General features: G+C 39.5%; 1 pseudogene; it reads right to left on the bottom strand.

Annotated features, from left to right (window-relative positions):
• Positions 1 to 20,616: 20,616 nt before the first annotated feature.
• Positions 20,617 to 34,247, bottom strand: LOC129066879 (parafibromin-like; annotated as a pseudogene).
• Positions 34,248 to 72,089: the final 37,842 nt, after the last annotated feature.

The following is a 72,089-nucleotide window of genomic DNA, read 5'->3' as shown; positions in this document are numbered from 1 at the left end:
ATCATGTGGTTTTTATCTTTCATTTTGTCTATGTGGTGAATCACATTTATTGATTTGCAAATGTTGTAATCACCTTGAATCTCTGGAATAAATCTCACTTGATCATGTTGTATGATTTTTTTGGTGCATTGCTGTATTCAATTTGTTAATATTTTTTGAGGATTTTAGTGTCTATGTTCATCAGAAATATTGGCCTATAATTTCCTTCCCTTGTAGTTTCTTTATCTGGTTTTGGAATAGGATAATACTGGCCTCGTAAAATGAGTTTGGGAGTCTTCCCTTCTCTTAAATTTTATGAAATAGTTTGAGAAGGAGAGGCATTAGTTCTTGGAATGTTTGGTAAAATTCATCTGTGAAGCCATCAAGACCAGGGCGTTTGTTTTTTGGGAGGTTTTTTTTTATTACTGCTTCAGTTTCATCAAGTGTAATCTGTCTATTCCAGTTCTCTGATTCTTCCTGATTTATCTTTGGAAGATTGTATGTTTCTAGGAATTTATCCATTTTATTCAGGTTGTCCAGTTTATTGACATATAATTGTTCATAATATTTTCTTATAATATTTTTTATTTCTTTGGTGTCAGTTGTTATTTCTCCTCTTTCACTTCTGATTTTATTTATTTGGGTTTTTTTTTCTTTTTTCTTGGAGAGTATGGTTAAAAGTTTGTCAATCTTGTTTATCTTTTCAAAGAACCAGCTTTTGGATTCATTGATCTTTTATAATTTTTTTAGGCTTTATTTCATTTATTTTTTTCTCTGATCTTTATTATTTCCCATGTTTTATTCACTTTGAGCTTTTTCTGTTGTTCTTTTGCAAGTTCCTTTAAGTGTGAAGTTAGATTGTTTATATGAGCTTTTTCTTTTTCTTTTTTCTTTTTCTTTTTAAGAGAGGCCTGTAATGCTATAAATTTCCCTCATAGGATTGCCTTCCCAGTGTCCCAGAAGTTTTGGATTGTTGTGTCCTCATTTTCATATGTTTTAAGGTATCTTTTGATTTCTTCCTTGATCTTGTTATTGACCCATTCATTGTTCATGTTATTTAGCTTCCACATCTTTCGTTGTTTTTCAGTGTTCTTCTTGTGGTTGATTTCTAGTTTCATAGCATTGTAAGTCAGAGAAGATGCTTGATGTGATTTCAATCTTCTTAAATTTTCATTGAGACTTGTTTTGTGTCCCAACATGTGGTCTATCCTTGAAAACATTCCATGTGCACTTGAAAAGTATGTGTATTCTGCTGCTTTGAGGTGAAATGCTCTGAAGATATCAATTGAATCCATTTAATCTATTGTGTTATTTAAAGTCCCTGTTTCCTTGTGAATTTCTACCTGGAAGATCTCTCCATTGAAGTCAATGGGGTGTTAAAATCCCCAATTATGGTTGTATTTGTGTATATTTCTCCCTTCATGTCCATCAAGATTTGCTTTACATATTTAGGTGCTCCTATGTTGAGTGCACAAATGTTTACTGGGGTTATATCTTCTTGTTGGATTGTTTCCTTTATCATTATGTACTATCCTTCTTTGTCTCTTTGTCAGATATAAGTACTGCTACCCCAGCTTCTTTTTCTACTCAATTTGCATGAAATATCTTTTTCAAACCCTTTTAGTTTGTGTCTATCTTTTGATCTGAGATGGGTCTCTTGGAGGCAGCACATATATGGGTCTTATTTTCTTATCCATTCCGCTATCCTATATCTTTTGGTTGGAACATGTAAGCCATTTACATTTAAGGTGATTATTAATAGATACGTATGTAGTGCCATTTTATTGTTAGACTGTTTTCCTCTGTTTCTTTTTTTTCTTTCTCTTTTTCTTCTTCTTAAAGCAAGCCCTTAAACATTTATTACAGTACAGATATGGTGTTAACCAACTCCTTTAGTTTTTTCTTGTCTGGGAAGTTCCTTATTTCTCCTTAGATTTTAAAAGATAACCTCGCTGGATAAGTCTTGGTTGTAGGTCCTTGTTTCTCATCACCTTGTCTATTTTATGCCATTCCCATCTGGCCTGAAATGTTTCTATTAAGTAATCAGATGCCAGTCTAATTAGTGTTCCCTTATAGGTAACTCCCTGCTTTTCTCTTGCAGCTTTTAGGATTCTCTTTTAGCTTTGCCATTTAAATTTGATGTGTCTCGGTTGTACCTCTTGGGTCCAACTTGTTTGGGACTCTCTGAGCTTCCTGGACTTGTGTGACTTTTTCTTTCACCAGATTAGGGAAGCTTTCAGTCATTATTTTTTCAAATAGGTTCTCGATTCCTTGTTCACTCTCTTTTCATTCTGGTATTCCCATGATGTGAATGTTGTTATGTTTCATGTTGTCAAAAATGTTTACTAAGCTCTCCTCATTTTTTAAAATTCTTTTTTCTTTTTGCTGCTCTGCCTGGGTGTTTTTTACTACCTTGTCTTCCAAAACACCTTTTCTATCCTCTGCTTCATCTAACTTACTGTTTATTCCTTCCAGTGTATTATTTACCTCAGATATTGCATTTTTTATTTCTCACTGGTCCTTTTTATGGTTTCTATTTTCATGCTGTTGAGTATTTTTATAATAATTACTTCAAACTCTCTATCTGATAAATTGCTTGCCTTCATTTCATCTAGCTCATCTGGAGAATTCTCCTGTTCTTTCATTTGGGTTCTGTTTCTTTGTCTTCCTATTTTGGCTGCTTCTTTGTATTTTCCACCTTAGATGTTAAATTAATCATCCATGAAACTAATCAGTAGTTAATCTAATCAAGCTGTGACCAGCAGCCTTGCTTAAGCACCACAGGGTGGGGTGAAGTAAGTCCTGCAGACAAAGATATTGCTTCCCCTCAGGCTGATGCCTCTCAGACAGGAGTGTTCTGCCTGAGAAAGATGGCTCCTGAAGTATGGGGGATGACTGAGCATAGGGATCCTGGTGGCTCTTCCTTCAATTCTCTCCCCAGAGCCTCCAGCCTTAGACCCTCCTCAAACTCCTCTAGTCTGCTCTGCCCTCCTGCTGCTGGAGCCCAGGGTAAGTGGCTGCAAATGAAATTTTGTGATTTGGCCCTTTAAGGGGCTCTGTGCATCTCCAAGCATCTCTTCTTGGCAGATAGAAACCCTGCTGCTTTTCACACCTGCATGTTACCTGGGTTTCTTTCTGGCTCTGGTACCCAGGCAGAAGCCTCCAACAGCAAAATATCTCCCTGGAACTTCAGCTGCCACCCATGGGAGCCCATCCATCCCTCTCATGTCTCCTCTGCACTCCCTAACAGTCATGTTGAAGTGAAGGGGTTTCCTCCATCTGTCCATGGTTGTAAGGCTTCTTTCCAACTAGTGTTCAGTTGGTTACTCTGGGTGATTTCTCTACAATTTAGTTGTTATTCCAGATTGGTCCTAGGAGATCAGTGTAGCTTCCACTTACTCCTCCACCATCTTGGATCAGCTCGATCTATTTTTTAAAAAGAATTCCATAAACATAAATTTTGGAAATGAAAGGAAGTTTAAATGGTTTATTTCCTGCTAGTATTTTCTGACCCTTTAATATGCTAATGTACATTGTGAATATACAATGCACAATATATTTTATGTAGCATTTTAGAAGGTATTTAAGCAGAGTACTATTGCTTCACAACGTCTCTTATAACTTGGTTTCTCCAAAAGAAATCTGAAGAACAGCCATGCTAGACAAAGAGAACAGATCATAGCATTAGTTCTTACTTTCTCAATTTCACTTGCTAGGAAAAATCTTGATTGTAACATTCTGCTGGTTGACTACTCAGCAACAGGCTGTTAAAAATTCAGTCACTGTCATTTCAATCCTTGTTGAAATCTTTTCTTATCCGCAACCCAGCTGACAACTTACAGAGGCCCTCTGGCAGATAGGTAATAAGTTGAGTCTGTATATTATGTCTGGGAAAATCATATTATTAATTAATAAGACCTTTCACTTTGTGAGCACTTGGTAAATTCAAGACACTGAGGTAGGTGTTTTTATAAGTGTTGTCTCATTTAATCCTCACATACCCCCAGGAGGCGGTACTAAAGTTACCTTTATTTTAGAAATGGGAAAATAAAGACTAAGAAGTACATGTGCATCCTTGAACACGTAGTGGCTGCAGTGATGAACTTGTATCTCACACTGAAGTCTATCTGACCAGAGCCCATGCTTTTAGCCCCATACTCTTGTGTTCTGACTCATCATCAAAATATTTAAAAATAGATAAATCTGATTAAATGACTAGAAGAAAATAACAGAAGACACTTGTATGTGTGTCCACTTAGTAATATTTATGGCTGCATTCCCAGCTCCTAGCACAAGGTCTAGCATATAAAAATGGCTTAAGCAATCCTTGTCGAACAGAAGTTGAGTTGACAGTGAAGAGCCTTATAAGGGAGGAATAGAAACAATGGAGCTAACTTGAAGAAAAGCATCAATTAACATAGTCTCTTCACTGAAAGCATGTGAAGAAAAATCACATCACTCCTCGGAATTTCTGGAATGAGTTTGAGAGCTATTTGTTTCACCAGGTCATAACTTCCCTGTTGAGTTAGTGAACCAGTTGCCATGTCTAGGCTGTCATCATCTTGACTCTTTGTTGCTGCTCTATTATTACACATTACAGTTGCAGCAGGTATGAATCAGGTCTGCTTACACAACCTTGAGTGTCCTGAAGGAGAATTGCCTGTTAGTCATATGTCAACTACTCACCTGCCCAATGATTAGATTTAATCTTAGATATTTGAGCAGATGACATGTCAGCAATATAGACAGAGGTTTTATAAGTAAAATTATAAAAAGAAGAAGGAAAAATCACTTTTCTAGGTAACATTCAATTACAAGACAGACAAATTACTAATGTTGTAATACCATCTTCAAAGTGTAGTGCATAGGTGTATTTAGATGAGTGTCCTACAAGATGGTAAGATAAAGATAATGAAATATATGGACAGTGGATGATGACTGAAGAAGGAAATAGTAATTATCTAAAAGTATGAATGGTGCAAATAGCCAAGGAGGGATAGAATTGAGTGCCACAAGAATTGAATATTTAAGAAAAACAAAAGATGATATAGCCTTTGGATTCTAATATTAAACCTAGTCAGATAACCATATGATTCAACAAAATGGGGTTCCCTGGGATTACCTGGGGAGTTGAAGGTGTAGTACAGCCTCTTTACTTCCTTTCAAAGCACTTTGGACTCCTCATAACTGATGCTATCCAAGGAGTGTGCTGTGGATACCACACCCATTCATGTGCCCATTAATATAAACACCAGTGTGCATAGCGATCCTTTTCATAGTGGGAACATTTGCAAAATGTTTCAGTTTTTACTTATTGACTTTATTTTACCTACACTCTTTCTTAACAGGATTTTAGAATTATTGGATTTGTGAAGCTTACATCTCCATTGGGGCTGTGCTACAAGTTGCCAAACGCCAGTGAATGACATAGGAAACACCATCAGGACTTCCAGCATATCAATATTGCTAACTAGAAACACAACAGTTCAATCATAAAGTGCCTTCACTTTTCCTTTCCTAACATAATTACATGAGAATAATGATAAAAATATTTATTAGAAACTCTCTTGAGAAGGTAGCCTAAGTGGCTGATTTTCAGAATTGGGAAAAATAATGAACATTAGAGAAAGTCAGTTTCCCTAAGTTTCAAATTTACCATGCTCGCTAAAAAATGCAGATTCCAGGCCCCTCTTCAGATCTAGATCTAAATACTGAAGGAGTGAGGACTGGAAATGTATGCGTTTTAAAAACTAAGAAAGATTTTCAAAACCACAGCCCTATCCTTTGTTATATGTAGAACCTTAGGTCCAGAGAGGGACAAGCTGATGAGACCCAGGCCACAGGGCCCTGAGTTCCAGGAGAGGAAGGACAGACATTCACCTGCTTCCCACTGCTCCTTTGACCCTTCCACATTTCCCCTTGATGCTTGCTTTTTGATTTCTAGCATATACTCTCTAATTATTTGATCCTGCTTCTAGGCACACTAATGGCTTCCGCAGGTACTCAAGTACCAGTGCTATATGTCAGGAAGAAATAAATAAGGCAGATGTGGGTTTGCATCCTCGTACTATCTGTATGACCTTGACCAAGTTACTTCACTTCTTTAACCTGACCTTTGAATATCTGTAAAAATCTAGACAATAATGACAACCTCCCTGTGTTACTGTGTACTGAACCATATGTTGAAGTTCTAACTTACAATATGACAGTATTTGGAGAGGGGGCCTTTTGGAGGTAATTAGGCTTGGATGAGCTTAGGGGAGTGGAGCCCCCATGATGAGATTAGTGCCCTTATGAGGAAATGAAGACATTAGAGCTCTTTATCTCTCTTGTCTGTGAGAATACAGCAAGAAGGCAGTCATCTACAAGACCGCAAGAGGGCCCTCACCAAGAACCCAACTATGCTGGCACCCTGATCTCTGACTTCCAGTCTCCAAAACTGTGAGAAATAAAATGTCTGTTCTTTAAGCCACCCACTCTATGGCATTTTTATTACAGCAGCCTGTGCTGACTAATATACCATGAAGAGCACATGAGGTAACAAGAGATAGTACCTAGCATATATTAGTTCCTCAGTAATTCTTTTCTTCCTTATGAGTTATTCTTAAAAAAGGTGAGTAGTTGGTGTCTCAATTTCCTGTGCAAACACCTACCACCTTTCTCTGTGAGATGGCAGAACAGGATTCACATGGGTACAAAGGGGTGTGTGGCAGGGCTTCAAGAGACATATGGTTAAAAAGGGGCAATTTCTAGGGGATTTGCCTTGAAAATGCAAAGCAAAATGTTTGCTTCTGCTGAGTCTGTGCCCTTTGGGTGCTTGAAGGGTACTGACAGAGATTAAAGGCTGCCTTGCCCCTAGTCATCCCTTAGTACTGCCACTGAGGGTAGGGCCCCCACCACCAGAGTTCTGTCATCACATTCTCTACTTGTCTTGCCTTGATCCCGCCGAAGTCAATCAATGGGTATGTTCCATGACAGGTAATCTTTGGTGTGGAGATGGATGTGATAGATATAGTTTCATTCATTCATTCATTCATTCATTCTTTCTTTCATTCAATAAGCAATTGTCGAACACCTATCTTCAAAAAAATGTTCTTCAGGGAACTTAGGGTATAATCTGGGAGTCACCTCTGGATTCTGGAACCTGTGCTCTGGCTCCATTCCACTACCCTAGACATCTTGTTTCATGGAACACTGTGAGCCATGTACTGTAAATCAATCTGATATTTATCAGTCCTTAGTGCTGGTCCCAGTTTTAGCCATCAGTTGAGAGTGGGAGAAATTCTAAGACCCAATTCTGCAGTCCGTGCTGAGGGGAAGCCCTTCAGCTCGCTTCTCCTATCCTGATGAAGTAGTCATTTTCTGAGTGCAAGAATGGGTTTCTTTTTTAATTCAAAGTCACTCGTGTATTTCATTGCCAATTCACTTAAACCTTTTTATTGGGTGCCAGACACAATACAGAAGACAGGTAGTGCCTACACCTTCCCAAGCTTGCTGTGTAAATGAATATTCCTTGGCAAATCATTTAGGGTTGGTGGAAGAAGAGCTTGGTTTTCTGTTCACCATGAGATGACAACATCTGTCAGTAAATCATTAGCAGTGGACTGCAGCCTGAGGTTAGACCTCAAATGTTAGCTTAGGTTGTTCTAAAGAGATACTTTTCCATTGTGCTTTTAACTGAAACAAGGAAAACTCCATTTCTGTTACTGGGAACAGACAGGGCCACTTTTCCGTGCAAGGGCCGTGTGGAAAACAGAATTAAGTTTAGCCAATTTTGGACTCAGCAAGCCCTTTCCCCAATGCACAGAAAAGGCCCCTAAGCATGTGGTCTCTTGAGCGTACTTCCTCAGACTCAGGCCAGCTCTTTGCCCCACTGTCCAGACCGATCCACGCTTGCTGGGTGTGGTGTTCCTGGGGGCCTCTAGAGGGAGATGAGCGCCTGAGACAGCAGCGGAGTAGGAGAGACCACTGCGACGATCTGGACCCTAAGGAGCCCTTCCAGGTCTAGCTCAGTGGTCACTCAAGTGCAAATTGCCCTGGAAAACAGAAAATGTGAAAACAGAGGTAAATCAAAAAGGTAGGGTTTCTAGATTAACCACAGGACCCCAGTTAAATTTGAATTTCAGATAAACAACAAAAACAAATATTAAATCAGTCATTATCTATCTGAAATTTAGGTTTAAATTTAGGTTTAGGTTGCACTTTTCTTCGCTAAATATAGCAACCCTGACCAAAGACCAGAGGGACCCTGGGAAGACTGAAAGCTCTTGTAGGGGATGGGAGGGGAAAAAAAATGAGACAGTTTTTTACTACATACCTATTTCTTGAACCTAGGAAAAACTTTTCTGTTCTTTATACTGGAAAAATTTATTCTATTTATAATTGGCAAAAAAGCAGGGATACTGCCTGTGGCCTTAGCTAGGGGAGGCATGAGGGGTGGTCCTTTACCCTAAAACATCTCCTCCGTTATCTTCTCCGAGGCCAAATACACCATTAAGGGCCTTCCTATGTTCAGGAATTTCTCCTAATGATGTAAATATCTTTTAAACAGAATGCCTTAGCTCAGGCTACTATACCAAAATAGCACAGACTTGGGGCTTAAACAACAGCCATTTATTTCTCACAGTTCTTGGGCTGGAAGTCAGATATCAGGGTGTCAGCACGGTTGGGCTCTTGGTGAGGGCTATCTCCCTGATTTGCAGATGGTGACTTTCTTGCTGTGTCGTCACAGGGAGGAGGAAGAGCACTGGGTTCTCCACATCCCCTTATAAAGGCACCAGTCCCATCACGGGTGCTCCACTCTCTTGATCTCATCTAAACCCAGTTACCTCCAGGTACCATCACATTGGGGCTAGGCTTCAACATATGGATTTGCGGAGGACACAAATATTCAGTCTGTAGTAGAAAAGAACGTAAGGTTTGTCAGTGAACATTCTCCAGAAAGGTTGCTTGGCACCTTGTTGGGAAGCCAGTTCCAAAACAGAAAAAGAAATAAATTAAAAGCCCAGAGCGCCAGGCAATAGGCGAAGGAAGCATCAAGACAAAAAAGAGGACCTCGGAACAGGGGAGCCAGGGTAAAAACTGCTATGTTTCTAGTTAAAATTTTTGTCCAGGACAGGAATCCTTTCAGAGGGTATAGGTACCCTCTGAATCTGAATAGCTAGTTCATATAAAGTTAACAAAATGACTTCTGAGCACCTAAAATGCATGACCACGATTGCTATTCATTGGTGATAATAATATTCTCAGATGGAATAAACTCAATCAATATCAAGGAGCATTTTTATTTCTCCTGGTAATAAGAATAAAGATATAATGTCCTTTGTGTTCTAAATAAAGTTGAAAGTAATCACAAGGGGCTTGTGCTCACCATTACTCAGCTGTCTCCCCAAGCTTTTCATCTTGTGTGCTTTTCCTATTCAGAGTTGACAAAGGTACATGCAACACTGAGAAGGTTTTTAGAACAAATATCTTTATAAGACTCTCAGAAAGAAGCATTCCTCCTTTTGATTCCTTTTTTTCTCCCCAAGGTCACTATCAAACGAAGAATTCCTAATTGCTAGGAGAGCCTGTCTTAACGCTGAGGGGACATTGAAATTACTGACCTTGAAGACACAGCACCATCCTGCAGTCTTGGATGCAGAGGCTTTTTTAAAAAAAACAAAAAACCTATGCGGATGACGTTAATATCAAATTAAATCAGCAGGGGGCACAGTTTCTTCACAATGTGCTCGGCTTGATTTTTTTTTTTTTTTTATGAGAAAGAAAAATGCCTAAGCTGTTTCTTTGTGCTGTTTTGAATCGGCATTATCTGATAATCCAAATATCAAAATGTCACGCACATACTCGTTTTCCACAGAAAAGGCAAACTAAGCCATCCAAAAGAGGCTGATGCACTTATTTACAGTGCCCTGCTAATGATAGAATTTCTTCCTCAATAATTCTTTATTTTTTTAAAATAAATAATGATAAGGTGAGTATGTCCAGGACCATAAATGCAAACACAAAGTGGAACCTACTGCCCATATTTCTTTCAAGTTTCTCCCTAGAAACCCCTAGCCTGATGGGGACCCCCATTTTCTGGTCATCTAGAAAATTAGCAGGAAGATTTCATCTATTCATTTCATCAAGAATTGTGGCAGTTATTTGCAGGAGGTGTGTTTTATAGTTGTCTTGCATATCTTGAAACAGTCTATTCATTCATAATACTTCTAAGCCAGACTTCTTGTATTCTTTTTTTGATTTGCTTAAAAGGAATGGAAATCAATGCACTTGTCTCCTGGCATTCCCGTATGTGTGCCATGGAATGATCTGGCAATGCCCACCTGGCAACTCCTGCATTTGTACTTGGCCCTTAATCAGTGTTATCTCAAAACAATCACTTTATTTCTCTTGGCATTCATTTTACTATCTTCAAAAACAAACAGTTCATACCTGTCACAGGAATATTGGAAGGATTCCATAAATCTCATCACTGGAGGGTTACCAGGAGTTCTTTAAAATTGCTATTATTAAGTGCGGTATAAGTAACAGCCCAAACATACACAGACTTTACTCTGTTTCAGGCTTGATTGCTTTACATTTATCAGCTCATCGAATTCTTCTTCAGAGTGGTTAGGAAACTTGCCCGAATTCACTGGTGCTAGATGAGGCAGGGATACAAAGATATAAAAGTATGGGCAAGATGCAAGATTTAAAATATTTAATTTAATTTCTGGAATAAGTAATAAGTCATAGGTTTAAAAAGTAAAACTGGTTTATAGTGAGAAGTCCCCACAACGTTTGCCCTGTCCTCACACCTGCCCCTCCGCTGCAGTGTATGCACTTCCAGTACTTTACGCAGCCACACACAAAGCAAGCTCATATTCTTCTCCTCTCCTGTATGGTCCAAAAAGCGTCACATTGCCGTCACTGTGCTGAATTTCATTTTTCGACTGAACCATCTGTCCTGCATACCTTCCCAGAGCACAGCCAAGAAGGTATCCTCATTCATTTTCAGTGGTGTAGTATATACCATTGTGAGGACACACCACAATTTTTTTAACCAGTCTTCCACCTGAGAAAATGAGTTGTGTCTCATCTTTTTAAGTTTTTCAATTACAGGTTATATTCAATATTATTTTGTTAGTTTTAGGTGTGCAGCATAGTGATTAGACAATCCTATAATTTACGAAGTTATCTCCCCAATATTTCCACTACTCACCTGCCTGACACCATACATAGTTATTACAATATTATTGACTGTCTTTCCTATGCTGTACTTTACATCCATCCTCATGACTATTCTGTTACTACCAATTTGTACTTCATACTCTCTTCACCTTTTTACGCAGTTCCCCAACTCCCTTCCCCATCAGCCTGACCTCTGTATCTATGAATCTGTTTCTCTTTTGTTTGTTTATTTTGCTCTTTTGATTCCACATATAAGTGCAATCGTATTTGTTTTTCTCTGACAGACTTATTTCACTTAGCATAATGCCCTCTAGATCTATGTTGTCACAAATGATAAGATTTTATTTTTTAATTTATTCCTTTGTATATATGTATCATAACTTTTTTATCCACTCATATATTGATAAGCACTTGAGTTGTTTCCATATCTTGGCTATTGTTAATAATGGTGTAATGAACATAGGGGTGCATATATTCTTTAAAATTACTGTTTTGGGTTTCTTTGGATATATAACCAGAAGTGGAACTGCTGGGTACATGAGGCAGTTCAATTTTTAACTTTTTGAGAAACTCCATGCTGATTTCCACAGTGGTTGCACTGATCTGCATTCCTACCAACAGTGTAGAACGTTCCCTTTTTCCACATCCTTGCCAACACTTGTTTGTTGATTTATTGATGATAGATAGCCATTCTAACAGGCATGTGGTGTAATCCCATTGTGGTTTTGATTTGCATTTCTCTGAGGATTAGTGATGTTGCGCTCCTTTCATATGTCTACTGGCCAACTGGATGTCCTCTTTGGAGAAGTGCCTCTTCAGGTGGGTTGCTTCTCATGCTATTACAATCAATACCACAGCACATGACTTATGCAAATTATTTTGTAACTGAGCAGACATTGCTGTAGGATAAGTTTCTAAAGCAGGAGAATTGGGTTACAGGGTGAAAATGTTTGTAATATTGCATAGATATTGCCACATGCCCCTTCAAGCAACTATACCATTCACACTCTCCAAGAAATGCTTGAAACTGCCTATTTCCCAACAGTCTCACTAATAGAGTACTGTTGATCCTTGATCAGTGCGGGGGCTTGCAATGCTAAACCCCATGCAATCAAAATCTGTGCATAACTTTCGATTCCACACAAAAATTTAATTACTAATATCTAACTGTTGACCAGACACCTTACCAATAACATAAGTAGTCAATTAATACATATTTTGTAGGTTATATGTATTATATACTGTATTCTTAAATAAAGTAAGCTAGAGGAAAAATGTTACTAAGAAAAGTTTTGTCTGCATGTTTTTCAAATTAGTGAAAATCTCTAAAACTTTTTACAATACATTTATTGAAAAAATTTGCTGTAAGTAGACCCAAGCAATTCAAACCTGTGTTGTTTGATGGTCAATTGCATACTGTTGAACTTTTAGATTTTTGCCAATATGATAAGAAAGAATGGCATCTCAATATAGTTTTAATTAATATTTTTAAAAATTGTAAGTGAGGTTGATCATTTTCTTATTGGTTTAAGGGTCATTTATATTTATTTTTAAGAAAATTGTCTGTCCATGTTTTTGGCTTATTGAGCTTTTTTACCTCAATTTCTAGGAATTGAAAAAAAATAAACTATTTTTATATGATAGGAGTTGCAAATAATTTTCTTGGTTTTCGTTTGCTTTTTATTCTGCTTATGTATTTTTGAGACCATGGATGCATTTTTTATTTTTATGTGTTTAAATTGAGATATAGGACTTTATGTTATTAATTATTCAAAGTTTAATAGATTTAATTCATTAAAGATATGTTGAGAACTTACCACTGAGCTTTCCACCTTGTGCTAAGTGTTTGGGACAGAACTGCTCCCCTGGAAAATTTCCTGATCTAATGGATGGGATAGTTATATAAATAAATAATCCCACTGTGCCAATGGTAAGAGCTGCAACAGAGATATGAAAAAGGACTGTAAGATTACAAATGGTATGCCTAACTTTGAGAAATTTGTGAAAGATTTCATAAAGAAAGTTATTTTTAAGCAGGGTCTTGAGGGATGTGTAGGAGTTTGACAAATGAAAGAGAAGGGAGGGGTAGGTAAAGTCCTCATAGCCTAGTTTCTGAGGGATTAGGTCCAATGATAGCATTTAAATACCTCTCTCCTCTCCAGACCAGGTAGGTTGACTTTTTCTGGTATCAATTTGCTTAACACAGGTAATAATCTCAGTATCTCTTTCTTAAGTAAGAGGTGATATAGTAACCTTACCTGAAGGAAACATTATGGTTGGAGCTCTGCAAAGGTGAGTAAGCTTGTGGTGGTTCCAGATTCTCAGTTTCCACTTAACATCATTCTATTCTAACCATTTGATGTTAAGTTGGTATTTCAGCTCTAGAATGAAGAAAAGAAAAGGAATTCAGGGGCTGGTGTATCTGTAGTCTTTGGTAGTGACAACTCTAATATTTTGTCTTTTTGGGTCAATCTCACAATTTATGCAGAAATGGAAATTGTCTTCACAATGCCTACGATCATCTCTTCATTGGTTAGTTCAAGGATGAGATACAGTTGTTGTCCAAGCAAGGAGAGAAGGTGGAATCAGCCACTGACCGATCTTCAGGAGCTGGGACAGCTGGGACTCACTGCATTGGTTCAAGGGGAAGATACAGTTGTTGCCTATAAAAGCGATACCAACTTCTTTCTCACCAGGAGAGTTCCTGTTTGATTGAAAAAGGTAAAGAGATCAACCCTGGGTGTACTGTGACTAGTCTGGTCTAGATTAGGCCAATCATGGCAATCTTGTTCTTCCCTTTCATACTGGGTATCTGGCTCAGGGGGAGTCTCTGTCTCAGCGCTTGAAGCTCAGGACAGTATGAACCCGTTAAGGCCAATAATGTACAAGAAAATGTCTGTTTGGGATTTTTGAGAAAGCTATTGCTTTCCCAAAAAACAGATAGCTGGTACCTTTCTTGGCTGCTTCATCCTGCCTTGAATGCAGATGTGATGCTTGCAATTGCAGCAACCGTCTTGTGATCAAGAAGACTGAAGAATTTTTGCAGTGATGCCAGCCTTGATATCATCTTGCTGTCTTAGATAGCAGATGTCTATATTTAGATTTCTTGGCATGTGAGGAAAAGAAATATCCATCCTTTCTCCAGCTACTGTTGATCAAGTTTTCTAGCAAGCAGTCAGACAGTCACTAAGCAGCTGTGGTGGCCACTTATATGCTACTAGGTTGGCTTGCCACACTTCTATCAATTCAGCTGGTAAGGACGCAAAAATCTCAGATGGATTTAGGCAATCTGTGACTTATAGAGACAACATAAGCAAGATAAACATGTGCCAGCTACCTGTGCTCCTTGTCTCAAAGGACTACAACAAACCCAAAAGGCCAGATAATGGGAAACATGAGCAGTGGGACTCTGTTGCTGAGGAGCCAACTCTAGATGCCAGCCAAGCAGTTTTATAATATGTAACTACTGTCTCTGAAGGAGGGAGAGGGGTGGAAAGTTCCACACCTCACAGGAACCAGAGAAACAGATGAGAAGCTGCCTTGTGGCAACCTCCCATAGATAGGACGGTGGGTGGAGAATAGCTTTGTGATAGCTCCTCACAGAACTGCCTCTCTGAGTTCCTGAGATGACAGGACATTCAGCAACACAGGACAGACTGCAGCTGGGCCTGGGCTCCGTGGTCTGTGTGGAGATCTGCAAGGCTGTCAGGGACACAGGGCAGAGCCTGTTGTCTACAAACTGCAGATAGAAGTCTCTATCATTAATTATAGAAGTCTCTATAATTAAGAGAATTCTCATTCTCTTAATTAAGGTGGCAGGAGGGAAAGGATTTAAACTTGTTGAAGGACACAGATTTTTCAGAGAAATAATATATTCTGTTTATAGTTTTATCCTTTGCTGAAATATTTCCTAGTATCTCATACGACTGATTGCAAGGACATTTCCATGCATACAAAGGTAGTGCTGAAGTACATTCCTGGCATTTGCAAGTAGATTTCACGGTCTTGCACATGCATGTACATGTGTAGACATGTGTGTGTAAGCTAAACATTACCCACAAACCTCACAGCCCCCAGCACACTCTATCCACGTGCTTCCTATAGCTGCCCATTGTATACAATATGTGTAATTACGCATCCAAATTCATCCCCAGCCGCACAAACTGTCTTGTCTTATTCCTAGTTCTTAAATATAAAATGCAGATTTTGTGAAATTCCAATCTTAACAAATCTTAAAAGAGGCATTTTTATAGCCATTGCCTTTCATGCCTGAAAGAAAAGTTCAAATCACTGCAAAAGCAGAGTGCAGGTAACACTGCTTTTTTATTTGTCTCCCCAAACCACACCAAGTGGGAGATGTTGTTGTAATTTATGATTCAAAGTATTCATGTCCTATCACCTTAATGTCCTGAAGTAGAATTTATAATGTCTGTATATGACTCATCCTAGCTTTCCACAGTAACACAAACAAGATGGGCTTATTATTGTGTAATGGAATAGATGCATTGGGGGGGACCTAAAGATCCCACTCTCAACCTGCTTAATTTTACTGGTGAAAATTTTTGCCCAAATAGCTTGTCCCTAGAGGCCCAGGACAAAAGCATACATGGTGTCTCTGTGTCACCCCTCCATTCTGTCCTGCACCGTGAAGTGCCTGCTGAGCATGCACATGGAAACAATGGCCCACGTGACCGAGCTCTTGTGCAGCCCAGGTTTTATATAATTTTATAGCCCCTTTTCATCATTGTCCTCAAAAAAGGATATATAAAAACATGTTCTTAAGGCCTAATTTGCAACCTTTAAAAATTATCCTACTGAGCGAGCTCTTCACTGTGAATTTTAGAATTTTCCAGGGAAATTTGATTAACTTTCTGAAGTTCTCAAAGAAGGGATGGACTCAAGAATAGCAGGTTGGAGGAGGTGGAGGAGGGGAGGCCAGAGGCTGGAAGCAGAATTCAGTGAAAGTCTGCATCCAGTGCTGAGCCCCTCCCCAACTCTGGGCTCAACTCTCTTTCTACAACGCTGGTAACCAGGCTTGTACTCTCCAAATAGGAAAGTTGAGGACTCCTCTCTGGTGAATCAGACTGAGGCAGGAGAACAGATGTATAGACACCAATATTTGAGGGTCACCCCATGAAATGGCTGCCTCTGACTATAACCCCACAGAGAGGTTCACCAGGAACCAAGGGCCAGCACCAGCCATAGAGCTTCCCTCAGGTCTTGAGGGCTTTGGTCTTCTGTCAATATGAACAGCTGAGGATGGGTAGATGTCAAGGGAAGCATCTAGCATGAAAAATGGAGACATAAAAGTAAAAAAATAAAAAGGAACTCAAAGGACTTCAGAACTATACTGAGAACAGAAGAAACAAATACTCCCTAACATCTTGTAATTGAACTCCCTAGGGAAAGACAAGAGAATACATTATACCTGTGAAACAAGAATAGAGGGCTCTTGGGAGTTAAAATGTGAAAGCTGAAATGGGAGAAGTTAATAAGCTTGCTAAGAGATAAATTTAAGAGAATAGACGAAGAAGTAAAACAAAACAGAAACAAAATCAACCCTAAAGAGTCCTGGTTGGAAAATAGAAGAGAAACAGTAATAAAATTGGAGGACCTACCTAGGAGGTAGACTTAAATATGAATTTCTGAAAGAAAATGGAAAGGAGGAGGAAATTACTTAAAGAAGTACTGAGACATTTTGGGGAACTGGAGGATGTAGGTTTTCAGATACACTGAGAGCCCAGCCCAAGGAATGAGAAAAGCCCAAGACTGAGGGCTTCACAAGCTGGGTTCTGAGCTTCACAGAGCCCTTCAGAGTGGCCAGCTATCACTTAGCTGAGTTTGTGCCCTCGTTTCTGATTAGTCCCCCAGTTTCCTGTTGGGACTAAATTTGGCTCTGAAATGCAGGCTACATGTCTGGGCATAGACAGCATGTGGATTCTTGCCCAGGCCCTTCTGCCTGGGAGTTAGGTCCTGCCTTGGCAGATCAGTTGCTAACTAGGGACCTGCTTCAACTCAGATGGCTTCTCCTGCCCCTTCATTTTGCTAGATTAGAGCCCCATCTGACCACAACTATCGTCCCTGTCTGCAGAGTGTTCTCCAGCTCTCTGTTTGCCAGAGGAGATTCTTGGATAAAACAACTGCCCTTTCATTCTGAAAACGGGAAAGCAGGCATCCCTTCCAAGGCACACACAATGGCTGGGTTACTTCCTGGTCCTATACTGCCCACTCCTGCCTTACCCCGGGCCCCACTGGTCTACATGCCTCACAGCTTGGCCAAGAGTGCTAATTTATATAACATCTCACTACCTTACAGTTGAAATACACGCTGAGTATTGCTTTTAGACCATATATTTGGGTCAGGAGAACTATAGGCCTTAAACTACAAGATCTCATAAAGTAATACCTGTATTAACAAGATTAGATCCCCAGAGAATTCACTGGTATAAAATCTTCCTGTGAGTCCTCCATTGAACACATAAGCCAAATCATTCAAATAAGGACATGGCAGTGAAACAATAAAAGGGAACCAAGCAAAGCTGCACAGAGAAAGCTGAGGATGCTGCCAGCCAAGCCGTCAGCAAGGCCTTGTGGAGCGCCTACTGTGCGTGGGGCACTGCCCTTAGCTCTGAGGCTACAACAAGCCCTTTCCTCATCAAGCATATGTTCTAATAGGGAGACAATAAACAGGCAGGCACATTTTACTAACCTGTTTTATTTCACAAACATAACAAATCCTCCCAACAATCCTATGAGGTTGGCATTCTTAACAATTCAATTTTTCAAAAAGAGAAACTGAGACTGAGAAAAATTAAGTACCCTGCCCAAGGTCCCCCAGCTGGCAAGTCACAGATGAGCTGCCCATGGAGCTGCCCGCTCCAGGCTGTAGGCATTACCAGCTAGACTGCCCCCCTCAGGCAGGCGTTGGGGACAGCCAGGCCGAGTGAAGACCTGGAGAGGCATGTGGGGCATTGACACCTCAGGTGAGGATGTCAGGGAGGACTTTCTGAGAAGGCGACATGTCTGCATGGCTCTCTATGTGCTTTGGAACTCAAAGGTACCTGGAAGATACAGGGGCAGAGAGGGCCCTTTTTAGCTTTCCATCCTCATGACTAATTTTAAAAGAAATAGGAAGCTTCTTGTTCGGCAAGTAAGGTCAATCCCCTTAAACTACTGCAAGGCTACCGTTGCCAGGAGCAGTGTCCACAATCCGCCAAGAGCAGTTGCCATGGCTTCTTGGGAATTTTTATTTCCTTTCACAACTGTAAATTAGATTCTGTAGGTGACATAATTCTCACCCATTTCAAATATGCAATTCCCATCTCTGTTTCTTGTTAAGGTGTTAATAGTTTATCACCGTGTGACTGTGCCTCTGCTCTTGCTCACCTTCCCCATTTGAATTTTTTATAGTTGCCATTAAACATCACATGTGCAGGACCCCAGGGAATTTTCACAGGCTCAACCTAGCCAAATAGATCAAGCAAAGGTTTTTGTCTTCCCTTTACTTTGGCCTCTACATATTGACTTTTGGGGTTCTCATGATACTTCCCTGTGTCTACATTTTATTTATATCACTTGTTAATTAGATTGCAGAGCTGAAGAGTCCAATGTCTCTTCAGTCCTACTTGGCTTTCCGCAAGTAGAATTTTAAAATGTGCTGTAAGAGCAAGTATGCTGAGAGGCTTTTCAGGAAATGGCGTGAGCACAGCTGTGGAGGCTCGCATCCCCATGCAAACTTATCTCTTCACTGTTAAATGCCATAAATTTTCATTAGGTGATCAATAGAAATGACATGATTGCTCAGGAGCTCAACCCTGATATTTAAATTTCTTCTCCTTGACCTTAACGAGGGCACCTGTCAGAGCAGCAGAGTGGGGTGACATTTACAACACTGCCACTCCATCCTGTGATTAGACACAGATCACTCAGGGGTTAGGTTTCAGGCTAGTGGTGGTTTCAACATGTTTTAAGTAGCAACTGTGGTAATTACAAAACTTATAGTAATACCACTATCTTGTTTTCCAAACTGCATCTCATTTAGCAGTAAGATCACATAGTTGGCGATGTGGGAAGGGCTTCTATTGTATGCCAGACCCTGAACACAAAGGGTGGGAGGGAACCAAGGGGCTTCTGGACAGATAAAGAAATAGAAAAAAAAAAAATCAGGAGTTGGGAGGAGGAAACTGGAAAAGGCAAAAGCCACAGAGCCTACATATATTAGTCAGGGTTCTCCACAAAGCATTAAATAAGTCTTATAAAAGATCAGTCTGTGACCTTCACTTGTAAGTTGTTGGCAAATTTATAAAGCTTGAGTTTCAGCCTTTAGATCAAGATACTATATTTGGCTGTGTATAATACGCTTCCATGTATACTGCATACTCACGTTTTTGGCCAAAACTTTCAGGAAAAAAATCTTTTGTTTTAATTTTTAATTAAAATTTTAATTTATTTATATTTAGAAACAAAACCGATTATCATAGTCCAGGGTATTATTTTGCACACAGATATTATTATTGCTTTCTAGAGTTACACTTTTAATGCATAAGCATAAATAAAAGAATTAAAAACATTTATATAGATACAGAATTAGTACTACCCATGTAAAACGCACATCCTTATTTTTCCCTCAAAAATTTGGACAAAAATTGTGCATTAGACACAGCAAAATACAGTATATCCATGTTTCTTAATCCAAATTTCCAGGAAAATGAGAAACTGACTAAGCCAGGATCTCAAGTGGGATGTATATTTAATAACATAGCTAAAAGGGTTTCTCAGAACTGTAAGAAAACTGATCTATTCACCAGCCATTTATGATAGCTGAGTCCTAATACCATTCCATCCCATTTGGATCTAGACAATCTTCATCATACTTGAGGTGAAAGCCTTTAATTTCAGCAAATATATCAACTGGCGATCTATCAGGCAAAAGGTATGGCTTTTTTGTACAGGCAGGATCCTATACAAAAATTGCTATAACCCATATCTCCCCCCGTTTAAAGCATGCATTTCAGGGGCTTGTCTACTCTGTGAGGAACTCAGACACTAACTTAGTGTCCTCTGGCTGCACCTGCTCTTTTCAGCTCTGAATTATAGTTTTATCAGTATTTTCTCATTGGCAGCTTTTTTTCCCTTCTTTTCAAATGATAGGACAAATTACGGATTCTACAGTTCTTTTGCACTGAGCATAGTATTAAAACAGGTGGTAGTTGTGCGACCTATGACAATGAGCATTCAGGATCTTTTCTTCTGGGCTTGGGGAAGCATGGCTTGAGAAACTGGTCACAGAACTGGCTGTGTTCAGGAGTCCAAGTCCTACTGGGAAGATGCCCCATCCTCAGTCACAGGTTTCTGGGATTGCAGGAGTAGGTACTGTAGTGTTTTGATGCCTGCCATTTCTTCTTTTCCTTTGACTCTCTCCTGGTCATATCTGTTGCAGGCATCTGAGCTAGATTATTTGGTACATCACATGGGATCAACAGGTGCTGTGTTAGGGGCCAGACACTGTTCAGGTACATTCCATTCTTCTCTGGCTTTTACAGATCGAAATACTGCAAAAATCTTCTTGGAAATGATTTACTGTGCTTCTGATCCCCCGACTCTGCTGACAGTACTTTGGGTTCCAGTTACCTCAGCATTGCCCCACATGGCTCTGCTTTAGGACAGTTATATTATCATCCAGAATAGACTTGATCGTAGATCTTTTCTTAGCCTTAATTTTGACTTTGCAGAATTTTTTTTTCACTGACATTGCTTTAGACAAATATCTAATCTTTTCAGTTTGTACAATCCCTTCTTTGGGCCCATGCAAAAAAGCAGTCGATCTCTTCTTTTATTAAAATTAAACATATTGGGTTGACATCGGTTAATAACATTATATGAGTTTCAAGTATACAATTAAATAATACATCATCTGTATATTGCATTGTGTGCTCACCACCCAAAGTTGAGTCTCCTTCTGTCACCATACGTTTGACCCCCTTTACCTTCTTCATCCTTTCCTGCCCCCCTTCCCCTCTGGTCAATATCTCTTTATCAAGGTTCACAAAGATTTTTTTAAAAATAGATTTTATTTATTTATTTTTAGACAGAGGGGAAGGGAGGGAGAAAGAGAGAGAGAGAGAGAAACTTCAATGTGCAGATGCCTCTTGCACATCCCCAACTGGAGAACTGGCCCACAACCCAGGCATGTGCCCCGACTGGGAATCTAACCTGCAACCTTCCAGTTCACAGGCCATTTCTCAAACCACTGAGCCAAACCAGCAAGGTACACAAACTCTTAATCTTCAGTTCCTGATTTGGTTCTGCTAAAAATTCATCTGTTTCTTGTTTACCTTGAGCAGATCCCTGAGGACCTATTTCCAGGGGGACGCTTCTGCCTATGCTTGTCAACATGGATATTTCACCACGAGATATCCAATTAAGTCTTTTCGGTCAGGTCGTCTATCCACAGGAATGTTTTCACTGGCCGCAGCAGGACATAAACAGCAGGGTGAGAAAGGTATACATTATGAACTAGAAATAAGAATCCAATGTATGGTACTTGGGCTGGCCTTCCTTTCCAGACTCCCAAACTGTGTGGTTGGTCTCGGTGTTCTTGGGCTACTAGAATGCCTGACAATCACTGTGTCTCCCTTCAGCACAACCTTTTTCTGCATGCTGTGCTATTACAGAACACTGAGCAACGTGTCTCCCTCCACCTCATTGGCACCCTGAGGAACCCGCACCACCAGCAATTGTCTGAGTCTGTGATAGCAGCAGGGGCAGCAGCTTCATGGTCTCCGAGGACCCCACACTATAAGGCCTCGTAAGGCTATATGACACGATCTTACCAGGAATCTCCCCTCTTGATGTTTTTTCTTTAATATATGAACATGTTCAAAGTGCTTATCTATGATAAGCACCTCCATTAAGAAGGATTCCCTTAAGATTTCACAGTTCCCATATCTAAAATTGGCCTTTTGGTAACTTGTCCACACCTACCCAAACCTGCTTTTATTCCCCAGGCTTTCTCACCTCAATAAACAGTACTACTGATTTGATTAGGCTCTGACCCAGGATTATCCTTCATTTTTCTCTTTCATTTCCACCCCATATTCCAGGGAAAACCCTGTTTTGGATCCAAACCAATCATCTCTGGGAAAAATTTTTGCAATAAATCCCTCAATGATTTTCTATTCCTGTTTCTAGTCTACTTCCCATCACTACCCCCTTCCTCACATAATTTAATCTCTTAACTGCAACCAGAGGATATTTTTTTAAAGGTAAATTAGGGCGCTCACTCTTGCAATAACCCTTTAGTCACATCACCAGCATTTAGAACCAGCCTAGAGTCCTCTCTGGGGCCTCCAGGTCCTGCACGATTGTGTCCCTGGCTGTTTCTCTGACCACAGTTCACACATGTAACACCTTGCTCACTATGCTCTTTAAACTGGATTTCTTGTTGGTCCTTACATGTCACTTACGGGCCTGCCTCACGTCTTTTGCACGTGCTGCTCCCTCAGCCTAGAACCTCTTCCTCTATGTAGTTCAAGTCTGACTTCTCAATTAATCCAACTTCCCTGCTCAGAGATGCTTCTCCTCCTAAGACCCCTACCTAAAATATCACTCTCATCTTCTCACCTTCCTTTATTTTTCATTATAGCATTTATGGATGCCAAGGTTCATATTATATATTTTTGTTTATTTGTTTATAGTATTTACTTAATAAACTAAGGCCCCCAAGGGCAAGGACTTTGCGTTGCTGCCTACAGGGTCCCCCACTCTTATAATCAGGCTTGGCATGAAACATGTGTTTAATACATATTTGTTGAATGAATAGCTATCTAGGTGGGAAAACTGAAACTGAAGACTAACTGTCCTAAGGCAGTTCCTTTTTTATGTTTTTGATGTAACTCCATAGTGCTTTTCACAGTGGCTGCACCAATCTGCATTCCTACCACCAATTCTGGGAATTTTTCCGAAGAAACCCAAAACATTAATTGGAAAGAATATGTACACCCATATGTTCACTGCAGCATTATTTACAATAGACAAGATGTGGAAGCAGCCCAAGTGTCCATCAGTAGATGAGTGGATAGAAAAGCTGTGATACATTTATACAGTGGAATACTGCATGGATGTGAAAAAGGAAGGAAATGTCACCCTTTGTGACAGTTTGGGTAGACCTGGAGAGCATTATGCTAAGTGAAATAAACCAGTCAGAGAAAGACAAGTACCATATGATTTCACTTATATGTGGAATCTAATGAACAGTGTGAGCTAACAAGCAAAATAGAGACAGACTCATTCATAGAGAGGAGGTTGACAGCTGTCGGAAGTTGGAGGGGCAGTGGAGCTGGGTGGGGGCGTGGAGAGATTGATCAAAAAAGAGAAAAAAATCATGGATGTTGACAACAGTATGGTGATTGCCAGAGGAAGGGGAGGAGGTGGAGGAGGGTAAAGGGGGGATAAATGGTGATGAATAGAGACTTGACTTGGGGTGGTGAACATACAAGACAGTGCACAGATGATCTGTTGTAGACCTGTGCACCTAAAACCTGTATATTTTGTTAAGCAGTGTCACCCCAATAAATACAATAAAATGGAAAAAAAAAGCTCTGTACTAATCAACTACTAAAGATTAAAAAAAAAAGATAAACTGTCCACATTTTCCTGTATTTCCCAGGGTCAGTTTTGCCAAGAGTAAGGATAATCCAGTGTATGAATAACGTGGGCACCCGTGATCAGAAATTCACTATGATCTGAAGTCAAGTCCTGTTGTACTCCTTTATGGCTCCTTGCTGATGGTTGTAATAAGCCTTTATAATGTTCTTCCAATGAAACTTAAAACTAAATTCTATTTAAATTACTCTCCCTAGTCTTTCTGAGTAAAAATCCAGCCTTGACCACAGTAGGGAATCTGCAGGAGATGATTTACTGGAATGGTATGTGTGCCCAACCTGGGATATGTGCGGGGACATCAATACCGTTTTTGCTAAATTATGTGTCTAATGAGGACATTTTCAGGGAGTTTCAATGACAGACTCCTCATTTACTTACAGAGCTGAGTGCACAACTCCAATAGCCCCTGAAATAAGCTTGGTAACAACAGCGTATAAATCACTCTTCAAGTGAGCAAAGAAAATATGTCATGACTTACATTTACCCATGTAATAACAAATGAAGGAGAACATTTATTATTTACTTACTTTGGTTACATCAGCTTTTTAGGTTGTTCTAGTTGAACTATAAAGCTCCACCAAATGACTTAGACTGACCTGGGCAGCATAGTAATTTGCAGTGGCAGTTATAACACTTAGGTTTGTGTCCATCACATGTGCAAACCTGTAGACCAGCTTACATTCCTTCCACTCCTCATTATCCTAAAGATGAGGCAATTGAGATTTCAGAAAACAAACCCCAGCATTTTCAGTTAACAGAAACTACAATAACCCTCTCCTTTATAGGCTAATAAATGAATAATTTAAGGTTTACATAGAAAATGTGTTTGTGGAGCCAGATTTGACTGTTTACAAAAGAATGCATGAAATAGGTAGTTTCTCTAAAATTCTGTTTTCTGTGTTTCTAAGTCTCCTGCATTTCTTCGTACATTCTTTCTGCAAATATTTATTGAGCATCTACTACATTCTATACACTTTGTTATAATATATTCTCTCTGGTCAAAATAATCTTGGTTTTCATAAAACTTCAAGGGGGAAAATAGGGGAACAGATTGACAAAATTTCAAGAAAAATCCTGAAAAATACCGATTTAAGTAAATCGAATAGTCAGGGTACCTCTGCCTGGCCATGGAAGGACTGGATTGCAGAAGTTCAGAAAGTATTTACAGCTTTTGAAACTGGTCCCTGATACCCCTAATAGTACAGTAGATTTTCAAGTAATGTTGGTAAAATGCTTAGGAACTTCACTCCTGTTTGTATCAATTAGCCTATGGTAAAACTGTTTTTCTTAGATGTCATTTTGCCAGTTCTAAGAACTTATCAATGGCATTAAGTGAGGACTTATTATATTTATTTTAGCTTTAATAAAACTCTCCCATGAAATCACCTGAACCTCCTCCTTTCCCACGCCTGGCGCCTCTGACGCCAGAGCAGGGCCTGGCAGGGCCTGGCAGGGCCTGGCGTGGGGAGGTCCAAGTTCTCCTGCCTCCTGGAGGAAATGCTCACTGTGAATTTCAGGAAAGTGATTTGGGAAAATGCATTCTCCATCTTATCAGACATTTGAAGAAGACTTTGATCATAGAGCCTCCAGATTCATTTTTCTGTATCTTCTCCTTCTTAAAGATAACTTCCTCAACCCAGGTCCCAGTGCTGAATAGTTGCTATCAAAGACAAACATGTTCCTAAGGAATGATTCTGGTAGAGTCACTCACAAAATTCAAATGTCCGAAGTGTCTTTCTCCTTTCCTACGGGTATTTGTACCAACAAATTTCAACCTCTTAAACAAGAGAAATCACTTCTTAATTTCTTATTATGTCATCTGTTGATTGGAGATGTAGAATGACTTCCAGCTCTGATATTCTGTGGTTCTAAATGTGCAGCATCATATTTGTCCAGGTATCATGGTTGGGGGAAGGGAAAGGGGAGAGCATGGTTGAAGGTGTAAAATTCTCTGTGAAGACCCTAATATCAATTACAATGATTTTCCTTACAAGTAACAAAAAGCCTAACAGTATTTTAGCCAAAAAATTAATTTAATTACTCATGTAACAGGAAGTCTAGAGGTGGAAATTTCAGGAATTGGTCTACTTTGCCAGGCCACTAAGTCAGTTGCCCTGACTGGCTTATATTCTGTTCATGGTTACCTAAAGGTCTGGAGCACCTCCTGGAATCACATCCTCATGTTCAAAGAAGGAAGAAGGGGCAAAGGAGTGGACTTAAAAGCATGTCCCTCTTTATTTGAGAGAAAACGTTCCCAGAGGCCCCAGCTGACTCCACTTCTATCACATTAGTCAGAACTGAGTTATTCCCCTACCTTTAGCAGCAAAGAGTTGACAGAGACCAATCATGAGTTGTTCCCTAGGGTTAGGCATATTGAGGACTAACCAAAATTGAGGTGTGTAGGCAAGGATAGTGTTGCCGAAAGGGAGTCAATAGTGTCTGCCACAGCCTTGAAAGCACATCACCAAGGAGCTACTCTAACTGGGTCTGCGGCCAGGCTTGAGTCAAACGCGTGGGTTCTCTCCAAGCCCCTCCACCTTCCTTGCTTCCCTGTTGCCTTCTGGTAAATGTTCAGGTTAAGAGAGGGGGAAGATGTGTCTTAAAATGGATGGTGATGTTCTAAATTAAAAGAGAAACAAGATGTGGTAGTGCTATACTCAACTTTCCTATTCTCATCATGTGTTTCATATTTTTATACTATAACTTGAATTTATTCTGCTCAACCCTTTATTCAATCATATCTGCAAACTTGCTATAAAATGTAATAGGTTTTTTTTTGGTCAGGTGACCCACTCACTGAAATGGTCCAGAGATGATTGTATTCAGGTTTATTTTCAAAACTCCACTTCTCAAATGCTACCATGCTAAGAAAACAGATGGTTTGATATAAAGCTTCTTTCATTGCATACAGGATAATATTTTTAATATAATGTAAAGATTTGGTTTGTAATTTAAAATTGCTATTTTCCCAGACTGAGCTTGGAGTACCATTAAAATTCTCAGGCAGTCTTCATAAACGAAAAGCGAAATTTTTGCATCAATTTTTCTAATTCAAGAAAAATTAAAAATGTTTAAAGGACACACCTTTTCTCATCAAAATAGAAATAGTTCTATTAATTTCAATGGAAAAAACTCTTAGTTTTAGGACATATAGTACCTATTGCATTCAATAGAATGATGTCAGTTTTCAAATTCTCACTTCTTTTTTGGCTATTAAAATATCAATATCTTAGTATTTTTGAAAAAAAGCAAACTTAGATTCATCTTTCTAATCTTCCTCCTTTTATAGTTGGGTAGAATATTAGAGTTCATGAAATTTGTTCACAAACATTATTTTATGTTATCTTTTAGTTAACCTACTGAGAATATTATTATTATTCCCACTGAAACTGAGGAAAGAAAAGTGAGGTTAAAAAAATGACTTACTTAAAGTCACAGACTATTAGCTATAGAGTTAGGCCTGGACTGAGATTGTTATATCCATTGCAATACTTAGCTCATGCCTGTTCTGTATCAAGTACCATTAGGACACTGGAAATAATAAAGAAATAATAACCAGACCTAACATTTCTCAAGGACTTGGCACCAGGCATCTTCCTAAATATTTACACATCTTATTTCAGTGAATCTTCTCAACAAGCGTATGAAATAGGAACTATTAGAATTTCCATTTTTCAGATGTGGAAACGGAGGTCTATAGATTTGCATAAGGTCACCTTGCTAGAAATGAAGATTGTCAGCGCTTGATGATTTAACAAGCATCGCCTCTCCGGGCCTCAGCTGCAGTTATCTGCTCTCCGGCAGCTGGTCAGAGGGTGGTGATCTGCGAAGCGGGAGCCACCTCTGGAAGCACTGGCTGCCACTGAATATGGTTGCTCTTTGCAGTGCTACTGCATTTTCCCATGATTCTCAAGTTTTTGTGATGCAAATCTAACTCAAAGAAGCTGAAGCAAAAAGAATGTCTATTGATTCACAAAACCCAAGGGAGGGCTGAACCGCTAGACCACCAACTACAAATAAGGCAGGGATGTTGCTTGTCTCAGTGCCACGGGAACCAGGAATTTCAGTGATGGCTGAATGCTTACCATCTCTTGCTTTTGTTTCTTCATTCATGTTGGCTTCATTCTTTATCACTACCCATGGCTTTTCTCATTCACCAACAGTTCACACAATTAATCTTTTGACTTTCACCAACAAAGAAGGTCTGCCTCTCTTGGGTGCAATCGGGAAAAATTCCACAGAAGGGCTCTGAGTGGCCTGGCTCATATAAGAAGCCACCTGGGCCAATCAAATGTAACTAAGAAGACATGTCATGTAAGAACATGTAAGATTTAACATGCCCACTTGTGCAGATTGTATATTTCACAAAGACGCCTCCCCAAAGGGCATGTGGGGTTTAGAATAAAGCTCGCCTAGCCCTGTAGCCTTGAGTGGGGTTTCTCCCAGAGGAAAGAAGCACCTTGTATCTCTGACACTGGGTCTTGCCAAGCCAGGCACCCAGTGAGCTGAGCCTTTTTTGAAAAATGAGCTATAATTGACATATAACATTATATTAGTTTCAGGTGAATAGCATAACAATATGATATTTGTAAAATGATCACCACAATAAGTCTAGTTAGCACCCACCACCATATTTATCAATAGTTACAATTTTTTTTTTCTTGTGATGAGAACTTTTAAGATTCACTCTCTTAGCAACTTCCAAAAGAGCAATACAGGATTGTTAACTATAGTCACAGTGCTGTACCTTACATCCCCAGAACTTATTTATTTTATAACTGAATATTTGTACCTCTGACTACCTTCCCCCATTTCACCCACCCCTTGCCTCCTGTCTCTGGCAACCACCAATCTATTCTCTGTATCTATGAATGAGCCTCCAACCCACCTTTTATAAATATGAAGCCGCTGATTAGGCTTGTGGATGCCATTTGTAAAACATGGCAGCTTCTGAGGAAATAATACATTTGCAGATAGAGGAAGGAAAGGGAAATATTAATTCTAGAAAAAGAGGTGATATTCAAAAGGATGCTGAAGGGAAATTTAAACCATTGGCCATACTCTAAGGATTTTTGCTTAGTAACAATGAGTGAATTCTCTTTAGAAAACTATTTCTCTTTCATGTAAAATTAAAAAAAAAAACAGTTCCACAATGAAATCATGAAACAATGATAAGTAGAGGCTATAGTGCAAGCAAAAACAAACAAACAAACAAACCACTGCCAGCTGAAGCTCTCAGCAGCACCTTGGGAAGCAGCTTGCTACTCTTTCAGGCATACCCACTCTCTCTTTGAAAATAAGAAGTTCTCTCATGGCAAACTTCAATTAAACAATTTCATGTTTTTTGTGTGAGGAGAGTCTGAAACTTAATATAGGTGCCTAATAATCTTCACTGGAAAGGTGCTACTGAAAACAGTTCTGGTTACATGAAAATGGTATTTTTAGCACCAGGTTTGTGGAGCTGTAAAGGTTAAAACAAACACACAAAAAACTTAAGTAAATTCTCATGGGTTGGAGGACGTTCTTCTCTGGGATACAGTTGTACCACCTCCACCCAGCAGGCACAGAATGCTCTCCAAAGCCATAGGCCGTGTGGAAGTAGTAGGACTGAACATGTGTCTAAAGATGGGCGGAAAGAACCCGGATTCAGAAGCAGCTGGACCCCATTCCAAAAGAGACCAGCTCTCAACTATGATGCAAAGGGCCCAGTGTACTTATTCTGGGATAATCAACCCCCACATGGCAATCTTCTTCCCTGGGACACATATAAAATCTCAAGAGCATGAGCTTTGCAAACATTATAAAGCAGAGTGCACCAAGGGGTCGAGGGCTAGAATAACAAACTCTATCCATTTCAGCTTGCTGTAGTATTTCCCCCCATGTAGGTACCTTTTGAATTTTAGACTCTCTGCTTTCCATTATCCTTTGTTTCTTATTGTTCCTGGTTAATTTTTCTCCACTTATCCTTCTTCAGTAGCCCAGAGTCATGTATTTGATTTAGCTACATCTTCCTGCTCATCCCTGCTTCCTCCATCCTAGGGATCTTTCTTCAACTAACCAGTCAAATAAACAACAGAGGTAGATCAGAGGAGTGGAAAGTGGTATCAAAGCCCTTCAGATCAAGGATGACAACCCTCCCTGTCATGATTCTCCTTCTCTCCTTCATTTCTCTTATTCTTCTGTTTTCTTCTTATATTTCACCCATCATTCATTCTCCACTTATTCTTTTGTTTCTCTTCTTTTACATTCTCTGCTTATGGCCAAACCTTCCTTATAAGATTTCTTTTTAAAAAAAATATTTATTGTTCAAATATATTTGTCTCCATTTTCCCACCACCACTTCCCCCTGCCCCACCCACCCCGACCTCCCTCCCTCCCTCAATCCTTCCCCACTTTAGCTTTGTCCATGGGTCCTTTATACACATTCCTTGATTTGACCCTTCTCCTTCCTTCATGCCACTGTCGGTTTCTTTTTTCTTTCAATGTTGCTGGTTATATTTTCCTTGCTTGTCCATTTTGTTGATTAGTATGTAGATCTTACTTATTGGTGAGACCATATGGTATTTGTCTTTCACAGCCTGGCTTATTTCACTTAGCATGATACTCTCCAGTTCCATCCATGATGTCATGAAAGGTAGTAGCTCCTTCTTTCTTTCTGCTGCAGAGTATTCCATTGTGTAAATGTACCTTAGTTTTTTCATCCACTCATTGCTGATGGGATTTCTTTTGTTAGAAAAGCCAACAGCCTGTATTTTAAATCTGATTGTCATTTGTGCAATTAAAATAAGGTATTCTCCGGCAAGGGATTTAAGAAATTTCCTGGGGTGTGTAGGGGTCATCAGACCATACATACTCATTCTGCCTCTGCCCCTTTCCCCATGTGTGGAGCTTGCTTTGGGTTAGCGTAAGTCACACGTGACTTCTGGGTGGAAACTTGAACAGCCATTGCAAGCTTTGCCATGCTCTTCTCTGCCACAGTTTCAGGTCACTCAGATGGTGGCTGTGCCCTCAGCCTGAGTCCTGGCAAGAGGGTGACTTTGAGCAGAGGGCACAGCTGACCGTTATTAGGCAGGTAGCATAAACAAGAAATAAACCCTTTTTGTTTCATGCCACTGAGATGCTCACACTGTTTGTTACTACAACGTGACCAGGAGATTTTTAACTGGTGTTGCAAGAATTTTTAAAACATGCAGTAGTCAAGGGCACTGATCTCTTTTCCCTTAGATTGTCAAATAAAAAAAATGACAACAGCCAACACAACAATAGCTGTCTGGTATGAATGAATCAAAATCACACCTATTTTTGTTGTCAGATCAGCAAAAAATTATATCTTTTGGCATGCCCCAGAATTTTAGTAATTAGTTTATGTGCTATCAGATGAAAAAGGTTGAAAATCGCTAGCTTACCATAACACACTTGCTGTTACGGCGCAGGAGCTGACTTTAACAGGCAAACAGAATGACACATTTCCTACTGAAACACCCTGGTGGCAATTTCCAACTATACCATGAGATCGTAATTTATTGAGATCAGAAGGAGAGGCCAGTGACAGAGGCTATTTCTAGTGCTTAGCATTGTAGTTTTACTTGTGTTTCAGACAGGGGGGAAATATACCAAATCAATCACACACAACCATATAATATCTTTTTCATACTTTCTATTCTCCAGCACTCAGCTGGCCATGGTGATTCCTTCCTGGTGACCTCCAGGGCGAGGGACACTGCTTTCTCATTACTGGTGTGTTGAAAACAAGGGCAGGTCCTTGTCTAATTGTCTGCAGCATGACTGAAACTAAGCTGTTCCTTTCAGTAAGACTTTATTGAAGTTTTGAGGAAAATTGACATTACTGACCATGCACATGGAAGAATTTGTGCCTGTTAAACTTGCCACCCCTTACACTCATCCCAATCTCAGAAATGCTCCAGAACATCCCCTTTCTTAGATCTCGCCCCAAAGACAAGGAAAGTTTTCTCTCTCCCAAGTTGCTTACAAAGCCTTTATTTCTTATCTAGACTTGACCATTTTCCAAGATGACTGATTCTGGGAGCATCTGCTTCTTTTGAGGACACTCCATCCTCATCTTCATGTACCATGATCTAAGTTCATGGCTCCAAAAAGACAATCACACTGTTACACTAGAAAAGAAAAAAAGAAAAAAAGACTCTTCTGAGCTAACAAACAGCCTAAGACCTCGGCAGGATGGCTTATGTTTCAGAAGGTCTTTTATGTGTGTGTGACCTGGCATTCAAGAAACCTTAAAAGAAAAGATCCTTACCCAAGTATATGTTTTTACTGATTTGAAAGAGAGTTAGAGAGAAACATCAATTGCTTGCTTCTCGTATGCACCCCAGCTGGGGATCAAACCCGCAACCTAGGTATGTATGTGCCACGACCGGGGAGGGAATCTGCAACCTCTTGGAGCACAAGGTGATGCTCCAGCCAACTAAGCCATCAAGTCAAGTTAGGGAAACTTTTGATCACGCTTCTATAGTCTTTATGTTTTAGAATTAATTAAAATTTATTAATTCCAGGCCTTTCTTCTTTCTTTATTTGGCAAAATCCTATTCCTTTAAGTGTCTATTTCTCTGAGAAACCTTCCCTGACTCTTGGCCGGGTGAATTCCTCCATTCTGGATAACTCTACAACACTGTCATCCACATCTTTTGGACAAAATTATTTACCTTTTTATGTTGTGATTTGCCTTTTTATGTCTCTCTCCATTTATTAGAAGACAGTTGCCTGAGAACAGGAAGTCAGTATTTCTCGTGTGTCTATCTCAGTGTCTAGCAGTACTTGGGGCATAGGAGCTATGCAACGGGTGTCAACTGCATGGATGAGCACATGTAAAGGTGCCACCTCTTCCTCATTCATCCTTGGATTGTGTGTGAGTGTTTATGTGCTGTGAGGGTGTAGAATACAGTGTAGTTACATCTGGATGCCATCATGTATGAAGGGATGTGTAAAAAATGGTCCATATTGAATCTGCCAAAATAGTTCATGGATTGAAATACACAAAAGGTTTGAGAAATATTTATGAAGGCAACCACATCCTAAAAAGGGAGTTTGAGGTTCTTACTTGTCAACTAAGTCTTCCCACATTTACCTCTGAGCTTTTCCCTTTATATTTATAATTAGAACTTTTTAAAACATTTTATTTTTTTTCCTTAAAGGCACATGACACACTAGTGTTTTCTTATGCTGGTATTTTGTGATCGTTTTAGTATGAAATAAAGGAAATCATCAATTTTTTTTTTCCTGGTAGGGATTTTTAAGCCCACATGATAAATCACATTTAAGACAAATTTACTCACCTGAGTTCTCCTTTTTTGGTTTCACCTCTTATTTTTTTGTGAGATGAGCATGGTAAACCTTGCTGAAAAATAAACAGAAAAAGAGAGTGGCAGATTATAACTGAGTTACTGTAGAATTGCATTACTACATTTGTTTCTCTATTATCCTTGGCAATGATATTTGATCATTTGTCAACCCCCTGCAAATATCCTCTTTCCCTCACTCCATAACTCAAAAATGTCTTCTTCAGGGCATACAGAATAAGTTGTAACCATACATTTGCCGGCTCTAAACAATTCTCTTCTCTCAGTGTGCACAGTGAATGTTACTAATGGGAAACTCTTTGCATGGGCCCTGCAAACAGCCAATAACTCAACTTGTCAGTATTCCAATAACGATAGGCTTCAATTTAACATGAAGAAATATAAAATTCAGTTTAGCATTTTCAAAAGAAATGAATACAGATTATGAAATCTCTTCTTTCAGGCAAAAAGACTTCAAATTATTACAGATAGATATTTATTTCTAATAATGTCATTTCAATATACTTCTCCATTGCCTGATGTTAGAAGTATTTGTCTGGAGATTGGATATCACAGCTCCGGGCCCAATCTCAGGGACCAACTGAAAATCTTATTCGCAACTGAGCAGCAATGCTCCTCATCGCTTTCCTGGGTTTCCTGAACTTTTTTCTCGTCTTACCTTTCAAATTTATTTCCCAACATCTCAGAAATAGCTCTTTTTCATATAGGAATTAATGGCGATGTCAGGGTGGTTTCACTGGGGTCTAACTTCTTGTTTTGTCCCTCCTTCCACCCTTATTCCCTTCAAGACTTAGATTAGGCCTCCTTTTTCGAAAAAGTTCCTCTCTTCCTCCAAAAATACACCTTTAGTCTGGGTGAATGAGAAAAAACAAGTGTCCTCAGGGAGGCTAGCCCTGAGCTGCTGGCAGGAAGGACTGGAAGGCCGTCCTGGAGTAGATAAACTTCCATTACCAGGATACTCTTCCCAGCAGCAAGGCCATTCCTCAGACTGGGAAGCCTTCTGCTTTCCATTGTAGTGTCACTGGTAGGTGACTCCTTCTCCCTCCCAACTTCATCCAGCTGTAGAGGTGTGGAGATCTCTCTCCCTGTACAACCCATGCTTCTCCAAGGAGTGGTAAGAGTTAAGGGAACACTCGCACTTCAACATTCTCTTCCTATAAGAATCCCCAATAACCTGCTTTAGCTGGCACCAGGCGTTGCTTTGTTTACAGTGTTAGTCCCACACCTGCCTTAACATTTCAATTTCTTTTCTCTGTGCTCCCAGGTACCTCATTTTTCACTCCTGTAACAATCTCTATTCAGTCAATGTGTAGTCCTCTGGCATTGTTAGGTCATGGATGCCCTTAGGGCAGTTACCTCATCTTCTATTTATTGGACTTCATTGTATCCAGAGGGCCTAGCATGATGGTAGAAAGTGCTCAATGAATACCATTGAATGAATGGTTGGATGGTCAAAAATTACAGACAGTAAGATCAGAGCAATGTTAGTTTGGGTAGTTCTTTGCTACATTTATAGATTTCTTGCATCTACTTTCTAATGAAATTTTATTTGGCCTTTAAAATCACCTCTGATATAAACAGCAGGCCTACTTTTGGAGATGATGTGTTGTGGTGAGGAACTGTGATGTGCTGTTAAATGTTTATCAGTGTAGCTGATTTGATGCCACCAGCCTGTTATCATTGAGTGCAACATTGGGAAAAGAGGTCCAGTAGCACACCATTTTAAGAATTTTCATTTTACAGCTACAATGTAAGAAAATTACCTCAAAACATAGATAACAGTGAAATGTAATGAAATAATTAGCAATCGAAGGGGTCTGAATATTTATTACTTGTTTTTAATATAATTTATATGATTGTAAGTTCAATATATTTTTTGATAATGACTGTGTTTAACAACTGGCTTACAAAATTCCTGATAGGGTAATAATATTTTTCTCGTGACATTGTTGAAGCTGGCTTCAGATACCACCGGACAGGACTCTCCTTCTCTCCTTCTAGAGGACACCCACATTGCTTCACTCATGGACCAGCATCATTCTGACCTCTGCTTCTGTCATCATCTCTTCACCTTCGACGGGCCCTCCTGCCTCCCTCTGATAAGGACTCTTGTTATTTCACTGACCCACATGGATAATCCAGGATATCTCTCTGTCTCAAGATCTTTAACTTATTCACATCAGCCACGTTCCTGTTTACCATGTAAGATAAAATATTCACAGGACTTGAGACATGATATCTTTGGGGGGGCCATTATTCAACTTACAACATCACATTCTAAGATCATGAGACATCAGAACCTTGTTTCTCTCATCTTTCACTTTCCTGATTACATTTTCACAGTTCTTGGCATCTGGCTGAGACTTTAGCTCTTTGTTCTATTGCACCACTATTTTGGGTAATTGAACTTTCCGGTGGATAGTCCAACACCAGGGCCTCTCCTTTCACTGGCACCCTCAAACCTAGATATATTTGTCGCTAGTCCATTTTTTAAAACTTTTTAATTGAATGTATTGGGGTTTATATATAGGTTTCAGGTGTACCATTCTACAACACATCATCTATATATTGCATTGTGTGTTCACTATCCAGAGTCAAATCTCCTTTTATCACCGTATATTTGAACCCCTTTACCCTTTACGAACTGCATCCCTTCCTCCTTAGTAGCCACCGTACTGTGGTCTGTGTCTAAGGCTTTTTTTGTTTGTTTGTTCACTTTATTTGTCCATTTGTTTTTTTCACTCATATGTGGGATATAAAACTTAAAACATCAAGCTAATATTTTTGTATTTGGCACCATAGGCTATCTCTATGCCTCACCGCCTTCCAAATCCAGTTTGATTTCACTCACTCATTTTCTGTCCAACTGTATTTTCTCATCTGTATGCCTCCTTCTTAACCTTCTTTATTGTGCAAACAACCTTTGAAATCCCACTTGAAACCAGAATTGTTTCTTGACTTTTGGATGAAAGGTAATGTTCTACCACCATTACTCTACTTCCACTGCTCCCATCAACAAAATCAAATTTGTTTTTCTTCTTTTTTTTTTTTTCTTCGAATCACATAACACTTCTCTGGGCCTTGATTTTGTGACTATCTTATAAATGTGATGGATATTTTCATTGTTTTATTCTTATATGTGTCCAAGTTAGACTGCTTCTTTATGATTGTCAGTGCTCAGGAATCATACCCATTTAGTTCTCTTTGCATTGCACTCAGTAAAGAATCATGAACAGCTTTATAAATGTCTTTTCATAGCTTCAAGAATAGGGATATTCATGATGTACTAATTGACTGATGTAAAATCGTGCTTGTGAGAAGCAACATATGAAACGATCAATCTGACTTAGAGCATGATTCCTCATTAAAGAGTAAGTAATGATGATGATAATGCTTTCAAACTTCTGGCGTTGTCCCCATGTCTTAGCACATTATGCACGCACCATAGCTTATACAGAAATTGTGCCAAGACACACTCTCAAAAATCCACAATCTTTGTGTTTTTCTTTATGTATCTTCTAAGTTATGAATACATAATGCATAAACAAATTCTAGCTATTTTGTGCGTTAAGAGTAATGAAACAATATTTCAGTTGCCTTATCCTTGAAAACAGAAACAGCCATTAGGTTTTATTTCTAAATGTTTAATTCATCACCACAATCATCATCATCTGGACTACAGATGGCAGACATACTTTCTAGAACTCTATTTCTAAATAAATAGCATTTCCTTGAACAGTTCTGTAGAGAGAACATACAGTATTTACATTCCTTGTGGCTCTTCTCTGCATTTAGCCTAAGTTTACAAGCACATTTGAGATGAGAATAATATCACTAAAGAGCAAGAGTAGTTTCTCAAATTTGGTTAAGGAGAAAAACTAAATTGGACTATAGAATAACACTGCCAGAGAAGTTCTTTTGGTTGGGTTGCTTTAAAAAATTTATATAACTTACTCAGTATTTTTATAAGGGCACACATTATTTCCATTCTTATTATCTTTGCTCATAAATACCTGACCACACATAATTCACTTAATTAACAGCTCTCTAAATAGATTGAGTTTTTTGCCTTAGGGGATGTACACTAGAGACCAGAAACTCCTGAGTTGTCTGGCAAAGCTCCAGAAGTGTCTAATCACATGCTTGGACTGAAAAAAATAGATCAAACCAAAATGCAAATGACAGCAGCAGAGAAGGAGGCCACTGAGTGCAGGAGAAAGGGGATAAAGAGGTAAGCCTCCCTCTGTCTTCCAGCGTCTGAAAGGCCTGCTCTAGGCATGATATTTATGAACTCCAGTGATGTGTACAAATCCAATAAACTGAAAACTCAGAACAGGCAGAGGCTAGTAAAATCAATTTACTGAAAATACTGGAAACAACAATTTCAACCATTTGGCATGTGCTTTTAGTCATTGGATGGATAAACATAAACAAAAATTTTAAAGAACAATAAAACAAATAAAACTTAAATTTATGGAAGCCATCAAATTAATTAATTTACTGGCCTTATAGGAACTTACGCTGTTTATAGCATGAGTACTATAGTTACATTACTGAGGTTTGCTATTAACGGTATTGATTTCCTTTTATAGTAAAAACTCTCATGCTGACCAAGTGGCTCAGTTGCTTGGAGTGTTATCCCATACACCAAAAAGGTTGCAGGTTTGATCCCCTGTTAAGGTGCAGATGGTATGCAACTGGTTGATATTTCTCTTTCACATCGATGTTTCTCTCTCCCCACTTCCTTTCTCTCTCAAATCAATAAACATATCCTCCAGTGAGGATTTAAAAAAATGGGTGTTGCTGGTGAGTCCTTTAAAAAAAAACAACCCTCAACAAAGTGAGTATAGAAAGAACATATCTCAAGATAAAAAAGGCTATACATGACAAACCCATATAGCTAATATCATACTCAATGGTGAAAATCCAAAAGCCTTTCTCTAAGATCAGGAACAAGACAGTGATGCCTATTATCACCACTTCTACTAAACATAGTATTGTAAATCCTAGCCACAGCAATCAGTCAATAAAACAAAATAAAAGACCTTCAAATTGGAAAGAAAAAAGTCACACTATTTACAGATGACATATTATATATAGAAAACTTAAAGACTTCACCAAAAAAAAAAAAACAATATTAGAACTAATACTTCTTAAAAAAGACTATTTAGAACTAATGAATTTGTTAAAGTTACAGAACGCTATATCAGTATACAGAAATTTGTTGTGTTCTATAGCAATTCAAATGATGAGGAGAATTTTTAAAAATCCTATTTTGAATTGCATCAAAAAGCATAAAATATCTAGAAACAAATTCAACAAAGGAGGTGAAAGACCTGTACTCTGAAAACTGTAAGACATTGAAGAAAGAAAACTGAAAAACATAAAATAAGTGGAAGGATACCATGTTCATGAACTGGAAAGATTAATATTGTTTAAATGTCCTTACTACTTAAAGCAATATGCAGATTTAATGAAACCTCTATTAACACACCAATGGCATTCTTCTCAGAACTAGAATAACTAATCTTAAAATTTATATGACACTAAAAAAAGACCCCAAATAGCCAAAGAAACCTTGAGAAAGAAAAAAGTGGGAGGTACCATGCACCCTTATTTCAAACTATACTATAAAACTACAGTAATTACAGTGGTATGGTACTGACATAAAAACAGACATATAGATCAATGGAATAGAATAGAGAGCCCAGAAATAAACCCTCACATATATGGTTAACTAATCTATGACAGAATAGACAAGGATATACAATACAGCAAAGACAGTCTCTGATAAGTGATTTTGGGAACACTAGCTAGATAAATGCAAGAAAATGAAATTGGACCAGTTTCTTACACCATATACAAAAACAAACAGAAAATGGATTAAAGATAAATGTAAGACCTAAAATCATAAAACTCCTAAAAGAAAACATAGGCAGTAAACCCCTTTACATCAGTCTTAGCAATAACTTTTTGGATATGTCTCCTCAGTCAAGGGAAATAAACAAAAATAAACAATGGGAGTTCATCAAACAAAAAAGTTTTGCAGAGAGAAGGAGACCATCAACAAAATGAAAAGACAACCTACTGAATGGGAGAAGATACTCACAAATGATGCATCCAATAAGGTGTTAATATCCAAAATATGTAAAGAACTCATATAACTTAACACCAAAAAAATAAAAAAAATCCAATTAAAAAATGAGCAGGGGACCTAAATAGACATTTCTCCAAAGAGGACATAGATGGTCAATAGACATAAAAAAATGCTCAACATCACTAATCATCAAGGAAGTGCAAATTAAAACCACAATGAGATATTACCTCACACTTGTCAGAATGGCTACCATCAAAAAATCAACAAATAACAAATGCTAATAAGGATATGGAGAAAATGGAGCTCTTACTCACTATTGATAGGATTGTAAAACAGTGCAGGCTCTGTGGAAAACAGTGTGGAGATGCCTCAAAACATTAGAAATAAGGTTGCCATGTGATCCAGCAACTCCACTTTTGGGTATTTATCTGAAGAAAACAAAAACAGTAATTCAAAAAGATATATGCACACCTATGTTCATTGCAGCATTATTTACAATAGCCAAGATATGGAAGCAACCTAGGTGTCTATCAATAAATAAATGTATAAAGGAAATGCCACATGTATGTAATCATGTGGTAACTCCAATTGCAGCTGATTTTCCTGGTATGTTTTGTTGTTGGAGCAAATTGAGACATCCTCTGGCCCATGGTGTATAGCTATTAAGCTTGTTACTGCATTTTTCTCTACAGATATTAGTAAAGATCATCAGGAATTCTGCTTTTGGATGGCAAGACCAGCAGTACACTTTCAAAGTCCTGCCTTAGGACTATGTCTGCTCTCCAGCCCTATGTTATAATCTAGTCTTCAGGGATATATATATGAAAGGAGACATTACAGGTGATGGTAAAGAAAAATTATCATGAGACTATTGTGAACATTATATACCAACACACTGGATAACCTAGAAGAAATGGATAAATTCTTAGAAACATATAACCTATAAAAAATAAGTTTTGCAGAAATAGAAAGCCTAAATAGACTAATAACTAGGATAGAGATTGAGTCAGTAATCAAAAATCTCCCAGCAAAGAAAAGTTCAAGACCAGATGGCTTTGCTGTGAATTCTATTGAACACGTAAAGTAGTATTAATGCCAATCCTTTCTTCTCAAACTCTTCCAGAAATTGAAAAGGAAGGGACACTTTCAAACTCCTTTTACAAGGCTAGCATTACCCTGATACCAAAGCCAGACAAAGACAAGAAAAGAAAATTACACATCAATATTCCAGATGAATATAAATGTAAAAATTCTTAACTAAACAATAGCAAATAAACCACCACTTATTTATTTATTCACTTACTGAAAGACTTTTTGGTTGTTTCCAAGTTTTGGCGATTATAAATAGAACTGCTATAAACATTTGTGTGCAAGTTTTTGTGTGGACGTAAGTTTTCAACTCATTTGGGTAAATACCAAGTTGCATGATTGCTGGATCATATGGTAAGAGTATATTTAGTTCTGTAAAAAACTGACAAAATGTCTTCTAAAGTAGTTGTACCATTTTCGATTCCCACTACCAATGAGGGAGAGTTTCTGTTGCCTCCCATCCTCGTCAACATTTGGTGTTGTCAGTGTCCCAGATTTTGGCCATTCTAATAGGTGTACAAAGGTATCTCATTGTTTTAATTTGCAGTTCCTTAAAGACATATGATGTTGAATTATTTTGTTATGCTATTTGCCATCTGTATATCTTTTGGGGTGCTAGCTATCAGCTCTTTTTCTTATTTTAAGACTTGAGTTGTTTATTTTCTTACTGAGTTTAAAGAGTTCATTGTATATTTTAGATAACTGTCCTTAATTGAATATATCTTTTGCAAATACAGGGTATGGCACAAATAACACTCCTTTTTTATTACAAAATCTTTTATTAAAAATCATAAGCATGTAATTCTGTAACATAACAATATCACATTCAAGCAAATCTTATGACATTTTAGGTGAAATGTTCAAATTAAAACTATAAATTATTACGCCCATATTATCACACTATCAACCACACTAAAGTAAGTCTGACTTCTGCTAGACACTATATTTTCTTCCAGTCTTATCTTTTTATTCCTTTGCCAGTGTTGTGTACAGGGTATAAATTTTAAATTTTAATGAAGTCCAGCTTATCAGTTATTGTTTTCAATAGTGTATATAAAGGATCATCACCAAATTCAAGGTCATCTAGATTTTCTTCTATGTTATCTTCTAGGAGTTTTATACTGTTGTGTTTTACATTTAGATCTATGACCCATTTTGAGTTAATTTTTATAAATGCTGTAAGATCTCTCTATATCCAATGTTTTGTATGTTCATATTCGATTGTTTCAGCATCATTTGTTGACAAGACTATCCTTTCTTCATTGTATTGCATGTGCTCATTTGTCAAGTGTAAGTAGCTCAAGAAACTGAGGGTTTTTAATTATAAATTTTATATGTGTTTTAAACAGTAAGCTTTAGAGAAATAAAGTAAACAAAAGAACATCCTTTTTCCCCATCTCAATCACAAATCAACCCTTCCTCACAGTAGCATATTAAGCCTTGGGGTTTAGAATCATGGCTTAGTTTGATTAATGAATTGGATTAGCCTGGAAAATATCAAGGTTGAAGGCATTATTCATTGCCAGATGTATTTTGCTTTATAAACAAAAATGCAAGTGAATTTCTTGTTCCATGTACCTAAGATGCTGGTGAATCATTAATCACAGCTGTCTTCCCTACAGCCATGGATTCCCAGCAAGTGCTAGAATTCCAGGTCTGCATGGTCTGAAAGACCATCTCTCAGATAATAAGAACCCCATTCTCAGCTCATGGTGACCATAAAAACTAACATTTTTATTTAGGTAGTCTCCTGAGAAAGAATTTGTTTTCAGCTGTTTAGTACACTTTTCCTTATTGCTAGCCACTAGGTCTTTCTGTCATAGCTTAACGAAAAACAGAAAAAGGAGAAGATTATGTCATTTTTCACACAAGAAATAGCCTAAAGGCATTTGTGAATGGGAATAATTTAGACCATGTCCCTTCCAGTGATTTACATGAAAGACCTGGAAGACCCAGATTACTGCCTCTATAGCTACTCCCTGTGTCTCCTTGATTATTTATTTCACAGATGAAAGAATCAATAAACTCAAATGGAATTCAAATGGAATAAATATTATTGCCTGAATCACTCAATTCCAATAGTGTCTTGAGGATTTCATGTTAAATGGTAGGCTCTTTTTTTAGAAAATCAAGTTAATCAAACTGTCCTGCAGTTTCTCAATAAAATGTTTTATTTGTTCCCAGAGCATGTGTTACATAGAAGTAAAAATGGTTTACCAGTTCTCAAGCTCATGGAATTTAGCAAAATTCTCCAGCAACCCCACATTTAAAAATATGCAGTGGGGCAAAAGTAGGTTTGCGATTGTTCATATGGATAACAATAAAGTAGTTAATGTCAATAAATAATACAATAAACTATGTTTTGCATACTCAGAACTGTAAACCTACTTTCCCCCCATCCTGTATTTCTTTCTTGAGCAATCTTTTTAGCTACTACTTCATTTCTTCAATGGTAACCATTACTTTTTGCTCTTCCTAGGCCCAGCATGACTGATGACTCTTTAAATATAAAGAGTTATTGTTTATCATCTCAACTGAGAGGCATGTAGTTGTAGTAAATCTCTTGGTTCTTCCCCAGTTTTTTGTGAAGTCAAAATGCCCGCGACTCAATGAAGCAAGTGGCATTATTATGCTAGTATTCAAAGTCTGCACAGAGGTATTTTCTTTTTATGGTAATTCTAAAAACTCATAATTAAAGGTCAAAATACAAACAAAATATCCAAAAATTAAAAGATAAAATGAAAACAAAAAAACTTTAGAGGTAAACCTTTAACATAGGAAACACTTAGGTCAATTTACACATTTATAAAAGCTTTTCCAAACAAACATAAACATCCAGCACATACACTACCCTACAGAGCAGTTGTCCTCTGCCTTGTTAAGATTTTAAGTACTGCTACTACTCTCAGTTTTCCTAGGCAAATTGCCTACCTTAGTCTTAGATTGTTTAGTAGCCATTTCATAGCTGTGTATGGGGGGAGAACTGGGCCTATTAATGAATGCGTGTGTCTCCTTTTTTCTGTCTAGCACCATAGAAGTCAGGACAGATGCTGATATTTGTCACCCATCCAATAGATCTCACAGGGTCAGCACAGGCACTTCCAGCTGGGAGACTTATTTCTATAGCTCCACTGTTAGAGAGTGGGCTCTGTAAGAAGGTCACCTTTTCAGAAACGGTTGGAAAATGAGCATGAGAGGAAAGAGCTGATCAAGTTCAGTTCTACTTACTCTTTTACCCTTGATCCTAGATCTTAGATAAAGGAAAAAAGAGCAGTGTTAGGGATTTTTTAGGTCCTGAGTCACAGCCTCAAGTGTATGACTTCTGTATTTTCTAGCCTCATGATCTCACTTCAAATTGGTGTTGGATCCTGCCAAGTAACACATCAGAAGTGTCCATAATATTCATCCTCAAAGGCTGTATGAGTAGCTAGTCACTTATCTTCTCAATTCCCCAAAAATATAAGAGGTCTGTGGAGTCAGAATTTTCTCTGGGGTGTCCATCAGTCTAAACCAGCCCTGAAGAGGAAGACCAATTACAAATAAACTTTATTGAGTAGACAAATTCACAAATAAAAAAAAATTATGAATAATGAGGATCAACTGTACTATGAAAGAAGTTTCCCACTGACATAAGGAAAGGGTGCATCTGACCAAATCTGCCTTTTCCAAGACCCCTGAGGATACAGATCTAATGTCCGGGAGGTGGTGGGGAACTTGGCATATTTGCAAATTTTTTTGGTCCAAAGAACTTCCTAGAGGATCAAAAAAAAAAAAAAAACATGAAGAGGTCCATTTTTTTCCCTGTGGTTGAACATTGTTAATTTTATCTTAGGGTGCCCGATGCTGCTAACTGCGCTTGTCTGCCTGCCAGGGAAGTTGGGAGGGATTCTTGAAGGGGAGCTCACCGTAGGGTTCCCTGGATGGGTGGTAGCCTGTGCTCAGTATAGAAATCTTAGTTTGGCATGAAAGAGGTTTTGAGACTGGCACCTTCTGATCTGTCCACCCTGGTACAGGGGCATACTTTGGGAATTATGACAGTGTAAATATAAATAATAGTCTCATAGCTATGGCCCCTCAAGATTAGGGCATTTTTTTCCCCAAAGTATAGCATTTAAGGAATGGGATGGTTTTCTCTAAATCACCTATTATAATCTTTGCAGACTTTTTAAAAACAGTAGAATTCACTGAATTTTCCTGGTTTTCTTCCTGAATCACTGGCCAAGATTTCTTGCTTCTATCTAATGAGGAAGTCTGGAGTAGTCCCGAGGCTTGGCCCTGGGAAAATCCATTGTAAATGTTGCACATTTCTTTTGGCTTTTGGTGTGGTGTTGGAAGTTTGTTTGTTTTGCCATCACTTTTTGTCAGGTTTTCTTTCTGTCTTTCTTTCCCTTCCTCTGCCCAAACCTTAATTCCTTGAGTGCGTGGAACAAGGTCTCGGTTTCAACTCTTGGTGATCTCTTTCATCCTAATGCTTTATGTCTATGTCTCAAAATTAGATCTCTAGGGCCTAACCTCTTCTCTGAGCTCCTGATTCATATAAAATGCTTACTTTGCATCACAACTTCAATATCTAAGAGTAATTTTAAATCAGAACTATGCCAAACCAAACTTTATTTCTACATTCTTTTTTAAAAAAGATTATATATATATACTTTTTATTTTTAGAGAGAGGAGAAGGGAGGGAGAAAAAGAGGGAAAGAAATATTGACATGTGGTTGCCTCTTGCACACCCCGCACTGGGGATCTGGCCCGCAACCCACGCATGTGCCCTGACTGGGAATAGAACTGTGACCCCTACGTTTGCAGGCCAGCACTCAATCTACTGAGCCACACCAGCCAGGGCTATTCCTATATTCTTGATTTACACTTGTTTTTCTCTCTGTCTTTTCTATCTTAGTAAAGGCATCACCATTCATTCAACTGCTCAAAACCAAAAAACTAGGAGTCATCCTTGATTCCCTTTTTTACTTCATCTGGCATATCCAGGCTAACAGCAAGTTCTGTCTGCTTCTGAAGTATGTTCCAGCGTGTCCATCTACTCTACCATCCTACTGGCCAATGCCACTATCCTAACCCTAGTTACTGTGGTTTCTTGCTGGAATAATCCCAACTGCCTCCACTGGCCCTCTTGCTTTCACTCTGTCTTTCCCACTTTTACCAAACACACAAAAAACAATTTTTAAAAAGTTGGATCCTATCAAATCTCTGTTTAAGACCTTCTAATGGCTCAAATACACACTCAAATATCACTTTCTCTGTGAGGCACTTCCTCATCACCTTTTCTAATGATGCTTGACTATCCAGCCCCCTCTAGCACACTACTACCCCTTTCCCTTTATCATACTCACTTTCATCATATTATTTTGTTAGTCTCTTTTTTATTAATAAATGTAAGCTAGTTTGACTTGTTCGCAGCAGTATCAGAATACCGTAACATAATGCTTAGAAGATAGGTGGTTTCCAAGAGACAGTTGTTAAATGAGAGGAAAATCTTTTCAGGAAACCCAATACATTTTTTAGAAAGAAAGAAAGAAAGAAAGAAAGAAAGAAAGAAAGAAAGAAAGAAAGAAAGAAAGAAAGAAAGAAAGAAAGAAAGAAAGAAAAAAGAAAGAAAGAAAGAGAGAAAGAAAAGAAAGGAAGGAAGGAAGGAAGGAAGGAAGGAAGGAAGGAAGGAAGAAAGGAAAGAAGGAAGGAAGGAAGGAAGGAAGAGCTCAGCGCAAAGTTGCTCTGGTTGAATGGGGAAGCTAAGGGTGGAAATGAATGGTGGTGATGGGAGATGTACCCTTACTTTGCTCTCTCTTCTAGGTGCTCCTGAGGCTCCTCGGACAATAGCATAAAGCCAGGGACAGTGTGGGGAGGGGAGGAGCCAGCAAGCTGGAGTTGTGTCTTGGTTAACAATTAAAAAAAAATTATTGATTGATTTTAGAGAGAGAAAAACATCAACTTGTTGTCCCACTTATTTAGTCATTTGTTGGTTTTTCTTTTATGTGCCCTGACTGGGGATTGAATTTGCAATCTTGGCATATTGAGACAATGCTCTAACCAACTCAGCTACCTAGGGCCAGGGATTTGGTCAACAATTTTTAAAACAGTTTTAAAACATCATTAAAATAAATCAGTAAAAATAGTAGTGTCCTGGCTGGTGTGGCTCAGTGGATTGGGCGCTGGCCTGCAAACCAAAGGGTTACCCATTCGATTCCCAGTCAGGGCACATGCCTGGGTTGTGGGCCAGGTCCCCAGTAGGAGGTTCATGAGAGGCAACCACACACTGATGTTTCTGTCCCTCTCTTCCTCCCTCCCTTCCCCTCTCTAAAAATAAATAAATAAATAAATAAATAAAGTCTTTAAAAAAAAATAGTAGCACATAAACGTATTGTATACTCATGGCTCTACAACTGACTTTCAAAATATTTTTCTCTCATTGACATAGTAAAGCAAGCAAACAAACAAAAACTCCCTTTGAGGCAAGTAAAATATTTTTGTTGGATAGTTTTGTGATAAGAATTTGAAGGTTGCTTTGGGCCACCATTAGCCAATTCACTAACCCTTGACCAATATTTGGGTAGTCTCCAAAGCGTTGATAGTCAGTAACATTGGAAAAATAAATTATAAGCATGGTATTTCTCCTAAGATTAAGTTGTTTATTTTATCATTGAAATTGTAAACAGTTCACCCCCCGCAAGAAGTTTTCTGATTTATATATAATTTTAAGAAAAGAGATTTATAATGTTAAGAAGTTATTTTCTCTTATTATCTAAAAATAAATAACATTTTTTAAAATATTAATTTGTAGTTCTACCTTTCCCAAGGTATTTATATGTCTTGACTTTACCTTAAATAAATGTATAATATTATCAAGGGAATATGTCTCGTTTGACAATAATCACTATACCCCTCTAAGTCATAATGACACATGAATCTTTGACAGATGGCTGGACACCCTCAGAAACCCCAAAGCTCTATTCAATTCCTGCCTTAATGAAAGAACTAATTACTTTAGATTGCAGACTTCCTGACTGCTCTTAAGAAACTGGTATTTAGGATGGGAAATGAAAGATTTTCAAGCTCTTCTGTGTTTTTAAATTTATGTAAAAACTTCATTTTAAAATTATGTTTAAATATTTCCAAATGACATTTTTACTTAACTACAGTAATTCAGGGATGGGACGATAGGCATTAGAAAACAGACCCATGCCTTGTAAGCATAGACACAGTACAAATGTTGATTTGTTGATGGTTGAAAGTAGGGAAAAAAGGGAACCAAGAAAGGTAAAAACCCTTGGTATTACTCAACACCTTTCAGCAATAGATATGGAAAATCCCTGACAAACTGGATTAATCCTTAAAAAGGTATTTATCAGCTATTAGAACTGAAACACCCAGGAGTAGAACTGGTGTCAAACAGAGCTGAAATTGCAGGAAAAAGGGATGCCACTGGATTCGGTTTCTTCTCATCTCTTAGCTTTTCCTGCATTGTGGTGACTTGATTCTAAGCTTCACTTAGCAGAGCTTGGGCAGCCTCCAGGCTCACACTGTTTTTGCTATCAGCTGTGAGAGTGGAAAATAGAATGCGCCTCTCTGGACCCTGTTCTAGCAAAAGCGTCAGTGGGTCTTATTGGCTCTCCCTGAACCAGTCACTGCAGCCGAGGCATAGCCCAGATCAGAGACAATGCCTAAGAGCTAGGAGGACCCAGCCATGTTCAGGCTCAGATTACAGGACAGGGACTCAGCCCCGGGGAAGAAGAATGGGACGCAAACACTGCACCTGAGAGCAAGGCTATGCGATCCGCTTTTCCTCATGGGTAAAAATGCCTAGTTTATAGTGTTGAATAGGATGATATAAATAAAGCACCTCACAGAACAGTAGACTTTCAACAAATTTTAAAGATGAACAAATTCTCATTCCATTTCCTTTCTGGCTATTGTCTTCACATAAACAGCAATGACCATTGTCACCACAAGGTGCCAGTCATGTGCTGAAAGGTAATGGACTGCTTTTATGGCCCTGGAAAATTAAAAATTGGCAGAAATGATGATTGGCAGCTGGAAGAAAGCGTGGGGACTGTGAGTCCTGCTGCACAGAAACTAGCCTGCGTGACCTTGACCAAGGTCTGAATTGATCTCTGGCCTGAATTTCCTTATGAAAAACTTGGAGACCAATTCTCCATTTGGCTTAATTTTTTTTTATTCTATAAAAAGTAAATCTTGTACTTAATAGCAATAACCATGGCTATAATCTCAGAAATAAAAAAAAAAAGTTCAACAGTCTTGGTTGTTAATACACACTGTTTGAAAACATGACTGAAGCATAATCTATTCATTTATTGCTAAGTCGTTGCTACCCCGGGAGGCCTGAAAGAGCTCATGTAATTTTGTAAGGTGACTAATAGGTCCACAGAGATGCTCTCAAGTTATATACAGCTCAGAAAATCATCTTCTGAGGCATGCAATTCAAAAACCTCACTATTAAAAAAAGTCACGCTGAGCAGGCTTCAAAAAAAGTATTTTTAGTCATGATTATGTTTTAATGCGAGATTCTTAAAGTGACTTGGAAAAGAAGCAGCAGTTCAGAAAGTTTCAGGTCTGAAATGCGTTGGAAGTATCTGGGACAGCAGGAGAATGAATTAGGGAAGGGCGAGATTTCACTGGGCTCAAGAACAAAAATGCTGACTGTCCACTTTTGCATGAATCAAACCTTATAACGAAAGTTGAAATAAGATGATGTGATAACAATTAACATTGATCCGGTATAATGTACTGAGGGAGGTTATGGTATTTCTTAATACAGCATTCTCTATGACAAGGAAGAAAGGTGCTTGTTCCATCCTTGCAAAAAGAGACCCGATTGAAATTCTAAGGCTGTCCCCACATTTCTACATTCCATGGAGAGATGTGGAACAGTGTCGTCTAAACACTTGACCTTTATTTCTCAGCATACTTTTATTTCCAGGATAAAACCGCCTGAATTCTTAACCCCGGAATCTGTGGGTGAGGATTTCTTGGTCAGGTATAGGATCAGAACCGTTCTTAGGTTTTTTTCATACTTCATAAATCCAGATTGTGTCTTGCACAGAGCCTTATAAAAGGGGAAAGATAATTAACTAAGGTATTTATTTTGTTATTTTGCTGTTGTAGAAGGATCTGAAAGAATGAGAGCTGTTTTGTTTTTTTACCTATTTTCCCTCCCCCATTTAGAAGTGGCCAGGACTCACTTTTGATTCTGAGTGATTGTTGTGAGGTCAGTGCAGAAAGTCCAAGTCACTTTAGGGCTCCTGGAGGGCTTAAGATGCACGGCACACCGGGGCCCAGTCCCAGAGGGCCTGTTTGATTCAGCAAGTCTGCTGTGGGGTCTGCAAACCGTCATGTCCCATCTTAAGTCTCTCTTTAATGCTGATGCTGCAGGCCAGGGCCACAAGCTAAAAACTATGACTGTGTAAAGGTAAGGTCTTTTCTTGGCAGCCTGGAAACTGCCCTGCTCCTTCAGAAGCCTGCAACCTGAGCTCATAGAGAGGGTTCTGCTGGGGAGCGTGTGTATGTGTCAGGAAGAGATGGGTGAATGTGTCTGTCAAAGGAACATGGAAGCTCTTAAAAGTGAGGGAAAGGATATTGCCAAAACCCAGGATAACAATGGAAGTCTGTAGCTCCTGCACTCGTTGAGAGTGGGTGGCAGTTTCTTAGCTATCCCCCAGGGATAGCCTGAGCTCAGGTGAAAATTGAGCTTGAAGGGAATCTGCTTGGCCCAGAATCAGGTGAGGCAACTTCTTGGACGAACCTTGGACAGGGAGGATTCGGGCATCGGTGACACACCGAGTGAATTGCTTCTTTTCTGGGCACCAAATAAGCCTTCCAGATTTTTATGAAAACCCTGGGAGGAGGAAGAGAGGACACATAACTGCATTTCTTGCCAATTCAATGGCATAAAGGATGGCAGTCAGATTTAACTTAATTTGAAGAAAATAATTAGATAAGTCATGCCTACCCAGCTTTGAGTAAGCCCCACACCCACTACACGAATTTCTGATGTAGAATCCATAATTGCATGTGTTAGTGTCTGAGGCTTCAGTCAAGTTCTGCCCCTGCCAAGCTCTGAGTTCACTCAGAAGGGAGGGGCAGGGCCTCTCTGCACAGATGTGCAAGTCTTGCCCTGCCCAGCGTGTGGGGGCTGAATCCAGCTGGGTTGTGAGGAAAGGGTGACTTTTTCTAATTCTAATTTCCTAATGTACATACACAATTCCTACATGATATTACACCATAAGGAAACACTACACTTCAGGCATTTTCCTGGTGACTTTTATGTGGCTTCTACTTCACACTGCCATCATAAACTTCCTTGTATATTTCTTCTGCGTATGTAGATATTTGTACGTTAGATACTTAGAAATGGAATTGCTGAACTACCCGAAATTTTCACTTGACTTTCCACAGAGAAATCCTGGCAATTAGAGATGCATGTGATAGGAGAAGCAGTTTGGTTTCTTTTTTAACACGCAAAGACGTCTGATGGTGTTCTGGCCTTCACCCGAGGGTGTAAATTACCCCACACAGGTTGCTTTCCTCCATTTTCTTGTTCAGAGATATTGTTCTGAGCAAAGGGAAGAAAAATTAGAGGAGAATGAATGGGGATTACTAAAGTAGGTACATTTGGAATAGGGATTAGGGTGCAATGCCTTGCGATTTAAATTATGTGAAGGCACAGATTCCCTGAAGGTTGAGCACAGGGAGGTTAGAAGGCATTAAATTGTCAAGGATTATTTGTATCTCAAAATTATAGCTCCACCCAATCCCACTTTTCACTAAGAAGAAAAAACACCCACTCTCTTCTCCCCAGGACCTAGGGCTCAGGTAATGTGTGTTAAGCCTTATTCTGGGTTAATTAGACTTTGGGGTTGAAATTTAAATATCATTGAAGTATTGTTTCTGTAGAAAATGGATTACTCTTTCCAAACAACCGATTTAAGTATAGGCTTTTTAGTACCCAGCGATTATCAGAAACAGCCTGTCTGTTGTTATAAAGCTCAACCTTGAAGGACTGCTATCTGACGTTAGTAAGCACGATGAAAATGGCTGAGCTGAGAAGAAATCCCGCTCTAAAATCTCTAAGACGTGCTTCAATTATTTACTGCAATTCGTGTGCTGGGGTGGTTTGTAGGCATTTTAAAAGCTAGGCTGTGACACAACAGTGTGCCCTGTCTCTCCCTCCCTGTAAAACAAGGCGAGTCGTCTCCAGGGCAGCTCTGTGGGAAAACGGCTTAAGTGACAGTCAGCCATCTCTGCCTCCCCGGACCGCAGGGAGGGGCTTGCACCACCAGCTGCAGGGAACTGTTAAATTCCTGACCTGGTTTTTAGAAACTACTCAAGGAGAAAGCAGGGACACACACACTGGCTCTAGCCCAGCTAAATAAGACCGTGTTCCTTTTATCATTTCACTTTAGCCCCATTTGTTTGAGCAGCAGGTGAAGCGCCTTTCAAAAAACTCATCTCCGAGGGAAGTCATCTGTTTTACATTAATTGTCCATTAGTCTCCAAGCCTCCACCCATTAAAATCCTCAGCCACTCATTACACATATTGTGCCCAAGTCCTGCTGTCAGCTTTCAATGCAGAGCAGTTTTTCCACATCTGACTTAATTGCACTAAGTGCCTGTTCCTTTGAGACAGCGTAGAGCGTACCAATTAATGCAAACTTTCTTTCCTTGCTAGGTTGGACAGATAAACCACGGTGAGGACAGTTAAGATGCTATTTATTCTAATTTATTAGAGGCCTTTCTGCCTTAGGCTCACACAGTGGGTGTTTTTCATCTATACTGCTCTGTTTGCATGATGACTTCTAAATATGTTTTGAATACACTTCGCTTTTGAAAATATCCAGAAATTTGCAATATATCTACGTTATTGTGATGAGAGGTTTAAATTTCATTTTCTCCTGATTAGTTTAAACATGTAATTTTTAAATGCATGTGGCACTCTGAAGAACAGCTTGGATGAAATTGACTTTGTTGATGGAAAAATTAAGCTTTCATCCTTTCAAATTACAGCTCGAGGGGTTGCAGCACAATAATTTAATTACTGTAGCTGCCTGATTATAACTGATTCACCTACTTTTAGCCCCATGGCTGCTGTTTTGAAAAAACATTTAAATGAAGGAAGAGCAAAAAATCATGAATAGAACCAATCTTAGAGTAGCTTTTAAAAATTTTTGATAGGGGTGGAGGCAAATAAAGCATGTGAGACTGAGAAAACATGAACAGATTATCTTCAGTTCTACATATAAGTAGGAGAAAAACAACACCTTTTATTTATTCTTTTAAAAAAATTGTACCACATTCCCACTTATTGCATTTAACATACTTAGTAATATTATAAATAGCCAATCAACTAACATCAATTATTTTCAAGATATTATGGAATTTAGATTCTAAATGTTATCATTAATAGATTTTACTATAGGTCTTAAAATCTTTATCAGAGTTTAGTTTCATCTTATAACTGAGTTTGTAAATAAATATTCCTTTTTATATTTGGTAAGTTCTTGCTGTATTAATTTTCTTGATTGTATTTAATCAATACCAGAAAAAGTGGGGGAGAACACAAATGCATCCAGACTGATTTAAATTATGGGATATAATGAAGATCAAGATGTAATTTTTTGTTTTCCACTTCTTGAAAATTGTTGGAAAAATATTCACTTTTGCCATAAGCTAATTATTTAGAAAGAAAATGAGCAGCCACCTAGGGAAACATGCACAGTGGGTGAAGTTGGCCTCTGGGGCCCTCTGCCTTCCTTCCAAGGGATCCCTGACCTTCCAGTTCCTCTCCTACTGCTCTCCTCTCCCCTTACCCACCTGGAGGCCAATCCTGTGTCCAATTGCAAAAAGCCTCGGTTAGTTACAAGGTATTGGCAAAAACAGCTGCTAAGATTTAGGATTTTGATCCTTGCAGAGGACTCTCATCTTTTTCATCATCATCTTTAGTCATCATTTTTGAGTATACTGTGCACACACGGTGGGGAGACTTGGCGTTATCTACTCCCAAAGAGTAAACTTTCTGTTTTTGATGAGTTAGCGCTCCTGATTAATTCTATAAATTTTGTTTCTGCATCATGGGCATAAATGATGCCCATGGTGGCCTCATCCACTAATCTTGACAGAGAAATTCTTTCTTACCCACAAGTTACAGACTAGTCTATTTCTAGAAAATCCCTTTAATAGTTCATCTCATCTGTAGGATAGTCCTTTAAAAATCCTTTTCTCTCAACAGTTTTTCAGAAAGAAAGCTTAGGAAAAATACCAAAATAAAGACTAACATTTAAAGACATTTATTAGAAGCTTAAAAACCTCATACACATTCCGTGCCCTTCAGGATTGTGCCTCTTAATTCTACTTGCTTTTATAGCATGGTTTGTGTTAGCCGAAGATAATTAAAATCCACCAACCCAACTGGTAGCAGAATTGTAGGACGCTGCTGCAGCTTTATTTTGATTCTGAGTCATCATCTCTTACATCATCTTCTTTGTTACTGATTCATTTGCCCACGGAAGTGATCCTCCTATATTTCTGAATTTTCACCCCAGTGTTTTGATTGAAAGTCTAGAATGTTGTTCATCCATGTGGGACCTTGCTGAAAAGGATATTTTTTTCCAAGGTCTGTGCTCGGCAGGGGGTGGGGGGGGTTTAGTCATGTCCTTGTACTAACTCCTCAATGTCTCTGTATTAAAACCCCTCTTATTATAGTTGAATCAGTTCCCCACCTATGGCAGACACAGCCTAGGGTGATCTCTAATGAGTCGTGCCCTTATTTCCCTTGCCACAGGAATGGCTAGAGCCTGTGGTGGGCTTCTCCAGAATATAATATCCCAAAGATGTGGGATATCACTCCTGCAATTATATTATTGTACATGGCAAAGGTGAAGGGATATGGCAGGTACAATTAAGGTCACAAAGTGGTTCACTTTAAGTTAAACAAAGGACTTTATTTTGGTGGGCCTGGCCTAAACAGGAAAGCCCTTTAAAAGAGGCCCCAGACCTTCTCTCAAATTAGAGACTGAAGCAGCAGAGATTATCTTCTCTCCACTGCTTGCTTTGAAGAAGCAAGCTGCTATGAATTCTACAGCCACAAGGAAATGAATTCTGCCAACCGCCTGAAGAAGCATAGAAGTGGCTCTTCCTGCATTTGAGAGTCCAGATGAAAATGCAGCCCAGCCAACAACTTGATTTCAGCCTTGTGAGGCCCTGAGCAGGGAACCCTGTTCCACCATGCCCACATTCCTGACCCACAGAAAGTGTGAGATAATAAATGGGTGTTGGTTTGGGCTGCTACGTGTGAGGTAATTTGTTATGCAGCAACAGAAAACTAATACACCACCCTTGCAATAAAGATATTGTGTGGTTTTTATTGCCAAGTATCCCTTACATCATTATTTACACAGACAAATATTTACACATGAACTACATACAAGGTCTTCTTGTACTTTGTTGCTAGAAAATGTGCCCAAGTCATAGCCCAGGCTTTAGAGGTGACTTAGATATCACCCTTATGTTTCCTACAGGCTTTGCTGCCAGTAACCGAAGAGCAGATTTGGTGCCCAGTACTAGGAATAATAGTTCCTTTTAAGTAGCTGGACACATCTGGTCTCTCTGCTACCTTTGCATCAGCATTTATCTAACATTTAGGTCTCAGGACCCCTTTTCACCCAAAATTATTGAGGATGGCAAAGAAAATTTGTGTGGGTAATGTTTATCACCTAATGTATTTGAAAGTGAAACTGAATGATGTTTAAACATGAGAACACACATGTTCCATTAGTCATCAGAACAATGACATCATTACTCACCATGAAGCCTCTGAAAAACCCCACTGTTTGCTTGTAAGACAAATGAAAGTAAAAAGCTAAATAATGTCACAGTATTGTTATAAATTGACCTTGCAGACTTAAAAGAGTCTTGTGGACCCTCAGAGATCCCCCGACCATACTTTGAGAATTGCTGCTCTGTTTTGCATTGCATTACATTTTTTCCAGCTTTATTGAGATATAATTGACAATATTATGTTTCATTAAATTATGGCAAGGAAATTAAAATAAGTTTATGAAATATAGGAGGAAAGGACTTTAAAAAATGAAAAGAACAACACCCTAGCTATGTGATTATGCTGGTTACTTCTTACTTGCCCCATGGATACATTATTGGCCCATCTTTGCTCAGTTCTGTGCCCTGAAAGCTGACCTCTATAGCTTCACAAGGCTCCGGCCCTCTGGCTTCCAGCTGGGTTTGGCCGGTTGGAGGCACCGGAGGGAAATGCAGGGAGAGGAGAAGAGTGAGGCTGAGGTCATGCATTTCTCCCCTTCTTCCCTACGCAGGACAGTTCCAGCAGGCAGCCCCTCCTCCAAGGCTCTAGCTCTTGGCTGGGCTCCAATAAGAAAGTTCCTTCTCTTGCCCCTTCAGGGTGGGGGTGGCAATGACTTCTCGCTGTTAGTCCCTGGTGTCTCGCCATACCTTGTTGTCTTCCCTAATTCTGCTCACATTCAATTCATTATTTTTTCTTTCAAATCCTTTGATCAGTCTGTCTGTTTCACGAGGGATCCAGGGTGACTTTAGACAAGTCCCCTCGGGTAACAGGCTCTCGAAATATTTAGCTGTAACATAAAGGGCCTGGGCAGAGTGGTTTCCGCATATCAGTCTCACCATAGTCCAGCTTGTATTGTAACCATACATGTTGGAGAGACACTAAATATAATATCTCCTTTTGGAAAGCCACAATTTACAGCACCGTAACAAAAGCTCTGAGGTTCTGCCTATAAGCCTGTTTAATCTTGTTTAACCCAGCATTTTGTCTAACACTGTTAACTATGGAACCACCGCTTTCACAGAAAACCTAATAATGCCTGGTAAACACTGGGGAAGGTCTGCCCGATCAGGCACCATCTCGTTCTGTGGAGAGGTCTCTGTGTGTGTACTATTAATGGTGAAGGTACTCTCTGTCCCTCTATCCTAAAGCCTAAAACGTTCTCACCCATGGGGTTTAACATGCTCTAAGTGCAGCAATAATGAAAACCTAGCCCCTGCCTTGCTCTTAAATGTTCAAGAAAAATGGTCCAGTGATAGGGACCCCTATCAGATCCACTCATCCTTATTGTCCCAGGTGTGACCTGGAAGTAGGAGACCAAAAGCCATTTTGCAGAGATTACTGACTATAAAATGCTACTCTGTGACCTCAGTGCAATGTTGAGCTTCTCTTCTGACCATGACCTTTGTCATGATGAAGAAGTAGTTCTCTCATGAAAATCAGTTTGAAAATAGAATTCAGAAATAGTGGAGCACAAATTCCCTGGAGTAAAATGCAATCCAAGCAGAGGTGAGGGCGGCGCTGCAAAATAAGGAGCGAGCCCTCCAGGAACTGCCCAGAGGTCTGTAGTTGTCATGAACAACACAGACTTCCGGTAAGTCTTAGGGGCCCTCCTAGCCTCCTTTTGCAATAAGCAGTTACCCTCTTGACCAGTTTCTGGACCCACCAACATACATCCCCTCCTTATTTCTTATTGCCAAAGCCCCGGGATCAGGCCGTCCCACTCCAGTGTAACACAAAGGCGGGGACCTATCCTTAGTTCCAGGTTTGAATCCTCACGGAATTGAACCAATTGGGGTGGTCCCAGTCTCTTTCCGATGACAGGTTTGGGGGGCTTGTTACCCATTTATGGCCAGTGGGACATGTAGAAGTGTGGCGAGTTGGAGGGACTTTGGGGAAAGTTGTCCTTGTTTCTAAGAAAATAAACGCTAGAAGCTGTGCTCCCTTTTCACCATCCAGTGTGGCTTCGTTTCTGGCTGTCTCATTTGGAAATCCTGCGACCGTCTTGCTTCCACAAGGAGAAGAGCCTGAAAATAGAACTGATGCCGAGGACAGCAGAGTGGAGGGCAGGGGTGGGGGGCTTGGGCAGATGGTGTCACTGAGCCTCGGATTGTGCATGCATTCCACTCCATGTAGTTTAGGCCAGTGGTCCCCAACATTTTAGGCACCAGGGACTGGTTTTGTGGAAGACAATTTTTCCGCAGCCTGGGGTAGGGAGGATGGTTTCAGGGTGACTCAAGTGCATTACATTCAATTTCACCTCCTGCTGTGTGGCCCAGTTCCTAACAGGCCTCAATCAGTTCTGGTCTGCCACCCAGAGTTTGGGGACCCTGGGTTAGGCCACTTGGAGCCAGCATTTTCTGTCTCTTGAAACTCAAAGGTTTCTGACAAATGCCCCTTCTAATAAAACTACTTGTGGCCATTATTTTTACCCTCAAATTCTTCCCAGGAACCCCCTGTGACTGTGTAGGAAGCAACAGAAAATGAAACACTGCATTTCCGTGTCCACAGGCCTCCCTCCCTCTGTGACGGCGCAGGGCTGGCCCCGGGGCAGGATGGCACGTCGGAGTGGCTCGGGAATGTGGTCATGGAAAGGCACACACTGACCATTTCCTGACAGGAAATCCTGGAAAAGAGGAGACATGAGTGGTTTTCTTGTTTCCAATAGATTCCCTCGTTGAGTCTTTTCCTTGATACACACCTCTCGTGGCTGTGCTTACACACACGCCTTCACATATGTATGGCCGTTGTTATAACTCTATTTCATGTGGAACCATTGGAAGGTGAGGACTTAACCTTTGACATCTAGCCCGGGATTGAAGACACTGCAGTGCAAGTTATGTGCACTCAAGGGATACTTTTTCACTTCCCCATTTGCATTATGAGGAAGGAGAGACACGAGAAAATGAATCTTTTGCCCCTGTGTCAGTCAGGGTTAAATCAGAGAAACAGAGGCCTTTCTGGGTTTTTCAATTAGAGTTGATAGACAAATTGAGGTTTACAGAACCATTCGAGGACTGGGTAAGGAACGGACAGCAGGGTGTTTGGGGGGCATCTGAGAGTGCAGAAATGAAGTTCCTGGTTTTCCTCTGAGGCACAGAGAGGTTGCGGGGGAGGGAGATGTATTACAGTGAGGCCAAGTTGCCGACAGACCACCCAGAGGCCTCCCTTCTCCTATATATCAAGAGATAATAAAGTCAAAACAAAAGCAATTGTGAAACATCTATTTTTAAATTATACCAAAGACAAGATCACTGTGGCAAAAAGTATTTGATATTCAGTTAATTGGTGGAAAGTCTGCTCTACGGAAGTAGAGGCATTTTTTTTCCTATTAAATTTGTCTTGCTCAAAACTCACTGAGGTCATGGGATATGACGCTGCAGCCAATGATAGCAGCATCGATCTCACTTTCTTTAGAAGCCTGAGGTCTGAAGCAGCTTTCTGAAATCTGCAGCTCTGAAAACAGATCCAGTTCAGTCAAAAGCCACACATTTGCTTGCAGCAGTTTCAAGTGTACAGTGAAATGTCAGAAACAATTTCAACCAAGAGATTAACAAAATTCCCCCTCTTGATTTAAGAAGGAAGAAATAACTTTGGATGTAAGCCATAATGCTTCTAAATTTATACATGCATCCGCACCTACACAGTGTGCTCCTAATGATCATCACATTTAGAGCTAACCTGGTTTTCTGGGATGAATCTGGAATGAAGAGAGAGAGCAGCTAATTGACCAGAAGCTAAATGTACCAAGACAAAGCTTTTATACAAAAGATTACGGTGTTTCTAGGGAAAGCCTGATGCTTTGGTTAATAGAGACCCAATTACAGACCCAGCTTCCCAGAGACCTTCAGAGAGAAATCTGCCACTGCTTCAGTGCAGAAGTTCTGGGAACTTCCCAGGTTTTTGCATTTCCTGCAGCAAAAACACAAAAGAAGCAGTGGGAAGGCAGAGGCCCAGAGAAGCAGATTTGGGACATTCTCACGGTTAGGATTTGCTGGAAGTTCTGGTAAAATAGTTGGGTATGGAGAGGACAGAGAGTGTTAAAGTAGAGGAAATGAAGTTAGTGGTCAAGTATTCATTATTCTCCCTATTTCTCCACAAGTAGCATAGAAATGTAAAAAGGACCACCCATGAATATGTATGTGCACAATGGTGGGCTTAGAGATTGCTAACAATATTCTACTGAGTAAATGACCAAAAACATTATCCTTGACTGCCCGGCAGTGGGTCTCTTCAGAACTGGGCCCGGGGATTGCAGCACATTCCTCACTGTACTGATATGAGCAAGGTTTCTGCTCACATCAGTGCCTCCCACCCCAGTTTCTATCGCTGTGGCCAGTGTGATTTCTGTTGCCATCTCCCAAGAGAGGGGACAAACCAGTTCCTAGGGGTGAGGCTCAGGCCTGTCTTTATGCCCCAGCTCCCTGAGAGGCACTGCCCTCCTAATGTAGCCCACATCCTGGGGCTTTCCTGTCCTCATCTGGCCCGGGGAGCTGAGCACAGCCTTCATGGCCAATTGCACACAACATCCCTCCACAAAGTCTGCTTGTTCAGCGTGGTGGCGCTCACACTTGCAGCAAGGTGATGTAGGTTGAAATGGGTTCTTTGGAGTTTGGAGTTTGGAGTTAAGTGCTTTTTGCTTGTGAGGTTATTTTCTGTCTATTAAGTTGACAAAACAGGAGTGCATGGAAGCATATACTCTAGTGTTCGGGGTGGGAAAGTCTGTTAGGTAAATAGATTCCCTGTAAGGAAAAATCAGTATATTGACAAGCATGACTGCACAGTATGTTTAGGATTTTGATGTGTGATAAATCAGTATGTCACTCTTTGAAACTACAAATGTTAGGGCTTCTTATGCTAAAAGAGACTATTCTATCTAAACAATACCTTAGGCCCTCAGTGCAGTGATAAACATGTTCATTTGGGGTGAATTAAGTGATTCGATCCCCCCCAAATTCTTTTTGAGCAAAAGAACAGTGATACGATGACTGCTATATTGTAGAGTTTGCACATAAAATGTTTTTATAATGATTATCAGTGCTTTGTATTATCATTATTGGCTTAATTTTTAAAGATACAGCAATGAAAATGGTCATAAATATGTATCTCTGCATTACATTTTACTTCCTGTTTTCACTTCTGGCAATTGGTATATGTTGTAGGCCCTGCTGTGCTAAGTCCAGGGTTATTAAGGAGCCAAGTGAGTGACAAATCTTATGGCATAAAGATTGTTTGGAGAGCATAGAATGCCTCAGAAACCTGTCCCACCCATTCAAATATAGGTCATCATCCATGAAAAAGTAATAGAAGGTAAATAGTGCAGTGGAAAGGCAATCAAGTTATTTGTAAAACAACTCTGCAAACCTAATCTCTGAGTATCATCTCTCCATACTCAGGACAATGCAAAAGGCCTTGAGTGAAGTAAAATGATTACAAGAAAAGTCAGGCTGTGTGTTTGCTCAGCTGCTTCAGTAATCACTTGGGAACCAGCCCCACCCTCTGGGTTCATGGCTGCTGTTTACAGATGCTCAGTGCCGGCTGCTGTGCCCAGTGCTTTTCATGAAGTGCCGAAGGCCCCTCACTACAAATAGAGTAGTGATGCAGCCAGGGCTGGACTCCTGGCCCCAGCAAGTACTACCTGTTCTGCACGTGCATGCATGCATGTGTGTGTGTGTGTGTGTGTGTCTGTGTTTGTGTGTGTGAGAGAGGGGGCGGGGAGAGACAGAGAGAGAGAGACTTTAAACAGGTTATACATGCTCTCTGCTCTTCAGTTTTCCTCCCTTGTGAAAGGCGGACAATAATAGTACCTCATGAGCTAATACAAGTAAAATGCTTTGCACTATGCCTTTCACATGGTGAACAATTCAATATATTAAATATCCTTACAACTATAGATGTAATGGACCCTGCCTGAGAGCAGCTTACAAATCAGTTGAAGAGGGAAAAACTTGATTCAGTCTGAGATCAAATAAGACTTGCTCCCGATCAAAAAAAATCAGAAGATTAAAGAAAAAAGAAGAGAAAAAAGAACATTTGAGCTGGTTAGAGCAGTCAAGATTTGATATGAGCTTTAGATAACAGGAGGAAAATGAATAGACAGAGAGGAGAAGGAAGGGAGTTCTGAACAGGAGCAAGATGAAGCCAAGATATAGAGATGGCAAAGGCTGTGTTGAAGCCAGGGGTGGTGAGAAAATCAGCCAGTGAGGATCAAGAATTAGGAAAAAAATGACACTCAAGGTCACAAAGGAATAGAAACTAGAGTGCTGTACCCATCTGTCCTCCTGAGAGAATCTGAAAGGACGCTGTAGGGCTGTAGTTCCCAGACCAGCTGCACCCACATCACCGGCAAATCTGTTAGATGTGAAAATTCTCAGGCCTCACCCCAGATCTATGGCACCAGAAGTCCAGATGTGGGGCCCTCCGGGTGATTCTGATACACGATAAAATCTGAGGAGCATTGGTGGCAAGAAGGCCGCAGTTCCCACCCCTTGCCGCTCATCTTTGCCGCTCAGGCAGGCGCTCGGCTGTTGGCGGCAGCAGCACAGGCTGGTTAGGTCCACACCTCAAACATATTTTCTCAGAATTGAAGAAAAATTCCAGAGGAAGAGCAGTAAAAAGGAAGAGCGGATCCCCCACATCTCAGGTGACTTTCAAACATTTCATCCCAACGTCTGCTCCTGACATCTGGGAGTGGAGAGGTGGATGAAGAATTTCGGCTGATGGCTGGTACTTGGCAGTTAGTAAGTACTTCATTTCATTTCAAGAGTCTATTTAGGAAACTTTATCATAAGAAATATTGGAATGATTTAGATTTTTCCAGAATAGAAGGAGGCTGTCTCTAACCCAATCTAATCCATTTACAAAATTGATCCCTCAGTGATGGTCTTTCTGATACAATCCAATCCCATCAACCTCATGAAGACCCTTGCATCAGCACTGGCTAATACACTTTTTAATCCTTATGAAATGCTGGGCTTGTGCAGGTGGCCATTTGGAGAATGGAGTGCACTCTTTGCTGTTAAGAGCAAACAAGTGGCTCTTTGATATAAAAAGGGAGAGAGAAAAGGTCATGTGACTTCCCTCAAGAAGGAGCTCTAACATGTCCTCTAAGAGCTTTTACACACTTAATTTCAAAATGTAGTCAATAATACAGATAAATTAACATTTGCTGGCTTCCTTAATTCACCTTATTGAATTATTTGACTGGTGTTTAAAACTCAGAGACAAGTCTAAATTCATTCAAGGATCTACTACTTCTAAAATAATTCCAGAGTATTTTGAATTGCACTTTTCTTTTTTTTTGATTCTGACACAAAGTAATTTTCACCTGAGACATAGCTGCTTTTCTGAGGAGTATACCATGTATATAGGCAGGGGTGAATGAGGGGAGACAGAGAACAGAGAATTGGTCAGCAATTCTTAGAATTTTAAATTCCCATTTCTATCCATTGTGTGGGTAAAGAAAATCAGTTCATTATGTGTCATTCAGACCATTCATCTAAAAGCCTCGAGGGAATCACAGGCATCCCTGTATTCTTTGCCCAGTAACCATTCCTTTCTGCCATATTGGAAATCTATACAAATCGACAAACAAGAAATTAAAGAAGTGATGTGAAGCTGGCCTCAGGAACTCTTCTCTTTCAATTTAAAATTCATTGCCTAATGGATGGAGTAGAATTGGAAGTTGTTACTTGTTGGCTAATAAAAATTTCAGCTAATGTCATGTAAACTGAAGCTCACGGACCAGGACATTCTTTTTGAAGCTGAGATATGAGGAAGAGGAGTAAGGAAGACAAAGCCTTAGAGCAGAGTGCTTATGGACTGCTCATTAGACCCGGTCATGTCTACCTGAGCACTGACACTTACACAGTGATCATTTTTGTTTCATTCTCGTGCCATATGCTGGTCCAGAACATCATCAACCCCTCAAAGATTACTGCAATAGTCAACCAGCAGTCTTCTAGCGGCTTGTCTCATCTCATCCACTATTTCACGCAGTCTGCCTTCACCTGATCAGTTTTCTTCACTTCTCTTAGTGTGTCTCCTCGGTTCTATTTCACAGCCCATGAATGAGCCAAACCAGAAGATTTGATGTCCAAACAGGACTTCTACCCTGTGCATGTAATTTTCCTCTCACTGTTACTTCCACTGGGTTTACGCCATTGTCATGTTGAAAAATACCTACTCCTCATTCACAGCTTAGCTCAGGTATAATCTTCTCTGAATGTTTATTGAACCTTCAGAGACTGCTTTGGTTTTTGTCCCCATGAACTCATAATTCTCAAAGTACCTGTCACACTTTTTGCTCTTATTTGTTTACATATTTCCTATTCCCACTATCTGTAAACTCACCAATGGCTACAGCCAAATATAACTCACCTTTGCCTGAATTTCCAAGGCCTGGCCAGTTCCTAGTATGTAGTGAGCTCTCATTAATAACAAACTAATGAATGGATAGAGGGTCCTGCCATACCTGATGGAAAATATGTGGGAAAAGCGATGACTTTTATGCCCTGACAGTCTAGGCTATCCCCACTACATTAAAAATGGGCTCAGTCAAGCAGTAAAATGGCTGTGGAAAGGGGACTCAGGAGATCCAGGGGAGGCTTCGGGACCAGATCAGCCTAGAATGAAGGTCTAACATACTAGGGACAAAATAAGTTTCTGCTCAGAAGTCACCTCCTCTGGAAGATGTTCTCCTCTGCTAGGCTCTCTAAAATGATAGTCCCTCCCTGTCTCTCAAGCCCCCTTCCTTGCTTTATTTGTCTTCATAATTCTCATCACAGTCTTACAGTTTATTATACACCCATCTGTCTATTGTCTGGTCCCCACTAGAATGAATATATAAGATCCACAAGGCTGACAACTTGATTGAATTCACAGAATCTATAACCATACCAGGCACATGGCAGACCCTCAATAAATAATTGGTAGAAAGAAAGAAAGGAAGAAGGAAGGAAGGAAAGAAAGAAAGAAAGAAAGAAAGAAAGAAAGAAAGAAAGAAAGAAAGAAAGAAAGAAAGAAAGAAAGGAAAGAAAGGAAAGAAAGAAAGAAAGAAAGAAAGAAAGAAAGAAAGAAAGAAAGAAAGAAAGAAAGAAAGAAAGAAAGAAAGAAAGAAAGAAAGAAAGAAAGAAAGAAAGAAAGAAAGAAAGAAAGAAAGAAAGAAAGAAAGAAAGAAAGAAAGAAAGAAAGAAAATGTTTTGGGGGTTTGTTTTTTTTCAGGGAATCAATGTATCCAGTTGCTCCTTGTCCCAAGTGCTATGGGTTAGTGTATTCAAAGCTTAAGTTTCTGGGAGTTTGAGGTGAGAGTAAGAGGCGAGACAGAATCCAAAGCACCTGGAAAAGCTCAGGATCCTGGACCACAAAGGGAAGAACCCATCCTGAAGGCTTCTTTATCCTCCGCCAATCACTATTGTTCATAACATAACCCTAAATCAGGACACAGTGTGTGTTCATTTTCCATTTGTTCATCATTAACTCATGTATTTATTGAACCACTCAACTAATATATCTTTTGCCCCTACCATACGTCAGGCAATGCCGAGTGTACTAAGGACACACCTTTAATTCAACAATGCTTTTTTGCTTTAGGCCGCATACACTTGAGAAACATGAAGTGGTGTGTGCTATGACAGACCTTAGATAAAGGGCTGAGAACAAAGCTGTGGGACAATTACTTTTTCTTAGACAGGAAGGAAATATTTCACAAGGAGGTGACATTTAAACAAAGGCTTGAACGCTGAGCAGAAATTCTCCCAATAAATGCCACTGTCTTCCAACATTACCTTCATCTCACTATCTTGAATCTTGATTGTGCCACCTTGTGACCCCTCCTGTAATTTACCTTAATGACTCCTTTAACATTACTTCTTTCATCATGATGGATGAAGCTACAACCTACTTGATGATGGCTAGTAGCCATCCTCCTACCTCAGTTTGCTCCACACAGGACACCGCAGGACCTTGAATATATATCTTAACCTCACGATCTGGGCCTTAGTTTCCTCTAAAGAGAAAAATAGTGATCAGGTCATTGCTACTTGAAAAATGAGAATTTTGAACAGGATAATCTTTACACTCCTTTCTAGCTCTAGAATTCCTTGGAATATGGCACAGATAAAGATTATGCAAAAATATTTAAAATAAAAGTACTTCAGTGATCCTGAAGGCTCTGTTATCCTGAAAATTTATTCACACATAAAATCTCATTCTACTCAATAACATTGGGTAAATGAGGTGTTGCTGTGATAGTGGTTCTCCATCTCATCAGAATAGCTGGCAACATTAATTTAACCTTTTGAATCTCCTCTTCCCAAGGAGTGGACCAAGCAAATTTTTATAAAATCCCAAAACATCTTCTGGCACACATGGTTAGTCTGAGATGCAGGAGTAGGACTGGAAAATGCTCTCTTTCTTCCCAAAATGCACAGCTTTGAACAATTTCTGGTTACCCGGTGAAATCTAGGAAATTATGCAAAACTTAAGCTATCCCAAAGATTTTCTTTTTTCTTAAAATTCTGTTAACTGTAAATGTAAGTGGCATAATTCCTTAAAGTATATTACATTTCACTCCTAGAGGTTGTTATAATTGACATGCTTACCTTCACCACACCCTGAAAGAGGAAAAGAGTGATCAGCTAATTGCAACAGACTGTTCTGATCCAGCCACGAGCCATCTTCAGGGAAATATAAATAGATGTTTTAGTACCACTTACTGGGTAAGTGCAAATGGAACAGAGGCTTCATTAGGTGCCTTGTGTACCAAGGGCTTTACTGTGAAGGCTGCTGCTTCTAATGAACCGTTAATGCTCTGTAAAGACCACCACCGGTTACCATGAAGTGTGGGCTGGGAGCTGCTCTGAGACCAGAGGCCTCTGTGGCACTTTGACTCTCTGCAAAACCTCACGACACAAGATCGCATGACCTAGCCCTTCCATTATTATCATGTGATTGGGGTTTTTTGTCTTTGTAAAGTCAATCTTTTTTTTTCCAGAGAAAGTGATGTAAGTACAAACAATTAATTATTGATTTGACAACTGTTCCAGTCAAAACAGACTGTTCATGTGTTATTTTTCTTGTCCCATTAGAAATTAAAATTTGCTATTCCTTTCAATGATATCTGGGACCAACAATATGTTTCTGGAACTCAATTTAGTTATTAAATGGGGAAATGTGCTATTACATAAATGAGGAAAATTCATTCTTTTACAAGGTTTGGTGTTTACTATTAAAGATTAAGACTGCTAATGGAATCATAATTCGGGTTTCAACAAGAATATAAGTTCTAATTGTTTGTAGAAGTGCTTTATTTTTTCTTCAGTTAAAGCTTCAATAAGACATATACCTGTTTCAGCTCTCAAATTAGCAAAGATCCCGAAGTATCATGACCCACTTCACGGCAGAGGGTGCCAGAGAGACAGCTGCTCTTGCATTGGTGGTAGATATAAATTGGTAGAATCTCTCTAGATGGCAATTTGGCAAAAGCTTCAAAATTTAAAAAACTTGCATAGCATTAAGTGGGGGCTGAGTGGAGGAGGCTTCAGCGCACGTGTCGGGGGAAGGGAGCTGGGGCAGCCTGAGCCAGGTAAGCAGTAGGTTCATACGAGAGTGTGACCAGCATGGAGTGTCAGGGTGAGAAGGGCGTCCTGATTAGGGGGAAGGCAGTCCACGGCAGGGCATCAGAGCCCAGGAGGGAAGCGGAGGACAGCGGTGTGGTGTGGGGCAACCGGGCACAGGGCATCAGAGCCCAGGTAGCGTGAAGGGGCCCCTTTCACCTTGACACTGAAAGCTGCGCACAGCTCTATGACGCTGCTGATGAGCTCTGGGGGAGGCTAAATCAGTGCTCCTCAGTCACTATTCATTCCAACTCCAACCTCACGAATTTCCACCGCCTCTGTGGGTCATCTATTATTAAATATACTTCTTCCAACGGACCCAGTTTTACTTAATTTTATTCTAAAGAGAATTTTTAAAAGAATAAATTTCTGCTCTGTGTGGAAAATCAAGATTGCTTACCATGAAAAGAAGGTAAAGGTAAAAATAAATGCTCAAGTTCCCTCCAAGTGTTATTATAGTCTTAAAATTTAATAATTACGTGAAACAATGAAAATAATAAGTCTAATCTATTGGTACAAAAAAACCCATCTGAAATATAATTTCTCCCATGGATGAAAACTATAAGCAGAAATCATTTTTGCTTTTTATTTGGCATGATTTGGTTGGATTTCATTTATGTTAAGACGAAAATGAGTTTCTAGGACAGTAACATGATTGGTTTTTTTTAGTTTTGCTGTTAGCAAGTTCAGACAGACACAACTAACATGTTGTACAAAACTGAAATATTACTTAAGCATTAATTTCTAATCCAAATATTGCAAGAGGCTTTTGTTCAATTAAATAAGGTTTCAGAAAGTGATTGTAAATGAGTTCCAGGTGTCACTAACAGACTAGCGGCCAGAACCACTTAACGTTCCTTTCTGCTCCACTTCTACCTCACTCCCAAGTCTCAGCTACTCCATTTAAAATCATCAGGGCGTGTCAATGGTCAAGGAAACTCCTGTCAACTGGTTTTACAAGAGGCTGCACAGTGGAAACTTATCTCTACCAGCTTCCTTCTTTCTTGCTGGCTTTTAAGGAAGTATTCAATACTATCTTCTGAAATTCCTGACACTCCCTGAACCCAGTGTCTAAGGAGACAGTGTCCCTAAGCAATATTGTGAAATAAAGCAGCCTTTCTCCTCCTGTTTCTTCTTAACCCTGATTCTGTACCTAGGGGCCAACGGTCTGTTTCTCTCTCCAACCAAGGCTAACCTCACCTCACAAGTGTGCACAGGGAAGGACCTATGGTACCACCACCTGGTAGAAACTTCTGGGCATTGTGGGATACAGAAAACTGGGTTTAAACCTCAATTTACAGGAGCATAATATCTGTTTCTTAGTACTCTCAGGAGAAAATGGTGCTAATCACAGACTATTCTCTCTGGCCCCCTGCTGGGCTTTGGTGAAGGAGAAAATGAAATATTTGAGAGCCCCTTGTAAACTGCGGCTCAGGGTGGCTATGAATACAAGCCAGCACAAAATCATAAATTTATTTAAAACATTATGAGATTTTTTTTTTTTGTGGTTACATGTTGCAATGTGTTCTATGTGTAGCCCAGAGAGGCTAAAAGGTTGGACACCCCTGCAAAATATCATGAAAATGGCACTACTATGGTACTACTATGAGGAGGTATAAAATATGTACACCATACAAAGGTGTATCTTTTGTGTGTCTTTTTTCTTTCCTTTTATTTCTTTTTAATAGAGAGGGACAGGGAGGGAGAAAGAGAGGGAGAGAAACATCTATTGATTGCCTTTCATTTGTGCCCCAAATGGGGACCAAGCCTACACCCTAGGTATGTGCATTGACCAGGAATTGAACTAGTGACCTTTTGCTTTGTGGCATGACACCCAACTGAGCCACATTAGTCAGGGCAAGGCTTGTGTATTTCATATAGGGACATGTTTGTGGTTTAAAACAAGGTTTCTCAAACTCAGCCATATTGACATTTCAGGATGGATAATTTACTCAACTGTGGGGGACTGTCCTACATACTGTAGGATGTTTAGCAGCCTTGGGACAACCAAAAATGTTTCTGTTCATTCTCAAATGTTCCTGACGGGAGGGAGGCTAAGTTACTCCCATCTGAGAATTATTACTGTAAAAGTTGGAAAGCCTCCTGTAGAATGGTAATTTATTTCTAAAAAATAATCCTGCGGTAAAGGGTTTTTCTCCCCCTTACCACAACATATTTAGGATATGCAAAAATGAAAAATTACCATAATGTTAAACAATAAAGAATTGATAAAATAATTATGGCACAGCGACATGATAGAGGACTGTACAGAAATCACACATGGCAGAAGCATACATACTCTCCAACTGTTCAGCACTGATAGGCTACATTCCTTGACAGTTAGATGGAGGCTAGGCGGCCAGCTGGGCCATTGAAAATGGATTGGGAGGAAGTATTATTCCTAGGCCAAGGCAGCTAAAAGTGGGTCTCCTCTCCCGTCTTTCTCTTCCCCTTCAGCAGCAACCATGGAAATCAGGAATTGAAGTGATAGTGTTGCAGGATGGAAGCAACCTGGGTTCCTGAGTCAGCACTTGGAGGAGAGCTGCCCTGGAGAGACATCTTGCCCACAGGAGCATTTTCCTTTATCCAGAAAAATTTTAAAATATTTTTTATTATTGTTGTTTAATTACAGTTGTCCCACCTTTCCCCCCATTGCTCTCCTCTGTCTGGGTCCCCCTCCCCCACTCCCACAGTCAATCCCCTCCCCCCAACATCCATGCCTATGGGTCCTCTATTCATGTTCCTTGGCTTGCCCTTACCCCCTTTACCCCCCCAACCCCTAGTCACTGTTAGTTTGTTCTTTATTTCTGTGTCTCTGGCTCTGTTTTGCTCTTCTGTTTGTCTTGTTGATTAGGTTCCACTTATAGGTGAAATCATATGGTATTTGTCTTTCGCCACTTGGCTTATTTCACTTAGCCTAATACTTTCCAGTTCTACTCATGCTGTCACAAAGGGTAGGAGTTCCTTCTCTCTTTCTACTGTGTAGTATTCCTTTGTGTAAATGTACCAGTTTTTTGATCCACTCATTTACTGATGAGCACTTAGGCTGTTTCCAGCACTTGGCTATTGTAAATAACGCTGTTATGAACATTGAGGTGCACAGGTTTTTTTGATTTGGTGTTTTAGGATCCTTAGGATATAATTCCAGCAGTAGGATCACTGTATCAAAAGGCAGTTCCATTTTTAGTTTTTTGAGGAAATTCCATACTGCTTTCCACAGTGGCTGCACCAGTCTGCATTCCCACCAACGGTGTACTAGGGTTCCCTTTTCTCCATAACCTCACAAGCACTTGTTCGTTGATTTGTTTATGATGGCCATTCTGACTGGTATGAAGTGGTATCTCATAGTGGTTTTAATTTGCCTTTCTCTGATGGTGAGTTTGAGCCACTAAGATGCCAAGGTTTGTTTGTTCCTTTTGAATGGCCTCTCTTAACTACTACAAATATTCATGCTTGTAAGAGACTGGAAAGACAGAAAGCAAAATGTAAACAGTGTCTCCATTTCAGTGGTGGGCTTACCAGTTATTCATTCATTCACTTATTTCAGAAAAGGTTTACTGAGCCCATGTGTACCAGCAGAGATGTGCTGGAGGTCAATGACAAACATGGTATTATCTTCACCCTTGGGAGCTCGCAGTCCTTTTATATGTCAGAAGAAAATACAGTTAAGATAGTCTTCACACAGAAGCTGAAAAAAAATAATAAAGGAAAACAAGGTTCTAACACCTAAACAAGAAAATTCTATTTTTGTAACCTGAAGAGAGAGAACTAACTGGGCCCACCCTTCATCTGCTTTTAATGGAGCATATGTTATACCACTCAGTACAAACTAAGATTAAAAACACAGAGCTCCAGGATATTCTGTCATGGTTGAACAAACACAGTTGTGAATGTGGTTTGTGAAAGGAGATTTCATTAGATTGTATAAAAGTGCCTCCCCTGTTTAGGATGAGGTGTTTGTAATATTTCTGCTCTATTTGCTGCATGAACATTCATTATTTTAAATCAAAGAAAACAGAGGAAGCCACCCATGCTTCCCAGTGTCTCTGCCATTAAAATTAATTATTTTCCCAGTTCAGTCCCTTTGTTCACAATTGTGTTCGGTGAGAGAAACAGGTCTTAGGAAACCCAATTATGTCTGAGGCAGTTTCAGAATCAGATAAAAGGGTTGGGGTCTGGAGCTTAAGGCCTGGCAGGGAAGAACTTCCCATTTCCAATGACGGCCATATTCAGAATTCTCCTCCTTGGGATTTGTTTTGAAAGTACTTTTTCTTAAATATAGTCATTTTATTAATTTCTAAAACTGAAAAGAATGACTTTCATTCAGAAATGAATAAAACAGTATCTGGATTATTTTATAGCACGTCAACCAATAAAGGAAACAATACATTCTAGAAGTATTTGGGTAATATTGTGCAGCTATGGATTTCACTTATTTTATTTAATGAATCTGTAACATACGTATGAGTGATTCTTTCAGATAGAGGGATCTGATTCTCAGTCCCCTGGGGAATTAATATATTGATTATCGTCAATGCATAAACCATGCCAAATTAAATGTTTCAGTAGAAATAATCTCACCAAAATGAGGACCTGACAGCAAACCTTAGTGTAACTCATTTTAGTCATTTGTTAATAGAAAATAAGAACTCGGTATTCTTTTTTTTCTTTTTTCTTTTTAAATCATGTTTATCCTGTTACAGTTGTCTCAATTTTCCCCCCTTTGCCCTCCTCCACCCATCCCGCCCCCACCCCCCACTCCCACAGTCATTCCCACTCTGCTGTCCATGTCCATGGGTCATTCATACATGTTTTTTGTTTAGTCCCTTCCCCTTCTTTCCACCATTGTCCTCTTTCCCCATCCCCTCTGGTCACTTTCAGTCTGCTCCATATTTCCATGCCTGTGGTTTATTTTGTTCATTAGTTTATTTTGTTGAATAGATTCCACTTATCAGTGAGATCATATGGTATTTGTCTTTCACCAACAGACTTATTTCACTTAGCATAATATTCTCCAGTTCCACCCATGGTGTCACAAAAGGTAGGAGTTCCTTCTTTCTTTTTTTTTTTTAAATGCAGATTGAGTTTATTTATTTATTTTTTAATGTCAAAATCCATTATAAAATATTAAAAAATTTAAATCCATTATAAAGTCTCAGCAATTAAAACAGCGTGATGCCAGCACAGAAATAATCAAGTAGATCAGTAGATCTACTTGATTGTTCAAGTGGAACAATCCCTTATGAACGGAACTGGTGTCCTTGTAAAAGGCACTCCAGAGAGCTCCCTTACCCCTTGCA

The sequence above is a fragment of the Pteronotus mesoamericanus genome, unplaced genomic scaffold (genome assembly GCF_021234165.1).
Source record: "Pteronotus mesoamericanus isolate MK-2021 breed Mesoamerican mustached bat unplaced genomic scaffold, CSHL_Meso_final contig_20, whole genome shotgun sequence".
Taxonomy (NCBI): Eukaryota; Metazoa; Chordata; class Mammalia; order Chiroptera; family Mormoopidae; genus Pteronotus; species Pteronotus mesoamericanus.
Note: the sequence above shows the minus strand (reverse complement) of the source record. Positions and strands in the feature narration are given on the sequence as shown.